We start from the raw sequence: 72,089 nt of genomic DNA on the forward strand, positions 1-72,089 counted from the left end.
TGGATTGTATTTCATAGGAGGTGTCATGGTGCTCGTACAATTATTTCCGTGCCTAGGCAATGACAATATATCAAATGCATGTTTGTCTTTAATTATTATGTAAAGACTTCTTGGTCCCTTCAAAACCAAGTATGCCTCTCTTAATAAAAAAATTGTAAGAGAGATATTACAAAAATACATCACAATCCAAAAGCATTATTAGTATATGTCAAATGAAATAAAAATTTATAACGTTTATTCATATTAATAATGTTATTCAACATTATATGTAATATATTAATAAGAGTTATAAATTAAAATTAATATAAAATTATTGACTATACAAATTCATAAAATATAATTATATTGTATTTAAATTATAATCAATATAATTTTTTTAGGTAAATATAATTATTTTGAGAGTCATTTTTCAATTTTGATATCAATGAAGTACCATGTCATGATCATATAAATTAAAAAAAATTAAACACTAGGAATATTTTTTTTTTAAATAAAATTATAAAATACATCTTAAATATATTTATGTAAAAAAGAGTTATTTTATTTTACTTTAAATTTATTAAAGATTTTTTTTTGTTTAATAGAAACATTTTTTAGATCGATTAATAGCAACCAAGGAGATTGCACCATTTGCCTTAAAATATCAAAAAAGGATAACGTTTCCTGTTTGTACATCCACATCTTGTTTTTGTAATGTATACTATATGCAAACCAGTTATTTATAGTGTACTCTACTACCATATTAACAAACACCAATTGATTCAAAATGGTGACTCATATATTGTTCCATATCTTTCCTACTACGATTAACCCCTATACATTCAAAATTGAGGCAAATTAAAAGCAAATAAAAATTGCCTCTATATTTACAGTACCTCCCCATCCAAAGTTCCAATAGAAATAACCCCTTTGAGACTTTTGGGGCATTCTGGTCCACATCCACTATGGTCTTCTCCCCCCATCACCTCTATTAGATTTGTGTGAATGTTGTCATTGATGTCAAACTCGGTGATCCGGTTGGACCGGATGTAGCATATTGAGCAGAGCAGTGATGATGGATAGTTAGTAAGCAGAGCAGTGATATTGAACAAATACTAAGTAGCTAAGTATGTATGAGCTACTGGAATTATTTCCGGAAGATGTTCTTCTCCAGAATCTTGTGTTTTTCTTATCATGGGTTGTATCTAGTTCCAGTATTAGTTGTGTCGGTTGAATTGCTATTTGGATGTTTGTATTGCATTATGATTTATGGAACCTATGTTTCAAAATCTGTGGCACCTATATCTTGAAGTTGAAAGTTATGTTTGGAATTTGTGCTTAGGGGTTTAGTAGACTCTTGTTTTGTCCCGGTAATTGATGCATGTGTTTTGGTAATTAAAGTGTGTGAAGGTAGTGTGTAGAAGATCAGTAAAGGGTGACTTGGCTACCTATTTTGATTAAAACATATTTTGGTAACATGTTTGGTGTAGGAGCACCTAGTTAGCCATATGCTTCTTTTTGGTCATCATGAGTTGTTTTCAAGTTTTATGATATTTCAAGTTTTAATAAGGTCCTCTAGACCATTTTATGTCATCTCATATCATTTGTAATAATCTCATATCAAATTGTAAGGCCTTGGTGCCATGGGAGTCATATAGTTTTATTGGGTCTTGATACGGTCAAAGTTGGTCAAACTCACTCAAATGTATCCACATGAGTGGAAATGGTGTAATCAGTGTTCTAGGGTCTATTTTGATGTGTTTTGAAGGTAGTTGTGAAGTTTTGAGTCCATATGTTGATTAGATCAAAAAAATTGTCAAAAGATGACAAAGTTGCTTTGCAACTTTTACATCTTTTTAATGAAAAGTTGTTCCCAACGGTTACCCCTTTCAAAAATTAGTTTGGGGAAGTTGGTTTGGGTTTAAAAAAAAGTATAAATAACCTTATTTTGGTTGAGTTTGGGTTGTTGTCATTGTATGTGGTGATTGGAGGAAGAAATCAATAAAATTTGAAGGTTTTCTCTGCAATTTTCCTAAAAAAATTGTTGTTATTTTGGTCATAAATTCTCTTTCCGGATAGATCAAAGTGTTAGGATGGAATTTTTGGAAATTTATATTAAAAAAATTTCATTCAAGACCTATTTTGTGAGATTTGGTTGATTTTTGTGTATTTTGTGGGCATTTTTTCCGAAAACTATTCTGAAACCCTTGGTTCAAGGGCTGAACGAGGATTTTGATAAAATCTACACATTCCACCATTGAAAAATCCTTAAAAAATGGTGGAATGGTAGATAGGGAGGTACTCCATATGGTTTTTCTTCATTTTTTTAGGGACCAAGGTTGGATGCATCTTTGGAGCAATGAATTCCTAACATCTTCAGGTGTTAGGCCAAGTAAGCATGGAAGTGAGGGTTGAAGTAGAACTGAGACAAATTTGAATGTTTAAGAACTTAAAATTGGTGTAATTTATGCTTTGGAGACAAAATACAAGTGTTGGCTCCATTGGTTTGTTGTTTGCATAAGTTTTTGAAGTACCTCCTTTGTAAAAGTGACCTAATTAAGCCTATTTGGGACTAGGACCAGTACATTTTTGAGACATACCTTCCAAAGAAACCCTACCCAAATTTGACTTATATTTTATAAATTCCAAATGGGTATCTGAATCAAGTTTAATTTTTGGGAGATCGATTCTTATTTGAAAGTTATGGCCAAAATACACATGTTGATGCTCTAATTAGGCCTTAGGACAGAATTGCCAATCAATAATTGAGCCCTATGTTCTAAAACAACCTATAGTTTTTTGACATATGTTGTGTAACTCTGAAAAGGGTATTTGGAAAGGTTTACTTTTTGTTTCTATGAACAATGGTTTGTGAGTTATTGCAAAAAATACTCTATGAGTAGGGCTAGTAGGGTGTAGGAGCCAATACAAGGCAACCCTCATAAGGAAGTGTTTTGGGGCTACACCTTTGCATTTGGGACTTTTTCTTGACATATCTAAGCATGATAGATTCCTTCCCCTTGGTTCCATGGTAATTTGGTGAATTTGTGTCAAATTTGGTATTAATTGGCTAAAGGTTGAAATTCCTAGTGAGTGGGCAAATGAGTTGAGTCAAGAGACATGTCCTGGTAACATGCAACCTGTTCTTATTTGTTGATTTAGGACATCCTAAATGTATTTTTTTTCTCTGCATAAAATTGGTAACAAAGAAAAGGGAGTAGATTCCTTGAAGGTGGAATTTGAAGGTTGAGAGAAGTGTGAAGACAAGATGCCTCCAAAGAGTGCCATTGCAAGAGAGGTTACTGAACTCAAAGAAAAGCATGCTCGGGAGTTGAGAGAATTGGAAGAAAGAATGGCTCCTATAATTGAATACTTGGAAGCCAACCAAAGGAGGGATGAGGTCACAAGGGATGTGAGTGACTAAGAGGAAGAAGGAGAAGCCCAAGGGGAGAAAGAGGAGAAAATGGACCCTAAAGAAGAGAGGATGGCTAGGCTTTTGAAGGTAGTCAAGAGTGAAAGTCATATGACTAAGGTATACTTACCCATGTATGGAGGGAAGTTCGATGGATAATAACTCTTGGATTGGATAGGGGCTATGGACAATCATTTTGATTGTGAGGATGTACAAGAGGATCAAAAGGTGAACATAGCAAAGTCAAAACTGAAAAGGAATGCATTGCTTTGGTGGGAGTTTGTATAAACTAAGAGAAGAAAGAGGGGGAGAACCAAGATAACTTCTCGGGATAGAATGGTGGCAAAACTGAAAGGGAAATTTCTCCCTAGTGATTATAGTGTTCAGTTGTTAAGAGGCTACAAAACCTTAAGCAAAAGGACCTAGATGTGCAAGCCTACACTGAAGAGTTATACAAATTGAGTATAAGGACAAAGCATGAAGAAGATGAAGAGGATATGGTGGCAAGGTATCTCAATGGCTTGAGATACAACATCCAAGATGAGTTGAGTCTCATTACCCCAAGGACGGTGGTGGAATGCTATAAGTTGGCAATCAAGGTTGAGGACAAGTTGAAGAGGAAGCAAGACAAGTCCAAGAGAGGAAGAGACATAAATAAAATGGGTAGAGGATCCTTCACTATATCCAAATAGTCTCATGAAGATCAAGAAGATGGAAGAAAAGGCAAAGACCAAGTTGTTGATCAAAGAGGTCGATTTAAAGGTTCCAGGGGAAGATTTGGAGGAGGTAGAAGTTCCAACACATTCTCTGGAAGATGCTACAATTGCAATGAGTTTGGTCATCCAAAATTCAAGTGCCCTAAAAAACAAGGTTCCACTTCAAGTGGTGGAAAAACGAGAAGTGAAAAGAGAGTGCAGTTGGTGCAAGAAGATGAGGGTGAGAGTGTAAACTCTCCAACTAAATATGTTGATCCTGAATCAGGGGAGCCATTGATGGTTAGAAGACAACTACTTAAAGCATCAAAGGAGAAGGAGAAAACACAAAGAAGGAGCATATTCAAGACCACTTGTAAATGCAAAGGCAAGGTATGTAAGGTAGTGGTAGATTTAGGTAGCATTGATAACATAGTGTCTCAAGAAATGGTAGACAAACTGAATTCGGAAAGAATCCCTCATGGCACACATTATAGGGTATCTTGGTTAAATGATAATTAGTCAAACATGGTAAATGAACAAGCATTTGTGGAGTTTTAGATTGGTGCATATAAGGATAGGGTGCTTTGTGACATTTTACCTATGGATTGTTGTCATCTCCTACTTGGAAGGCCATGGCAATTTGACAAACATGTTGTGTATGATGGGTGGGACAACATCTATCAGATGAACATGAAGGAGACTCTTTTACTCTACTTCCAATGAAAGAGGTTGTAGAAGATCAGAAAAGGGCAGCAAAGGTAATCATGTTGGGTAGTAAGGATTTTGTGAAAGTGATTGAGAAGGAATCAAGACAAGTTGCACCCATTTCAAGGCTTGAATTCACTAGGGTAGCAGGGTTAGATGATGGTATACTCACTAGGGTAGTCTTTTGTCCATTTGTGGAGGATAAGAACAATACCCAAGCTAAGTTTGCAGGCAAAAAGGTTATGGTCCAAGGTGGAAGGACTGAAGATGACAAGGAAAGGGTGCAAGTGCAAATACCAAGTAACACCTATAGGTGTGAACCAAAGTTGGCAATGGTTTCTAACCCCATTATATCTGATATGTGTTTGTATACTAGTTTCTATCCTTTTGGTGCAGGTTTTCAAGGAGTCCCATGGCAGCATGGAGTTGGATAGCACTCATGGGACATGAGTTTTCCCTTAGGGGGGTGTATGGTGCAGGAGCACCTAGTTAGCCATATGCTTCTTTTTGGCCATCATGAGTTGTTTTCAAGTTTTATGCTATTTAAATTTGTAATAAGGTCCTATTGACCATTTTATGTCATCTCATGTCATTTGTAATCATTTCATTTCAAATTGTAAGGCCTTGGTGCCATGGGAGTCATATAGTTGTATTGGATCTTGATAGGGTCAATGTTGGTCAAACTTAGTCAAATATTTCCACATGAGTGGAAATGGTGTAATCAGTGTTATAGGGTCTATTTTGATGTGTTTTTAAGGTATTTGTGAAGTTTTGAGTCCATATGTTGAGTAGATCATAAAAATTGTCAAAAGATGACAAAGTTGCTTTACAACTTTTACATCTTTTTAATGAAAAGTTGTTCCCAACGGTTAACCCTTTCAAAAATCAGTTGGGGAAAGTTTTTTTGGGTCCAAAAAATAATAAATAACCTCATTTTGGTTTAGTTTGGGTTTTTGTCATTGTATGTGGTGATTGGAGGAAGAATCAATAAAATTTGAAGGTTTTCTCTGCAGTTTTCTTGATAATTTGCTCTTGTTTTGGTCATAACTTCTCTTTTCGAATAAATCAAAATGTAAGGATGGAATTTTTGGAAATCTATATGAACTACCTTTCATTCAAGACCTATTTTTGTGATATTTGGTTGAGTCTTGTGCATTTGGTGGGCATTTTTCTGAAAATTATTTTGAAACCCTTGGTTCAAGGGCTAAACGAGGGTTTTGATGAAATCTACACATTCCACCATTGAAAAATCCTGAAAATTGGTGGAATGGTAGATAGGGAGGTACTCCAGATGGGTTTTTCTTCATTTTTGCAGGGACCAAGGTTGGATACATCTTTGGATCAATGAATGCCTAACATCTTCATGTGTTAGGCCAAGTCAACATTGAAGTGAGGGTTGAAGTAGGTATGAGACAAATTTGAATTTTTGGGCACTTAAAATTGGTGGAATTGATGGTTTGGAGACATAATACAAGTTTTGGATCCATTGGTTTGTTGTTTGTATAAGTTTTTGAGGCACTTCCTTTGTAAAAGTGACCTAATTAGACCTATTTGGGACTAGGACCAGTCCATTTTTAAGACATACCTTCCAAAGAAACTGTAGACACCTAAAAATGTCTCATTAATCATGTACTAATTATTCGTCTAAATTGATGAAATAATTAAATTAAATTAATTAATCTTATTCTTCTAATTTCATATTTCCTCATCATCTTACTAATTATTCTATTTTCAATTCTATCATCGTTTAATCATTTAAACCATTTTCTAATGTTAATTAAATATTTACTATTTAATTAATTATGATTTTTAATCTTTCAATTTAAATAATCTTTATTATTTAAATAAATTCATTTTTCAATTTCTATCTCTATTCATTTAATTATTAACCCTTTTCTAAATATTAATTATTTAATTAATTGTGATTTAATCCTTTAATTTAAATAATAAATAATCTTTATTATTTAATTAAATTCAATTTCTAAATAATTAAATAGTTTCTTTAAATTATTTAATTAACTAATTAATTCTTCAAATTCCAATTCCAAATTCTAATTTCGTTTAATTTCATTAATTCCTCTAATTTCATTTAATTCTTCTAATTTCATTCAAATTCATATTTCTTCTAATTTCAAATACATGTGCATGATTTCAAAGATCAAATTGAATTCCAAAGTCAAGTTCTAAATATATTCAAATAAAAAATTGAATTTAAAATAAATTCAATATTTAAATTAAATCTCATGCAAAGATTAAATTGGAAATTTAAATCAAAGTGCAAGCACATGCTAAATTAATTAATTAATTAAATCAATTATATTTTCAATCTCTATTTCTATCTTCCACTTTTCTTTTTTCCCAAAAAGCATTCAATCAGCTTTCAATCAGTTAACTATTTCATTCTTTAATATCCTCTAATCATTATTTTTCATCTTTCAATTAGCTTTTTTCTCAATTAGTTAACTCAATTAATCTATTCAATCAATTATGTTCCACCTCCAAATCAGCAGTTCAACTATCAATCAACATGTGAGCTCACATGAGTTTCACCTCCTTTCTCAATCTGTTCTACCTCTCATTCAATCCTCTCTAATAATTTATAAATTGAGCATTCAATCTCTATTTTCAACAATCACGAACTTTGAATCATTGTGTCATTTGCAGGTTGCCAGTGCGATATCTGAGAGCCATCATACCACAAAGAAGAGAAGAACAATGGAAGCCATATGCAGTCATGGAATAGGGAGTCTTTAATTAAATATATTATATTCTTATTACTTGATTGTGTTATTTCATTGGTTTTTATTTCTGTGAATAGTGGTTTGTGAGTTATTGCAAAAAAACTCTCTGAGTAGGGCTAGTAGGGTGTATGAGCCAATACAAGGCAACCCTCATAAGGAAGTATTTTGGGATCACACCTTTGCATTTGAGACTTGTTCTTGACATATCTAAGAATGTTAGATTCCTTTCCTTTGGTGTCCATGGTCATTTGGTGAAGTTGTGTCAAGTTTGGTGTTAACTGGCTAAAGGCTGAGATGCCTAGTGAGTGGGCAAATGAGTTGAGTCAAGAGACATGTCCTAGTAACTTGCAACCTGTTCTTATTTGTTGAGTTAGGACATCCTAAGTGTCTTTTGTTTCTCTGCATCAATATTGATCCAAGGAATGTATTATTGTATAAATTACTTGTGCTTGATTGATATATTATCTTGGTGTATGTGCTTACCAATATATATATAGAAGATATGTGGAAGTGTAGTGTGGTGTGTGATGAATAGTAGAGTAAGAAGTGTGCAAGAAACAAAGTAGTGGTATGCAAGGTATGTGATAAAGGAGCAGTAGCAATATGTGAGCAGTATGTAGTGTGAGCAGTAGATTATGATGTAGGAGAGAAGGTGTATTTAGGAAAGTCAGAGTGCAGGCAGTGTTGCAGTAATCCCTTACTAGATCAACTACAAGCAGCTAGATTAGCAGAGTGCAGTCACACTGTTGCAGTAATCCCTTATTGGGTCTGTAGCAAGCAGTTGTGGACAGTTTGGAGAGATCCCTTACTGGATCCATTGTGAGTTGTTATATGTGCTTATCTTGGAACTGACTTCATGCATTTGGAGATGCAACTTTCCTCAGTTCATTTATTTGTATTGCAATGAGTTTTCCAACAATAAGTTGTTTTTGTATCCTGGCAGTGAGCCATCTGACAATGAGCCACCTTTTTGTAAACACCATATAACTAGTTATATTATCTTGAGACTTAACCCTCTCTGTGGTTTTTCCCATTTGGCTTTTCCATGTGTAAAAATTCAATGTTCATTTGTGTGGTTGTGTTTCTCTTTTATTTTGCATTTTCTGATTCATGATGATGAGATTAATTGATAAGGTTAATATATCAATAAAAGTTTATAAGTGCAGGAATATTGATTCACCCCCCCTCTCAGTATTGTAGTCCCTTCAATCATTCAACAACCTCATCCTCTTATGTCTTGATATCTTCCTTTGCCACCTCCAGCTCCACTTCTCCACTGAAATGCACCAAATTTTCGTCTTTAATATATTTTTACAACCACCACAACTTGTCCTCTAATATCAAGTCCAACATTATTTTAAAAAATAGTGCACTCTTCCCTACCATCACCTGATGCTTAAGAAGGCTTTACGGGAGGAAGCAAAGGTAAGAAAAAAATTGTCCACATCACGACCTCAAACTTGAATTATATCAAAACCTTTTGGCAAAGGGGACCCTAGAACCATCAAATTGATTCTCCAAAATGTTCTCCAGCTCCCCCAAAACCCATTTCCAAATGATTTTTTGTAGAGTGTGTTGGTATTTTGATGATGTTTAGATTGTGATTGTCATTGATGGACACACACTTATTTGATGTATGCGTTATTCTCAACCAGTAGTTGTTCCAACCAGTATTATATGTCAATAAATGTATAGTCTTTATTTGTTGAAGACTATCGGTGTTTTGCAGAAGAAGCTTACCGGTCAAAATATGACCAAAGACCCCAAGCGGCATGAAGATCTCAAGCGGAACGAAGACCCCGTAAGGCAGTTAACCTTTTTTATCAGAACACTTTGTTCCATTTTTCCAGTCTTCACTTATTAACCAGTAATCGATATATTGTTAACTGGTATAATTGTAATGTGTGATGAGTTATCATCCACTGACACTATGACGGTGTTTTTGTGCCATGTTACTAAATATGTCTAGATGCACTGTACCTAGGAAATTGTAGTCTAATCTTATTGGACCGACATGAAATAAGGTTCCTATATGAGGACGTCATGTCTAGGGTTTAAGGAGAGTTGAAGTGTGCGAACGAAGATAAGGTCTGTGAGAGAAAAGGTCTCACATAACAAAGATAGAGAGTGTGAAAATATAGAAGACTAAAGTAATGTTGGAATGCATTAACAGGGAGCTGCCAAGGATCTAATCAAGCATACTATGCTATTGTCTAGATCATTCACTTGTTGATTACTAATATCTTCGACAAGTCTGAAACCCTTAACTTGGTAGGCCTAGCCAAGCCTATTGTAAATCCTCTAACAAGGTGGTTCACAGTTGTGGATCTGAAATCCTCTGACAAGGTAGTCTTTAATAGGACTTATCTCCTAACAAAGATCTTGATTCCTAACAGGATCTATTATGGTAAAGAAGATTGTAAGGCCCTAACCAGTATGATCTTAACCGGTCTGGTTACTATTCTGCAGATAGTTGACTTGTGAGTCTTACTCACCGTAGTTTTTCCCATTTGGGTTTCCATGTCAAAACATCTTGTGTTATGGTGATTGTGCTTTTGTGGGTGAATTCTTTATTTTCTATTTGGCTTGTCTGTGTTTTAACCGGTTTATTGTTTAATCTACTATACTGGACTTTAGTTAAACTGCTTAAGAGTTTGGTTAAGTTATTAGGTATACTAATTCACCCCCCCTCTTAGTATTCATCAATTGGTATCAGAGCCAACCTTTCTATAAGTCTAACCACTTGGAAGGAGATATGGTGGAATACAGCATGAGGGAACTCACTCACTGTTTGGCTGAATCTGAGAAAGCCTATGGTGAACTCAAGATCAAGTTTAAAGCCTCTCTAGCTAAGAGAAGTAAGCTTGCTGAGCAGTTGATGGAATTTACTGAAAATAACTCTTCTGATGAAGTAGACATGGATGCCCTAGTTGGAGAAGTGGGGAAACTAAATGAATCCAAAACTAATCTAAGGAGGGAGTTGAAAGGACTGAATATCAAGTTGAGTCAGGAGCTAGAAAATAGAAGAAAAGCTGAAGATTTGGTAAAGGACAAGGAGCATGAGATCTTTAAATTGAAACAAGAAATCGATACTCGAAAAAATAGTCAAAAACTTAACATAGATAGAAATGGAGAGAATGAATGAAAGAGTATGGGAGAAAAAACTTAGTATGTAATTGTGAAAAAATTGGGGAATGAGAATTTGAGATGATAAATTTTAATTGAATTTAAAATCGGTGCAATGATAATGAACCAATAGGAAATCATCTTGGGAAGTTCCAATGAAAAGTTGTTAAGTTGTGTCAAATTTTAATTTTGCAACTTTTTATCAATCATTCTTTTTCTAAAAATTTTAGGGGGTGAATGCATGACTATTTAGACATCTCTACAACTGTGATAGCATCCTCAACTAGGCAAAAATAATAAATATGACAAGAACATGGGAAATGAACCAAGACATTAGAAGTTGTTTTCAAAACATAAAGAATCAACACAATTAGCACTCTAGATTGGAAAAAGGACTAAAACGGGCAAGTAAATGAGACCTAAAATATTATATGAGAGCTAACACTAAAATGAGTGCAATTTATAAAGTAGAAATTGAAAAATTATGCATTTTTTTACTCTATACATCTTAAATAGTCTACATTAAAATGAATGTATCTTAAAATAGCATAAGTGCATGATTTGTGTAATGTGCCCTTCTTGCATTTGATAAGTGTGGTAATCCATGAGCCTACTACAGAGTTCTCATAGGCTAAGTAGAGTTGGTTAGGGAACTCAAGGCCTATGCAGGATCTAGTGGTGGTTTTTTGGCATTTTTTGGCAGGGGTTACTATTTATAGTAGTGGCCATTTTTAGCACTTACTATTTATAGTGAGACTCAATTTATCTTAGTTTGGGCCAATTTGGTGTATGGACACTTGCTATTTTTAGCAATTGCTATTTTTATTAAGTGTCTATTTTTAGTAATTGGGCAAGCCTTTGCTTCTCAACAATGTGTTATTTCATATTTGGATGTTGGGTGAAGTTTTATCATGTTCATAGAAATTTATTTTGATTTTAATCACCAGTCTCTTTTATTGTCACTTTATGACTTAAGCGACTTGTACCCCTTTGGCTAGTTTTACAACATTGTTTTAAAAGGGGAGCCTTTTATGTCTTAATGGGATGCCACGAATTAGGAAAATTATTTTTTGTAAAGGCTAAATCTTAGCCTCCAAAAGTGGATGCCTTAGAAGGGAGGCATATGAAATTAAAAATAAATTAAGAAGTCTCATGAATGGGCATGGGTTTTCTTGGAGGGAAAAGTAATTTTAAATTTGGTTGCCCTGATTTCCTTCCGTCTCCTATATAATCAGCTCTTGGGCACTCATTTGGACATCTTTTTTTTAACAACATAACAAGATGTTGTTGGATTGTTTCCAAGTTTAATTTTATGTTGGTTGAGGAGGAAAACCCTGATATTTTCTTGTTGGTTTTAATGGTGAGATATCCACCCTAGTCAGAAGGAGTGATTCTACTTCAAGGGTCAAATTGGTATTCATAAAGTTCCTAATTTCTATCATTTTGGTGGAGTTAGAATGAAGATTTATAGTGTTTTTTAAGTGGGTTTGCAGATTTTAGTGTGGTGTTTTGGGGGTTTGGTGTGTTTGATGATTTGCTTATTTTGGGTATTTGTTTGGAGGTGTTTGTACACATTTTCAAAGGTCTAATATGTATTTTATAATTCTAAAAATTATCTTTCTACTGTGGCTAGAAGCATTAATTGTTTGTAGCTTTGTTAGTGATCATTTTGAGTGTTGTTTCCAAAGATTCCTCATAACTGAGTGTCATCTTTGAGTATTCATTTGTGTTTTTAGAGAAGGTTTGATTTTCTAGGAGCAAATTGCCCCTCCTAGGGAGTTGTGTCAATTGTGGGATGTTGCATAATCAGGTATGTTGTTGTATAGACCTAAAAAAATTCCTTGGAAGAATGTATCAGATCTTATTTGCATACTTAGGTCTGAATTTCAGAATATTTTACGATTTGCTTCATTTATTATATGATTTCCTCATGAAAGAGATTTTTTTTTTAAATATGTAATTATCTATTGTATCTCAAGCATGGTGAATGAAAAAAAAACATGAAACCATTTTTGCATCTCATATCTAGTTTAAAAGAACACAATGAAAAATCATAAAGTTTATTAAAATAAAAGAAATAATCGGGCAACAACTTCAGTGTTTTCAAAAAAAAAAAATCAAGGGTTGACATCAAAGTGGTATCAGAGCACAAAACATCCTACCCACCTGTGTTGACCAGTCACAATCAGTCTTATACTTTCTATGAGTGAAAGGACATGAAGGTTTTATAACAAAGGACAGAGGAAAGGGCATTGGCAACCACCACAAGTTCTTGAGGGAGAAACAATTTCAGAGAACTGAGGCATGCATCAAGAATCTCCTAGTGATAGTGAAAACATAATAGAGAACATGGTAGATAAAGGCAAAGAGAGAGCTCATTCTTTGAGCCCAAATACCAAAATGGGAATGAAATTTGATGTTATGATTGATATGATGTATCACTTGTTGGGAAAATTTAAACAGAGTATGCCAAACAATACTCAAGGTAATCATGATGCAACATAGATAAACCAAGCAAACAATGCATAGAGAACCTCTTCTAGACAACCAAATAATGATCAAAGGCAACCTACACCAACAAATTCAAGCATTCCTTCTAAACCACTCCAACCTCATTTCATTCAAAGAGAGGCTCTTTAGATTGCTAACGATACACCTCTTCCATTGGTTGATGAATGAATGCATGCCTACACTAAATATAAGACTATTTCGAAGGTAGTTAGAGATGATTTAAACTTTAACGAATTCATGGAACAAAAGAAAAGGAGGGGAGGTCGTAGAACAAATTATAGAGGTCCATCTGATCAAGGGACTTACAATATGCATTTGGGAAGGTCACCCTCGATCATTTTGATGGTAGCGATAAGTGCTCAGCTAGAGCTTGGGTGCAAAGTTGGATAACTATTTAGCTCTTAAACCCATGGCTAGAGATGAGACAATTACATTTGCCACCTTGCATTTATACGCAGTTGCACATGAATGATGGTATCATGGTCTCATTAGGGTCACAAGTACATCACCACTTATGATGAGTTTACTACCAAAAATATTAAGAGATTTGCTAAAAAGGACCCCAATGTACACTTTAGGGAGCTTGGACAACTGAAGCAATATGGCACAGTAGATGCTTCTATAGCAAATTGTCAAAGGCTTGGTGTTATGGTTTCAAGAATTACAAACAGGAGATTGGTGGTGTTGCTTAGTGAAGGACTTGTGGAACCACTTAAGGGGTGGATCAAGGCATTTGTGATAGTTCTAATACTTAATGTAAAGAGTTGATGCCAATAGAATGAGAGGGGGGGGTGAATCATACAAACTTAAACTTCCATAAAATCAACAAATTCAACCTCAATAACATAAACTTTAGCAATATAACCAAAAACTGCTAAACATTCAAACTCATAAACACATAATCATCATAAAACTCATAACACCAGATTTAACGTGGAAACCCAAATAGGGAAAAACCACTGTGGGATTTCGGACCCACTAAGAAATATACTTTTCTAGAGTATGCTCGGTTAAAAGAAAATCCTGTTAAAGATTACAAACACATTACTAGATGTGACCCGGTTAAGAAAATTCCCTTAGATCTGTTAGGATCTTCACTTTGTAAGAAGTGACCTTGTGAAAGGATTTCAAACACTCATTTAGAATGTTACCTTGCTAGAGGGTTTACAAATAAGACTGTTAAGTCCACTCGATTAAGAGATTTCTCTGTTATTCAGAATAAACAACAATAGTAAATATATCTGCAACTTCACATCTAATATGCTAAAGCATATTCTTATTTGCTCAAAACAATCTAGTCATAAGACTTATCTTGTCCCTCTGCTGGGCTTCCTACTCTGTTATTCAAAATAGGTCTTCAAGCTTCTGTGCTCGGTAATCACTATGTAGCATCCTTGTGCTTACATTTGCCCGCATACATTGTTCATCAACAATTTCTTATTTATAAACAATTCTCACCGCTTAATCTCCTTGATCACATTTCCCATGATCAATCTTAGCCATCAGATCTTCACACTTGACTAGGTTCAATGCATCTTTCAATCTGAAAACGTTTTACCTTGCCTCGAGACTTGCATTCCTTTCTTGGAACTTGTGCAAGGTTATTGCGGTTCAATCTGCGTTGTAGATCTTCCTACCGATCTTTCATTGCCATAGATCCTTTAACAAACTTTATGTGCAGCATTCCAATCATTTATACATCTCCAGATAATCATTATCCTTCATTAAATAATGCTTGTATTCATCCAATGCGCTCTGTCATAACTTGGTTGTAACTCGGTAAATACTAAAATTTACTCGGTAGGCATTCCGCCTTCATTAACCGATATCAATAACCTTAGGGTTTACTAACTAGGTTCCTTAGGGTTTACCGACTAGGTTCCTTAGGGTTTGCCAACTAGGTTCTTTGCTCGGTGACATAGTATAGCATTAACCTTACAATCAATAACATATGTAGGATATCAAAACAATCTAAACATCATGATCTCATCATTGTCAAACTCGGTAATAGTTGCCCATTGAATAACTTATTTCTCCCCTTTCTTATCACAGTCTTTCTGTGTCTTTTACCGACCACTTAATTCTCTTCAAATCAATCTCCTCAAGATATGGCAACATCATACTGAATCAGAAAATCAATTTCTTGACATCAATGACAAAATAATGTTATAAAGATAGTTATCATCCTTTTTCAGTTATATCAAATAGTCTTCAACAACCTTCTCAATATCCTTGATGAATATTAACAATCTGTCTTTCTACTGAAAATGTCAACAATCTGCCCCCTTGGCATTGATGGCAAAATCAATAATTAAATGGTAATACCAACAAGATATTCAAATTGATTCAGATTCAGATTGTTGTTAGACTTCTCCTGTTATCCTTGAGTTGTAGACTTCTTCTGAAAGTCTTCTCCCCATGTCATTAGTCTTCTGTTATCTTCTTCATTTAGGATTTTACCATTTAGTCTTCTCCCCCTTTGACAACAATGCTAAAAAGTAAAAGAACTAAATCATGAATTCTTCCTCTGTGAAGTGATTTGCCTTGCTGTGTATCATCTTAGTCTCAGTCAAAGCAACTTGACTCTATTCACTATTTCCTGCACAACTTTAGGTGACCTCCTAAAGTTTAAATCAGCATCAATCCACACATAATATTCTGTATATTCATCGAATTGATGCTTTCACCGAACTCGGTCAGTGAGTAGAAGATAGGGGTAGGACCCCTAGCTTGCTTCTGAGATACTCAAAAGTGTCCCTTGGCAGTGGCTTGGTGAAGATGTCTGCAGTTTGCTCCTTTGAACTGATATATTCCAGTACAACTTTCTTCTCTTGAACTTCTTCTTTGAGATAATGATACTTTATAAATATATGCTTTGTCTTAGAGTGCATCACAGGATTCTTTGAAATGTTAATGGCACTAGTATTATCACAGAATATAGTTACTGGCTCGGTAACTTTTTCATTTATACCTTCCAACAGTTGTTTGATCCATGCTATGTTTGTGCAATTCAATGCTGCAGCAACATATTCAGCTTCTGCTGTTGACTGTGAAATACATCCTTGTTTCTTGCTAAGCCAACTTACTAGTCTTTCTCCCAAAAAGAAAGCTCCACCACTTGTGTTTTTCCTGTCATCTATGTTGTCTGCCCAATCAACTTCAGTATAAACTTTTAAATCAAAATCATTCCTCTTTTCATATACTAGGCCATAATCTTCAGTGCCTCTTAGGTATCTGAAAATTCTCTTGATTGTTGTCATATAGGTTTCCTTGGGATTTGTAGATAATCTCGCAACAATACCTACTGCATGTGCTATATCCAGTCTACTATGCACAACATATTGCAACTTTCCAATCATAGATCGATAAAGTGTCTCATCAACAGATGCAGATTCATCATTCTTTGATAATTTACTGTTAGGAGTCATAGGAGTACTTACTAGTTTAGAATCCTCCATTCCAAATTTCTTCAAGATTTCCTTTATGTACTTGGATTGAGTAATGAAAATTTCATCTTTCATTTGTAGTATCTGTAAACCTATAAAATACTTTATCTCACCGATTAATGACATCTCAAATTCTTTGCACATTTCATCTCCAAAGTTCTTGCATAAGGAGTCATTACCACAAAATATAATATCATCAACAAATATGGTTGAGATCAGTATTCCCTTGTCCTCATCACTCTTCATGTACATGTTGTTGTTTTCACTTGTCCTTATAAAACCAATCTTGATCAAATAAGTGTAATCTCTCATACCATGCTCTAGGTGCTTGCTTCAGACCATATAAAGCTTTGTTTAGTTTACATACCTGATCTTTACTCTTGTCTTCAACAAATCCTTCAAGTTGTTCAATGTAAACTTCTTCTTCTAGTATACCATTCAAAAATGCAGATTTAACATCCATTTAATATACCTTGAAATTTTTGAAAGCAACATATGCCAACAATGTTCTTACTCCCTCAAGTCTAGCCACAGGTGCAAAAGTTTCACCATAATCTATTCCTTCTTTTTGAGCATAACCTTTGCAAACTAGTCTTGCTTTGTTGCGAATGACCTCACCTTTTTTCATTTAGCTTGTTTCTGAAAATCCACTTTGTACCGATTACATTTTTGTCCTTTGGTATTGGAATCAGTGTCCATGTGTCATTCTTCTTGATTTGATCAATCTCTTCTGTCATAGCATTTACCCAATCTTCACTGTTAAATGTCTCTTTTACTATTCTCGGTTCAAATTCAGAAATCAGACATGTGTTCTGTTTCAGTTTGTTCCTTGTCATCACTGGATCATCCTTATCTCCTATTATCTGACTTGATGCATGATGTCTTCTGACATATTTGGCTAATATAGGCTTGGTAGACTCTGTATGATCTTCTTCATCACTCGGTAACTGGACATTATCTTCATTTTCTTCAGTAGTTTTCTCGGTAGGACTTCTCGGTTGAACATAAACAAATTCTTCATAATCTTCTAGTTCTTTGGAATTTCCTTCATCATTTCTTTCTGCAAATTCATCAATTTTCACATTTGCATTTTCTACTATTTTGTTAGATGATTTGATCAGACATTTAAATGCTTTACTTCTAGAAGAATAACCAAGAAATGTTCCTTCCTCACTTTTCTGATAAAATTTTCCATTTCTGCCATCTTTGTGAACATAGCATCTACTTCCAAAGATTTTAAAATAACTTACATTAGGTTTCTTGTCATATCAAATTTCATATGGTGTCTTCATAGTTCTTTTTTTCAGTTGAACTCGGTTCAGGGTGTAAACTGCAGTGCTGATTGCTTCTTTCCAAAATATTTGAGGTACCCTCTTTTCTATCATCAGGGTTCTGGCACAATCCACAATTGATCTGTTTCTTCTCTCGGCTATCCCATTTTGCTGAGGTGTTCTCAGTGCAGACACTTACCTTTTTATACCATGATCATTGTAGTATAAGTTAAATTTATCAGAAGTGAACTCTCCTCAAGACAATTCAGTTGTCTTCCTGTTTCTTTTTCAACTCTTGCCTTGTACCATTTGAACATTTGAAAAGCTTCTGATTTTTCTTTTAAAAACATAACTGACATCATCCTTGAGTAATCATCCACAAATAATATGAAATATTTATCACCATAATAACTTTGAACTTTCATAGGGCCACACAGATCAGTATGTACTAGATCTAAAATTCCTTTAGAAGTGTAGGACTTACTTGTAAAGCTTGATCTTGTCATCTTACCCATCTGGCATCCTCGGCATATAGCATTCTCAGGTCTTTCAAGACTCGGTAGACCTCTTACTCGGCGCTTCTTACTTATTTTGATCAGATTATCAAAATTTACACGACAAAACTTTTTATGCCATAACCAGGTATCGTCTATCTTTGCATAAAGACACTTGTTCCGAGTTGAGTCAAGATGAAATGTATTACCTTTTGTTTGTGTCCCGGTAGCAGCTAACTTTCCATGCTTGTCATGAACTTTGACAATTCCTTTCTGAAATTCTATTCGGTAACCTGTATTTTTTAGTTGTGCTACACTCAAGAAATTGTATTTCAATCCTTCAACCCAGTATACATCATCACATTTAGCATTGTCAAGAAGTGTTATAGATCCTTTACCTTTTACCGAACATGGTGCATCATTACCAAATCTTACATAGCCTCCATCATAGTCTTCTAATTTAACAAATTTGTGTCTATCACCTGTCATGTGATGTGAGCATCCATTGTCTATGATCCAATAATCATTATTATTTATGTGAGATACTAGGGCTTTCTCTTCATATCTTTCTTCATCGGATCCATCTTTGATAGCCACATAAACAAATTCCTCAGTATCAGTTTCATCAGATTTATCATCGTTGGATTCCTCATCAGTTATTAAGCATGTCTTTCTATCTCTCCTTCTGAAGTCTCGGTGTCCTTTGTATTGGTTGTCTCTCTGTCTGTCTTCTCGGTAATCTCTCTTTTCACTAGATTCTCTTTCAGGACAGTTAGAAGCCATATGTCCTATTTTGTCACAATTGAAACATTTCAAAGGTAGATTTCCTTTATACTTACATTTGCCTCTCGGTAACCTTCTGGCTAATAATGCTTCAAAGTCTTCTTGCTTCTTGATTTCCTCATATAGTTCGTGCACTTTTTCCATGTTCTTTTGAAATCTTTCACTTGCTCCACTATGATCCCCTTCAGAGTACTTACTCATTCTATCATTGTAATCATCAGATTCACCAAGATGAAAAGAACTGAATGCAGATTCAACTTTATTTACCGAAGACCCACTGTTATCAAAATTACTTAACTCAAATGCATGTAGCTTACCAATAGTAGCATCAAAAGAAACTGGCATGTTAGGTACAGACCTCAATTCATTGATTGTAGAGACTCGAATAGCATAAGCTGGTAGAAGGGTTCTCAACAACTTACTTGTTATATCCTTTTCTTCAATAGTTTCACCTGCTCCTTTAATTTGATTTACAGTCTCCTTTAGCCTTGTACTGTATTGGGTTATGTTCTCACCTTCATTCATTCTCATGGATTCAAGTTGTCCTCTTAGACTGTCTACTTTTTCTCTTTGAACATGTTCATCACCGCCATACACAGACATGAGCTTAGTCCACATTGCTTTTGCATCATTATAGCCTTCTAGGTCATTAAACTCTGAGTCGGTCAATGCTGATGTTATTTCAATCATAGCTTGAATATGTTCTTGCTTTGCCTTTATCTCTTCCAAGGTCATTGGGTTGGTGCTTGGTGCAATGTAATCATTCTCCAAATAATATGTTGCATATTCTCCAATTCTTGATAAATGCAGCTTCATCCTTTTCTGCCATGTGGAGAAACTTGACTTGTTCAGCTTTGGTGCATCTCTTTTATACATCTTTGGATCTTTGCCTCAAGTACCTTTAAACTTTTCCTTCCGGAGTCCAAAGCTCTGATACCAATTGATAGTTCTGATACTTAATGTAAAGAGTTGATGTCAATAGCATGAGAGGGGGGGGGTTAATCATACAAACTTAAACTTCCATAAAATCAACAAATTCAACCTCGGTAACATAAACTTCAGCAATATAACCAAAATCTGCTAAACATTCAAACTCATAAACACATAATCATCATAAAACTCATAACACCAGATTTAACGTGGAAACCCAAATAGGGAAAAACCACTGTGGGATTTCGGACCCACTAAGAAATATACTCTTCTAGAGTATGCTCGGTTAAAAGCAAATCCTGTTAAAGATTACAAACACATTGCTAGATGTGACCCAGTTAAGGGATTTCCCTCAGATCTGTTAGGATCTTCACTTTGTTAGAAGTGACCTTGTGAAAGGATTTCAAACACTCATTTAGAATGTTACCTTGCTAGAGGGTTTACAAATAAGACTGTTAAGTCCACTCGGTTAAGAGATTTCTTTGTTATTCAGAATAAACAACAGTAGTAAATATATCTGCAACTTCACATCTAATATGCTAAAGTAGATTCTTATTTGCTCAAAACAATCTAGTCATAAGACTTATCGTGTCCCTCTGCTGGGCTGCCTACTTTGTTATTCAAAATAGGTCTTCAAGCTTCTGTGCTCGGTAATCACTATGTAGCATCCTTGTGCTTACATTTGCCCGCATACATTGTTCATCAACAATTTCTTATTTATAAACAATTCTCACCGCTTAATCTCCTTGATCACATTTCCCATGATCAATCTTAGCCATCAGATCTTCACACTTGACTAGGTTCAATGCATCTTTCGATCTGAAAACGTTTTACCTTGCCTCGAGACTTGCATTCCTTTATTGGAACTCGTGCAAGGTTATTGCGGTTCAATCTGCATTGTAGATCTTCTTGTCAATCTTTCATTGCCATAGATCCTTTAACAAACTTTATGTGCGGCATTCCAATCATTTATACATCTCCAGCTAATCATTATCCTTCATTAAATAATGCTTGTATTCATCCAATGCGCTCTGTCATAACTCGGTTGTAACTCGGTAAATACTAAACTTTACTCGGTAGGCATTCCGCCTTCATTAATCGATATCGATGACCTTAGGGTTTACCGACTAGGTTCCTTAGGGTTTACCGACTAGGTTCTTTGCTCGGTGACAGTATAGTAGTAACCTTACAATCAATAACATATGTAGGATATCAAAACAATCTAAACATCATGATCTCATCATTGTCTAACTCGATAATAGTTGCCCATTGAATAACTTATTTCTCCCCTTTCTTATCACATTCTTTCTATGTCTTTTACCAACCACTTAATTCTCTTCAAATCAATCTCCTCAAGATATGGCAACATCATACTAAATCAGAAAATCAATTTCTTGACATCAATGACAAAATAATGTTATAAAGATAGTTATCATCCTTTTTCAATTATATCAAATAGTCTTCAACAACCTTCTCAATATCCTTGATGAATATCAACAATCTGTCTTTCTACTGAAAATGCCAACAATTTGACCCTCCAACCTTGCATGAAGTCATGAAGAAAGCAAGGAGTATGGAGTAGGTTGTTCAGGCTAAATCTAAATTTCAGTCCAAACCCTATTCACACAAGAAGGACAAGAAAAATTCACCAAAGACAACAACCAACAAAAAAAATCAGTCACTAGGCTTGATGGAGATACACTCAATGACATGAGAAAGAGGAATTTTGGCTTCTCATGCAGGGAACTGTGGAGCTCATGTCATAAATGTGCATCAAAGGGGAAAATGAACAAGATTGAATACTATTCAATAGAGGAATCTTCATCAGAAAAATCAAACCAACCGTCTAATTCAGATGAAGAATAGGAAGAAAAAACCACATAAGAGGTTGAAAAGTGTGAAGAGAACAGTGGGAAGTTAGCCCAATTACATAGTTTCCAAAAGATTGAGTCCCTACATATCAAAGGTGTTCTTAATGGACAACAGGTGGTGACTTTGATTAACATTGTGGCTACACATAATTTTATTGATGAGGAACTAGTCGCACATAGAGGGCTTCAAACTCGGGAGGTTGATGGATTCAGAGTGATGGTTGCAAATGGATTCACAATCACCTGCACCCTAGGATGATTCCACAGTTTAGAATGCAGTTACAAAATTATGAAGTTAAGGATGACTAAATGTCGTGAGTATTGGAGATACAGATGAAGTGCTTGGGATTCAGTGGCTTCAATCTCTTGGTGAGATCGCACTTAATTTTCAAACCATGGAGCTGAAATTCAGATTAGAAGGTAGGAATGTGATCTTGAGGGGTATGTTTGATGGGAGATTACGAGTTGTATCTTTTAGATGTATGGAGAGGATCTTGATACATGATTAGGTTGAGTGGGAAGTGGAGTGTGTTCTTATGCCTATAATCACGAAGGAGGTTAAGAGGACATATCCTCCAGACATTTGGGATTTTCTTACTAAGTGAAGAAAGGTATTTAGTAGCATCCCTGCAAGTAGGCCTCCTGAAAGAGGCATTGAGCATGTGATTGAGTTAGAGGAGGGAGCTAAACCAATTATAACCACACCTTACAGGCATCCCAAAAGGCACAAGAATGAAATAGAGAACGCAATCAAGGATCTATTGGAAATGGGGCATATCAGACCAAGTAAGAGTCCATTTGCTTCTTCTGCAGTTTTGGTGAAGGAGGATGGAGCGGTGTGTATGTGTATTTACTATAGGAAATTGAATAAAAAGACTATCAAGAACAGGCACCCCCTTCCACGCATAGATGAGCTCATTGATGAGTTACACAGGGCGGTCTATTTTTCCAAAATAGACTTGAGATCAAGATATCATCATATTAGAGTTAGAGAGGAGGACATTGAGAAGATGCCTTTAGATGCCACCTTGGTCACTTTGAGTTTCTAGTCATGCCATTTGGTTTGACTAATGCCCCTACTACATTTTAGTCATGCATGAACAGGATATTCAAGGAATAGCTATGCAAGTTTGTGATGAGGAGGTATAGAAGAAGTTGGTCTTCTTTGAGGTTGGTGGGCTTTTGTTCTCAATGTGCTTCCCAAATCAATCCCTAGGCACAACTGGGATTCTTCTAAACCTTTCTCCTATCTCCTCCTCTCTATTCAACACTGCTTGCACCCTATTGTATTGTACATCACTCCTCCTTACCTTCCATGCTAAGGCATTCAAATCTGAAATGAGGTCCTCTTGTGTATCACCAAAAATGAACAAGTTTGGTTGTCCAACTGGCTGAATCTCCTCTCTTCCAGGAATGGGAAACTGTTGGAGAACCATGGTTTACCTAATCTTGTTTGCACCTTTAAGGATTTCAATCATACTAATGTGTTGATTGAGCATCTGGACAGGTCTGCAAAGTCTGATGACTGTCCCTCACCTTTCAAGAATGAAAATATCCAAGTTGGGTGCGAAGATCGTTGTTCTACTCAAGGCAACTTCTAGGTTCAAATGGTCATTTTGATCAAATGACTTCATGCAATGCTGTGGAGCTTGTGGTAGGGTGTCTTAGGTCTTAACTTATCAGTTTTGATGATTTGAAACAATCATTTACTTCTCCTTCCTTACCGATTTCATGAAATTGTCAAATTAGCTCCAAAAAGGCTACTAGAATTAGCCCTAGTTTTTAGTGAAAATTGTTCACCCTGCTCAATCTGCTAAACTTCATGGAAAACCCTTGGAGATGTGGTCAATTGATGATGAAAACTCAAGGATTTTTTCTATGGCAAGTACTGTACGGACTGTTTGAGGACTGTCCCACAAAATAGGCATATTTCAAGGGTTTTTGAAGGTTTTAGTGAGGGTTTGCAAATTAAAGACCTTCTCCATGATGCTAGATCCAATTTAAATGTTCAAACCTTGCTATGACATCTACCAAACACTCCCAAGGATTCAAAATCCATCTTAGAATATTGTCATTATGTCAAACAAATGCCATACTGCTGCCCTTCCACAGAATTAACAGTCTAGAGGACTGGGACAACAATATTTTTAAGATTTTGCATACATTTTGAACATTGATAAACCAAATGCAATGAAAGTCTGTCAATTAGGGATGCAACAATGACTTGACATCAGTTGGAACAACCTGCAAAACAAATAGGAAGGGATTTTTATGACTGTTGTTCATACACCCGCCATCACTGCACTTTGACAGTCTTAAAACTGATTACAACGTTCTTTCTTTGTTTTAATTTACTTCTTCACTCTGTCCCTAGCCTGCAAAAAGGTGTTAATGGCAAGGTAAAACAATGCACATAGCCCCTTCAAGATCTTGTAAGTTTGAACACTTAAAAGATGCCACAAAACATGACAGCACTATGAGACTGTGACAGAGAATACACTTTTCTAGGATCCTTATTTAGGTCCTTTACAATCAAATGGTGTACCTTGTCTTCTTAACATTGAAAACACTTGCAAATACATTCCCATGATGCATAAAAGAGGAATCCATCATTCCATACTGTCCATTAGGGAGGTTGGCACTGAGATTTCAACAATGAAACAGTGACACACTGTTTTACAATCTGATTACACCTTTGCTTCTTGCGTCCAACCAAGTCATGAGAGAGACAAGGATGGTAAAATGCAATTATGACTCTTGCCAACTTAATTCTCCTTCAACATTTCAAAGTACAGTGCTATGAACAGCAAAGTACCATTCAAACAACTTTAAGAACACCCAAGCCAAGTTGATCACTTCACATACTTGACATGGGTTTACAAACACATGTGCATTGCTAGAAAAGGAAAATAGATGCATGATACAGTACGTACAAAGGATCCAACAAATTTCCTCAAAGCCATGGATGAAGAGACTTTGAAGAAATTAGTTGGACCATGAATGATCTTCCATTGGAACCACAAAACAATGTCTTTCTCAAGAGCACTCCAAACAAAACTTGTTCCAAATCACTACTCAAACATCAACTGAGATCACACCAATTAAAAAAAGGAGTAGTACGGACTCATGAAGCCATGGTACGGACTGTACTCTCAAAAGTGCAGGAAACTAGTTAAAACTCACAAAAACAAGAGCAAAACAAGTATTTCTTTTACTTTTCCAACATGAACCACACATACAATGATGGGAACATGGTTTTTATACATGTGCCAACTTATTGAAGCCTTTGTATGGACAGGTACAGGCTGGAACTAACCAAAACCACCAAAAGTCACTTTTTTGCACTTTTTGACAACTTTTTGACAACTTTTGACAACTTTTGTTGCTCAAAAAGTTGCATTTTGACTCCCGGTGACTTGGCACTCAAACCAATGACTCAACATCATTAGAAACACTAAATAAACATGCTCCAATGCCTTTCAAGGCTTTACAACATCAAAAATTCAAAAATGCTCATTTGGACCCAAAATTGACAGTTTTTGGTCCACTGAGCAAAAAAACAAAAATCTTGGAAACTCTTAAAAAAAATGAGTTCCAAACCTTATTACACCAAAAAACAAACCTATTAAACCTACTAGAAGCATAAAATAAACACACATGCTTAATTTGCAACAAAATGCTATACCTACTAGGATTTGAGCATTCAGGTGCTCAGGTGCTCTTGCACCAGTTTGTCTTGATCATCTTTGATGATATTCTCATTTCAGTAGGGCATGGGAAGAGCATCTAAGGCATTTGGACGAGGTGTTGGGTATCCTTGAGAGTGAATATTTGTTTCCAAAGGAATCTAATTGTGAATTTTGTATGATAGAGTTTATATGTCTTGGGCACATAATTAGCTCCAAGGGAGTTAGTGTTGATCCTAAAAAAATCAAGGCTATACTTGATTGACCTCCACCTACTAACCTCACACAGTTGAAGAGTTTCTTTGGATTATGTGGATTCTATAAGAGGTTTGTCAAAGGATTTTCTCAATTGGTTACCCCTCTTATTGATTTGACTAAGAAAGGAGCATATGTTTGGTCTGGAACAACGAAACAAGCATTTGATCGATTTAAGCAATTGATGAGTTCATGTCATGTTTTGGCTATTTTGAACTTCACTAAGCCCTTTGAGCATGAGTGTGATACATCAAGTGAAGGGATAGGGGATGTCTTAATGCAAAATAAGCATCTGATTAACTTTGAAAGTAGGAAGTTGAGAGGAGTTGAAAAAGGGTACCCCATCTATGACAAGGAGATGTTGCCAATAATACATGCCTTAGCCAAATTTAGATGGTACCTTGTTGGAAGAAGGTTTGTAGTCAAAACAGATCATAATAGCTCAAATATTTTCTTAATTAGAAAGATCTCAATGGGAGGCAACAAAAATGGGTGAGTCAGCTCTAAGCCTGCGACTTTGACAATGAGCATATCAAGGGAAAAAGGAACATATTGGTTGATGCTTTGTCAAGAAGGTCACATTTGTGCTCAATTTCTAAGTTAGCAGTAGATTAGAGGGAGAACATACAAGAAGAATATGCTAAGAATCCACCTGCAAATAACATCCTTGATGGCTCATTACAAGATGACAAATATGAGGTAAGAGAAGGTATCATTTATCACAACGGAATAATATTGGTGGTGCCTGGAAGTACGTTTAAGGAGAAAAATTTAATAATATTTCATGATAATCCAATGGATGGTCACCTTAGTTATAATTCATATAGGCAGATCCATGAGAGATTCTCATTAAAAGGGATGAAGGATGATATCCTCAAGTATGTTCGTGAATGTAGTGTGTCTCAACAAAATAAAAATGAACATACTTTCCCTACTGGTCTACTGCAACCCTTACCAATTCCTACTCAGAAGTGGGAGAATATCTCAATGGATTTCATTATAGGGCTTCCTGAGGTCCAAGTGAAGGATTGTATCTATGTGGTAGTGGACAGATTGACCAAGTTTGCTCACTATACAATGGTGCAAGTGGCAAATTTTTTTCTTTAGAGAGGTGTTTAAACTTCATGGGACACCTAAGACCATCATTAGTGATAGGGACAACAAATTTATGAGCTTGTTTTGACAAGCGTTGTTCAAGTTGTGTGAAATGGAGTTAATTTCTCTTTTATGATTTGCTTCATTTATGTTATGATTTCCAAATGAAAGAGAAATTACTTCTTTGAATATTCAATGTATCTCAAATATGATGAATGAAAACAAACATGAAACCATTTCTTCATCTTTTATCTAGTATGAAAGAACATAGGGGAAAACTATAACATAGTTTATTAAAATAAAAGAAACAACAAGGCAACAACTTCAGTGTTTTCAAAAAAAAAATTAGGGGTGGACATCACATTTTGAATCTATACATCATAAGAACATTTTTATTCAAGGCATTAAAATGAACATTGTCTATATCTAAGAAATTTAAATGTTTTGAGAGTCTTGTCTTTGCTATTCGTCGAAGCTCGAATAGTCATTTTTTAAGGGTTTGTTAAGGAGAGCTTGACCCTCACAATCCAACTACTTTTATACGGTATTTTCAAATATCATCACTCTTTACATGTTAGTAGATAGTAAAGATCACACAGGATCGAGCCACAAAGGTTTTTATTTTCCCAAATTAAAATCTCATCTCAAGCATCATTTTTGCATTATGTGCGAACAATTTTGAGCTACTTGGGATCAATCCACAATTCTAAATCTATTAGCAAACCTAGAATTTATAATAGTTTGGTCATTTAGTTTCCTTTGAATAGATGTTTTCAGAAAAGTATTAAGGGCAAAAAAAATTGTTCAATTTATCTCATTTAATCCTAATGAGCAAATAGTATAAACCTACATTTAGATGTTATAAAAATGAACTATTCATTGAACACTATAGATCATTATGATGTAGTATAAACTACTAAAAGTAAACTAGAGATAATTTATTTCTAGCCATATGAGTTATCTTGTGACAAAACCATATTATTTTGATAAAAAGAAAAGACAAATTAAATGACTCAACATGTTTGAAATCAAAGTTTTGAAAATTGACATGTGTAGATGCATAATTGTTATGGGTTGAGAAGCATAATTCTTATGTATTAAGATGCAAAATTGAGATATTGTCAATTATTACAAATTAATTTTATAAAAAGCATGGATGGCATAAAAGTGTCGTGGTGACATAGTGAAAGGAGAATAAGAATTATTTATAGCTAGAATTAGTATCTACAGTGTAGTAGAAGAGTAAAAATGAGAGGATTGATAAGTGATTTTCTTGTAGTGATGGTTGTGCAACAACTTGCACCTACAAAAAAAATAGAAATGACATTTAATAATCAAGGTCGCAATGATAATAATCCTAGAATTCAAACTTTGGTATCAACTCATTTAAAGTTTATTAAGGATTGCTTCAATAGTGCTAGCTTCTTGCAAGGGAACAAGGTTAAATATAAATGCTTAGTATCTTATAACATTCACATAGGAGCTAAGTGCAAGCCCAATATAAAGGTAGAGAGGAATTTAGTGCATGTGCAAACAATTTTGAATAAAGGTACTAATATTTGTACATGCACACAAAATTAGAGTTTGTGCACAAGAAGATTGGTTTTATAGAGTAAAAGAAACAAATGAGAAGCATTATTTATCTTTATCCATTAAAAGTAAACAATATAATTTAACTTTATGCATTAAAAATAAATATAATTATGTGTACTCTAATGTTGTTTATGGATTTTTATTGTGTATAAAAAAAATTTCATCATTGCCTTATTATCATGGAATGCGAGAATTTAATGTTGTTAATATAATTGTTTTACTTACAAGTTATAGAACACCACCCTTTTTTATTATCTCTAAGTTTGTGAACTTATACTCCTACCACGGTGTGTGTGTTTATATATATTACAGCAAGTTTCTAAATAAATTTTACATTTTAGTGTAAGATGTTGAAATTAATTTAGAAACTTAAAAATCTCAAATTCCTAAATTGATGTTAAAAAATTATTCAAATAATCTTATACTTTAAGAGTTAAAAACATTCTAAAAAGAAACAGAAAAAAAACTCCAAAAGAAAATAGTATTTTTCATTCAAAGAGAGAATAAAATATATATAATGGTATATACTATAAATTAGAATATTATATATATTTCACTATATGAATTTTCAACCTTTTATTAATAGTTTAAAGTGCAACTTATATAAAAATATAGTGAGTCAATTATACCATTTCAAAAAATTGTAAAATATGATCTAAAATTACAGATTTCAAATATTGACAAATTATGGGCTCCTAGGTAGTTGAATGGTTCTTGATGAGCTCACGAAAGACCAAGTCACAGTGAGTGCAAGACCCCCACACCATGCAAAATGTCTATGCAGCATCTAGAATGCACCTTTGACTATATTTATTAATTAATTGAAAATTAAAAAAAGCTATTATATTCTAATTTTTAATTAATTATTACATACCGTCAAAGGTGTATCCTAGAGGCTGCCCACACCATAAGAAATCTTGTTCCTACTGACTTTGGGCTGCCCACACCATAAGAAATCTTGTTCCTACTGACTTTGAGCTATGAATGCACCTCAAACCTTGAATTTGAATAAAATTTCAATCAGAAAGGCATTTTATTTCCATAATAAATATATTCTGGAAAACTAGTTAAGGCCTAACGAATTGTTTAGAATGTGATATATTCTCGAGTAAGGCTTTTAAAGATTGTTTAGAGAAGACAAACACCTGATTTACCATCAGAGAATCCTGTTACATGTTTAAATAGAGTGAATAATCTTCTTTACTAATTATAACTTAGAAAAAGTCAAATTCCACAACGTAAACTAATGAAACACCTGGAAGACTGGTATAAATACTGTTTCTAGAGGGGTGCATAATATTCTGCATAAGAAAAGAATTAATGATTATACAATTTACATGGCGGAAATTTTGATTCTTGGGAAAGGTGTCAAGCTATCATTTTACGGGGCTTCACTGGGAAGTTGTGGAAGCAGGCTAAATTTGGTACAGAAATCCTGTTTTAGAAAATGCTTTAAACTGAATTGACTTTAAGAACTGTTTGATTGGCAGTGATTAATGGTTTGTTTTTACGTGATGTTGTTTTGGGCAAAAGGTTAAAAAAAAACTGTACTGTAAAAAAAAACTGTTCTGTAAGTACTGATTGGTGATATAATGGCGAAAGAGGAAGTGTTGAGGACTAATTGTTTTGGGTTACAGAAAAAACAGTGAAAAAATAAATCATTTTTTAGGAAGTTAAATGCAACTGGCACTGCATGTTTAGCTAAAAGGAAGTTGTTATCATTGTCTCTTGGGATCTGCCATTTGGCAATGTCTTGCTGGCGTTTGTCTGGTACAACAATTAGCCACTTTCATGCTTTCCCACAATTATTTGCTTTGGAGAACACCAATATAATTTACTGCCCTCTGTGCAACTCCACACGAGCTTTATATGATCCTCTTCTCTTTCCCATCATCATGTATGATTCCTGCTCAATAGGCAACTACATATCCAACTACCACTTGTTTATTTTGCTCAGTAACTACTTCTCTTCTGACATTGATGTTGATTGTATTGGAGAGTAACTGATACTTTGGGCCTTTGATGTGGATGGTTTGCCCAAACTAAACTACTTTACCTGCATCTAACGCCGATTATGCTAATCCGCACAAGGGGCAACTGATCTGCATTACAGTCCATACATTTATAGCCAGCCATCACTCGTTATTATTTGCAGACATTCTTGTTCTAGCCAGTTGATTGTTCTTCTGCTGCATCCTTACACTTGCCCACATCTCGTTTTCTTTTGTATCCAGCTGCATTTCTCTGTTTTCCACTGTGTCAAAGTTGAAGTATACCAGATTGCTTGCTTTCAGTGCGGACGATTGCTGTAGCCACACTGGGAGATTGAATGAAGAATTGGCAGCGCAGCTCTGTGTTTGTATATTTTTGCCTGTAGATGTTGAATATGCAGTATATAGATTATTTTCTCAGATCTAGTAGATAAGAATTCAAGTTTGGAGAAGCCAAGATAGTGTTTTGCTGGGCCGTGTATATGGATCTCGGTTTCCCACAAGGGTATCAGTCTCAGGTTCCCGTCTTTCATAGCTTTTCTGCAGAAAAATTAAAATGTTCTTTATAGATAAGTAGTAAGACATTCTTTCTTCAGATCTGGTAGTTAAGCATTCCCGTGGAGAGCCAACACATTGTGTTGTTGGGGCATCCTTGTTTCCTGAATTTTTTTTAGCAGACAGGATGCCACCCAGCTTCGATATTTTTGATTGGTGGTCTAAGGAAACCCACAAGGGCACACCAGTTGTGGTGACGATGGAGAATCCCAACTGGTCAATGCTAGAGGTAAAGGAGCCAAATGCTGCATTTCAGCAAGTAGACAAGGACAGAGGGAAGAACGCTAAGCAATTGACATGGGTATTGCTCCTCAAGGCTCACCGAGCTGCTGGGTGCGTTGCCTGGCTTGCAACAGGACTGTGGACTCTACTCGGTGCAGTTAAGAAAAGGCTGATTTTTAGACAGGGGGTAGCAATGGAGAGTGAGAAATCCCACAAGGGGAAATTGTTCAAATTCTTAAAAGCATTCTTGGCATTTTCACTGGCAGCACTGGTGTTTGAAGTAGTTGCCCACATGAAGGGCTGGCATTTCTCCACGCCACATTTGTACATGCCAACCACTACTGGGATTCAAGATTCTCTGCACTTAATTTATCTTTCCTGGGTTCAATTCAGATCCAATTATATAGCTCCTCCAATTCAGACCTTGGCAGACATTTGCATCATACTCTTCTTGATTCAGTCTTTAGACCGGATAATTCTTTGCATTGGATGTTTTTGGATCAAGTATAAGAAGATCAAGCCACAACCAAAAGTTGAATCAGTAGAATGCAAAGACATTGAACAGCCAGGGTCTGGGCATCCTATGGTCCTGGTACAAATTCCCATGTGCAACGAGAGAGAGGTTTGAAATCCTTTAAAATTTTGATCTTCTTTAAATGCAAACTTCTTCATATTTCATTTTTATGGTTTCCTTCAGTTTTATAGTGATTTGTGTGAGGAATATGTGATTTGAGGTTTCGTTATATTTTGAGAAATTTGTGAAACAGAGATTCTTAGATCCTGAATTTAGATCACAATTGTAATGGTTACAGCATTTAGTTCACGGTGAACCAGATCTGGCCATATCTACCCTTAGATTTGTGGCTGGGACTTGAGTGTCTACACAACATACACATTTCTGTTTTAGGGAACAGTTTATTTATCGTGTTTTATAAATCTGAACTATATTAAGGACATTTACAAGTTTACAAGTATTTTGGATTTTGAGGTAGGACAAACAGATTTAGTAAGTCGTTTTGGTGATTGAACCCAAACAATTACAATGTCGTGTTAGCTATGTGGGATTGAAAGTAATAAATTCAGTTGCATCATTGTTCCGAACAACCTTTATACTTTTCATGGCTATAAGAGTTTATCCTTGTGTGACATAAGTATTGTCAATGTGGGACTGTTTCGAGAACACCCCTCCAGTCAACTTCAAGGAAGATTCCCTCTCATTCTTTTTCCATATGGGCAGCATGGGGCTGGTTTTTTTTTGAGAATTTTATTCATTTCCTCAAGTTCATTTTTCTTCATTTATCCAATGCTATATCTCCTTCCTATCCTGTTTAGGTGTATGAGCAATCCATTTCAGCTGTCTGTCAACTTGATTGGCCAAAGGACCGCATGCTGATTCAAGTGTTAGATGATTCAGATGATAAGGATGTTCAGCTCATGATCAAAGCAGAGGTTCTTAAGTGGAGTCAGAAGGGTATCAATATTCTTTATCGACATCGACTGATTAGGAGTGGTTACAAAGCTGGCAATCTGAAGTCTGCTATGAGTTGTGATTATGTGAAAGATTATGAATTTGTTGCAATTTTTGATGCCGATTTCCAACCGAACCCAGATTTCCTTAAGCAGACCGTTCCACATTTTAAGGTAACACAGGCTAGTTTTCTTTGAGATAATACACTGTATTACAAGAAGTTTTCCACAATTACAGCATCTAAGAAATTACTTCTGCGATTTGCAGGACAATCCTGAAATTGGTTTAGTTCAGGCCCGCTGGTCTTTTGTAAATACGGATGAGAATTTGCTAACACGGCTTCAGAACATCAATCTGTCATTCCACTTTGAGGTAGAGCAACAAGTGAATGGTATATTTCTCAATTTCTTTGGTTTCAATGGTACAGCTGGTGTTTGGCGTATACAAGCTCTTGAGGAATCTGGAGGGTGGCTGGAAAGAACGACTGTTGAGGACATGGATATTGCTGTGCGTGCCCATCTCAATGGATGGAAATTTATCTTTCTGAATGATGTTAAGGTACTGCTTGAGGACCATTAGCACCAGGAAAGATCAATTTTTTGTGATGTTCTAATTCAAGTGACATTTTTATATCCATTCCATAATTATTTTCTGGTATTATTTTCATCAATTGTGACCCTTGATGTGAACCTTGTCACATTGCACTAGTTTAAGGACATTATGATGAATATAGTTTCTTGTTTTGTGGTTAATAACCTTAGCTCTAGAGTTATCAAATTTGTTTGATGTAGCCTTCAACGAAATTTCTGGTTCTTCTAATTTGAAATGCATTATTACTTTAGGTTCTTTGTGAAGTTCCAGAGAGTTTTGAAGCCTACAGGAAGCAACAACACCGATGGCATTCTGGGCCTATGCAACTTTTTCGCCTTTGCCTCCCAGATATAATTTATTCCAAGGTCTGTGATATATTAATATCTTCTTTTCTATTTTCTGTTTATCATAATGTTGTGTTTAGCCCAAACAATGTTCTCTGATAAGATTTCAGTCCAAATGTAAGAGAATCAATAGGATTTACATTGATGTTTGTGATAATGAACTAATTTGTGACAATGTGTTCTTTTCTGATAGATTTCCATTTGTGAATGCAGATATCAATTGGAAAGAAAGCAAACCTGATTTTGTTATTCTTCCTTTTGAGAAAGTTGATTCTTCCCTTTTATTCTTTTACATTGTTCTGTATCATCCTTCCAATGACAATGTTTGTCCCAGAGGCTCAACTGCCTGTATGGGTGATATGTTATGTGCCAGCTATTATGTCGTTTCTTAATGTGCTGCCTGCACCAAAGTCTTTCCCCTTCATCATACCATATCTCCTCTTTGAAAATACTATGTCTGTTACAAAGTTCAATGCCATGGTATCAGGATTGTTTCAACTTGGCAGTGCTTATGAATGGGTTGTGACAAAGAAAACAGGCAGATCTTCTGAAGCAGATCTTTTGGCTGTTGCAGAAAGAGAATCTAAGGCATTAAGTCAGCCACTACATCGTGGTGCTTCTGAGACAGGACTAGATATGTTGAGCAAACTTAGAGAGCAAAAGTCTAAGTCTCCTGCCAAAAAGATTAACCGGCTGTATAGAAAGGAACTTGCTTTGGCTTTCCTCCTCCTTACTGCAGCAGCAAGAAGTTTGCTGTCAGCCCAAGGCGTTCATTTCTATTTCTTGCTATTTCAGGGTCTCTCCTTTCTGGCTGTTGGTAGTGACCTGATCGGAGAGCAGGTTAACTAATATGTGAAGCTATTAATCTATGCCTTTATGCCATTTGTGACAGAGAAATCTCTAATTACAGTATTGAGTTTACATATCTGCAAGAAGGATTAGGGTTCACACCTTGAGTGAAATGACAATGGGATTTAAATATGTTGGGTAGAAAGGGCCCATCAAGATGAATGGATTTATTTAAAATATTATGGACTCAAAAATGTTCGATCCACATCAAAAAATAGGTCAGATGAGAATGGCTCAGAACTAAGATGCTAAGGAGATGCTCTTCAGTATTCACTAAGTTCAGATAGTGGAATTAGCAAAATTATGTTCTTTTCCTTAAGTTGATACAAGGATGTCTCGCTATGGTATTTCAGAAAATTGTCTACTTCCAGCACCCAAGCAGCTACAGAAGAAAGTCGTGCAGATAAGGTTCCTTTGAATTTAGTGTAATAATACTGTTAATAACTCATAGCTGAGGTAGTCGTTTTTTTTCCTGTGCTTGTTCCTTTCTTTCATTGTTTTATATTAAACATTTTTACTATATGCCACTGAGGCAAAAGACCATGTTATTATCATTTATGACCTGTTATGGCTTGGAATCAAGCCCGTGTATCCTGAGTTGGAAGTCTAGAATTAGGATTGTCCAAAACTCAGCTATCATATGAGTTCATTTGTTCTCTTCAATAATCTTGACATGTAAACCATATTTGCATTATTGATTCAATTGTGTGAATCATAAAGAAATAATTGCTTCACTATTAAAAATAAAGAGTTGTTTGACACACTTTTGTTTATATTTGTCCCATGGTGCCTCTGCCTAGTGGATTTAGGATTTAAAACTTTAAATTGATGACATGCCAAGAGATCCAAGGAAACAAGTGAATTTCACTCTGGATGGTTGTTGATCATGAAACATTTTCTGATTGCATTGGCCACTTTTAGATGTCTTTTATGAGAATTCCTAAAGATGCATTAAATTCGTTTTGTCCTGAAATGGTAGGCTCAATTACAAGTGGAGCTCCAGGCTTTGGCAGCTTCATTCTGGACGATAATGATATAGAACTTTCCTTTCTATCAACTGTATATAAAGTTATTTTTTGTATTTCTCTCATATCATGTACTTTAGATCTTCCTGATTTGGTGTGGATAATGTTTTCTTTCTTATTTCTCTCATATAATTTTTGGATCTTCTTGGTTTACTTCTGTTCGTTACTTTTACCAAGCATTTAGAGTTCAAGGTTTCAAAGGATCTTTGTATGGCATCATAAGAGTTGCAACATTAAAACACTGGCTGCAAGCTATTTGTGTTATAGGACATGCTGTAGGAGTTTTTTTTTTCCTAATACAGAAAGGTTAATCAATTGCTTTCAAAAAGGCTTTGCCTATCTCACAATTCTAGTTCAGAAGTTGTTTGGGCTGATCAGAAGCATGTTTTGATCAACAAAACCATATGCATGTTAATAATGTTTTAAAAGCCTGAATATTTGCATTAAAGTAACTACTATTGCATTTTCTGTACAGATTTCATACAAGCATTTGTAAATTCTGACAGTTGGAGCAAGTCTTCGTACTGTAACTAAGATATGATGACCCCAAGCGTCAAATTAAGTTCTTATTTTATAGGCTCACACCGGGAATGTGTCATGTTATTTGATAGTGAGAACTTGAGAACTTACGGTCTATGGAAAGAATTCAGATTGAATTTTTCTTTTTTAAATGGATACAACTTAGTTACATAGATATTGACATCTCTGCCCTTAAGTAGCCAGTTACAACATGCTGAATACATGTTTATTTATATCAAAATTTGCCTTCTGCTAAGCTGCCACAAGTAGAGGGATCCATTCTGTCAAAGTCATCCAAGAATCAAACCTATTCCCCTCTGTATTGGGTGTCGCATGGGATTTTTACCTTGGTGGATGGCATGACATACCATCATCCTCACCAATTATGTTCAACCCCTTCAACAAAAAAGCTTTAAAACTTGTATGTTCACTTCAACCAACGAAAGATTTTCTCCTCTGACCAAATTTCAATTTTCACTTAAATTAAACACTAACTTTATAACTGTTCACTCAACTTAACATACAAGATTTTTTGAGGTTTCAATTTTCCTTCCAAAAATCCCAAGAACGTTTAGAGAGGGGAATGGCATATCAACTGTTTTCTACTAAGTTGCATATAAATGGCCCTGTTTTGAATTGAAAGGGAACTTCGGTCATGATGATCCCACTAAGGTTCCATTTTTGTCAAGTGCGAAGGCCAGACATTAAAAAGAGATGAGGCAGGGTGCAAGTCCCATACATGTTTTAGCCCTAGAGTTACCCCTCGAAACCCGTGGCAACCTAGCAAAAGGACGGGTTAGAATCCTCATGAACTGTCCAAGCAGCCTCAATTGTGCATAAAAGCACTCTAATGCCATCATTTTCTTCTTTTTTAATTTTGACCTGAATTTTGTGCATTCGATGAATTTGCACCTGTTTTAGGTCAGTCCTTGACCTTTTCCACTGGTAATCCCTATTTATCCTGCACTAAGCTCAAATCTGATATCTGCAAGCATTTCCAGTTTGTTGGAGAGAGTCTAATTGCAGCATTTTGTAGAGAGGTCAAGTTATTCCAATTGAACTAGAGCTTAAACAGCTCTGTAAAAGTCCTGGACTAACGGAGGACCATTTTACTAATGTATATACTTGGGCTTTGAGACAAATGAAATCTGATGTAACCATAAAATGTACAGTTTCAGGAACATGAAGTTATGGCTTTTTTTTTCACTAATCCTCCGTTTAAGAGTTCGTCAATAGTAAATAGATGGGTGACCAGATAAATTAAAAGCAAGCGAAGTGAGTACCTTGTCAAAGACCGTGGTCTGGTATTTTGGGTAATGATCCATATTGAGTTCCATGGTTAGGATATCTAGCCTGCGTGAAATATATAGAAAACCTACAATACCCAGAGAATTTGAGAGATTAATAAAAGTAGCTTCATTGCTAAGATTTACAGAGCAACTCTTCCTATAGCATCTTACGGTTCATGGTAGTGGAAGAAAATCCTTAGGCAAGCATAGCCACCTTACCTCGTATCCTTATCTTTTGGTGCCTATGTTTAGAAGCAATATATTCATACTTTCTTTTAGCACATATCGAAGCCCTGTGACCTTAACAATCCAAGAGACTTCTTGATTTTCAGTTCACACACATTGCTCTTGAAGTTTTCAGGTAATATTTATAAATCTAATTCAGATAGAGAGAGATAGGGGAGAGAGAGATTTTATAAGTGAAATAAGTGTAAAAACATAAATATAAAAAATGATGGTAGATAATATAGATAGGTCAATAATTTGATAAATATTAAAATAAATAATATAATAAATATTTAGAAATTAAATATGATGGATAAGAATATTGATATGGAAATGTATGTCAAAGAGTTGTTTAGAAATTAAAGTTTTTGATTTGGTGTGTTGAAGATTGTCTAGTAAAGTCTTTTGTGGTTCAATCTCGAGTGGCATGGGTTCAATCTATACTTTTGTGAAATTCGTGTGCCATGTAGATTATACATATAGTTCTAATGTTAATAGTTATTAAACATATATTCAAATGGGGCCATCAATAAATAATTTTGGTGCTCTCTTGAAGTGGCATTCTCTCACGTCATTTATAATATGTCAATTTGGAAGGTTAAAAAGAGATTAAAAAAACTTATCATATGGGGAAGAGGACACCCCATTCCACTTATGACAGAGTTTAGAAACTTTCTATGCTTAACCAATGTAAGAGAAGATATTGTAAGAACATCTACATGACATTGTAAAATGTCTAAGAGTATTTATGATGTTGTAGGATGAGGGTTACAAAGTGGAGCTAGAAAGGACATCTTGGAGTATTTGTTTTGAGCAACTATGTTTGTTGCATTCTATTTCAAGAGGTTTGTTATATCTAAAGGACTTTAACCATAGATTTGGGCACCCAATTTGGGCCAATAGTTTTAGCTCATGGTTTGAGAAAGTCATTTTTTATTTCTGTGAGTGTTCCTTGCCTATGTACTAATGCGTCTAAATATCACAAAAGCTAATCTCGTATTGCAAGAGGTATATAATGGTATTTGTGGTGCCCACGCTAGTGGCATGGTCCTTGCAGAGAAACTCCTCGAAACTAGGTACTATTAACCTACAATGGAGCATGATGTCTGTGATTGTGCCAAGAATTATCTACCTTGTTGTAGCATTGTAAATTGTCACCAGGCAAATTTACACCTCATGTTTGTGCCCCTACTTTAACGTGTCTCCCCCTCATCTCCTATCCAAGTCCATTTAGTGCCTTGACTCCAATTCTAATGACATGTATACCCACCAATTGATTTCTTGGAGGGATTTCCTTCTCCTCAGGGCTAAATTGAGGTCCCTAACTGAGAAGGACCAAGGCACTAGCGCCTTGGCCCCTCTTAGTTGGATCATATCTCTCTAGCGGGAATTCAACTTTGTGGCTCTGCATGACCATTGGAGGTCGGCCTAATCAGTAAATGACCTAGATACCTCTATATAAAGAAATTTGATTAACCTAATTTCATCTAAAAATCATTAGTTGACATATCCAACTCTCTTGCATCTGTGAAGCATTCATCATCAAGCATTTTCAGAGATCTTTGAGGCTACATATTCTTCATTCATCCATTGTGGAGCAAAATTACATCTTTCATATGCAAGCATGTGTGTGAGATTAGGGTTTTGTCATGTTTGTGTCATTTCATACAACATATGTGATTTCATTCAAGAAGCAAAGCATCATCATCAACAATTGCAAATCTGAGGTATATTTTTCCATTATTTATTTCAGAATTTACAATATTTCATTCGAGGTTGATTCCTAAACTGATGTTTGACTTAGGCAAACCCTTATTCCCAACCATTTCCCCTTCTCTACTATGTGCAGGAACATGTGTGAAGTTGTAACTTTCAAGATCAGAGCAACAGCCATTTTGGTCCCGACAATTCAGGATGACCTTCTGGGAACAAGGTCGAACATTCACATATTACTCAGGTCCAGGTTCATGGCTCTGTTTGATTATTGTAGCTCGTTGTTTATGCATATTCTCTTCAATTTCAACACATTTACCCTAATTTCAGTATTTTCACAGTTCAACTTAAAAGAGGGCATTCAAATCCAACCAGTGAATCTAATCAGAATTCTCAACCCTATTCTTCTTTATTCTAGGCTAGATCTATTGGATTCACCCCTCTTTAATGTAGTGGACCCTAAGCAAAAATCAAAGGTTTTACTTCATCATTGGATGAAACCCTAATTTTTTACCACATTACATTATGGTGAAGTCGACGCCTTACACCCTTATTTCTAATTTATGTTCTCAAATCTGATTGTTTATGCAATTTCAAATTTAAATTTACATTTACAAGTTTAATTTTCAATTGAATTTCATATATTTAGAGGTTAAATTCACAAAAACCCTAATTTATAATTCTAAAATTGAACTTGTGGATTGCGTAATTTGGATTAATCATTTCAGATTTGGTTTGGAAACATCTTAAATTTCACTTTTGCATTCATAGATCCTATTTTAATCAGATTACATAAATTAAGAGATTAAATTCACAAAAACCCTAATTTATTTTGGTTGATTTGATTTGTGGGTTGCATAATTTTTCAAATCTATTTTTCAGATCTAATTTTAAACATTCATAATGGCACTTAATAGATCTAAATTATTTTCTATTTCACATATGATAACACTATTTTTTCATTTTTATTTATCATAATCATGTGTTGGATAATGGTTTCTTACACTTGACAATGCTTCTTCTCATTCATAACACTTTGGCATATTGCATTTTTAGAATTTCCAAATTGCTTCCTATTAATCAATTAAATCTCAAATCTTGTATTCATAATGCATGTTGTTTTATGGTGATATTTTTAGGAAAATGCATTACATATGTAGATCACCTAAAAGCTTTTGTAGATCCTAATCCTAGATATGCTAATGGAAAACCTACTACTTGTACCTCTCCTAGGGTATCTAATGTAAATGAAGAAAGAGCTAATACTCATATCAATGATCTATCTAATGGAGAGCAAGAATTGAAGAGAAACATGACACCATCTTCTTCTCATACACATACCCTAGTGCAAGGGGGGCAAGATCAAAATATTGGTGCTTCAATCTCTCTAGATCCCCCTTATTCTCCTAGAGCCTATCTTAATCATCAAAACATTTGTAGAGAAGATGATGTTATGCATTTCATTCATGATCTATCTCCCCACATAACATTAAGTAAATATGAGGCCTTAGATGATAAGGATATTCCTTCCCAACATATCAAAGAGGATATGCATGATGATAGAAAGGAAGATCTCCCTACACAAGATATTCCTTCTTCATTTTTCCCTTTTCTCATTCTAAATACACTTACTCTAGAAATTTTAAAGAAATTCATTATATTGTTCCTCCTCCTCAATTAAGAAATTCTTATATGAGTGGCTATAACATAATATCAAAACAAGGTTTTAGAGGCAAGGAATTGGAAAATTTGAACAAGAAATTAGAGTCCCTATAAACCCTCCTACAGAAACTAGTACCGAAAGTCTAGGACATAATCATGATTCTCCTATGGATGATCTCCTAAAAATTCAAAACTTTAAGTATTATCTTGCAAGGCATAAGACTTATCGTCCATCTAAGGGTGCTTCTTCTTCAAACACTCCTTTTTGCTTACATCATCAAACTAATGACCACACTACTAATGATTGTCCCGATTTTCAAAATGGAATGCAAGGACTCATTGATAATGGCATAGTCATAATCATAGATGACAATCCATCTTCTTCTAAAAACCCTTGTCCTACATCACAAGAGACAAGACCTAATCCTATTGATGACCAAGAGAAATCAGCTACTAGAATCTTTTGGAGATTGAAGTATGATAAGAATATTGTCTTCCCTTTCATAAAAATTAATCACGATTATAAGCGTAAGGAAGGTGATGCATGTTGTCTTTTTCATCATAGTTATTCTCATTCTCTTGGAACTTGTAAAGCATTTAAAACATTTGTTCAAGACCAATATGATAGGGCTCGCATAGCTCTTACAACCGATCTTGTACTCTTCCTTGGTGAAGACGTGGTGCCTTAGCACTCCATTCACCCTTCATATTTCTCCTCACCCTATGACATAAGTAGTTAACTTAATTGGTGGCTCTTTTTCATAAGAAGTGATGCTATTTCATTTACAATTATTTTGGGGTAGCAACACAATTCATTAATGCCTCTATCCTATCTTTTCTCTCTATCTAAGGTTTCACCATTCCCTTTAGGGGGTGGCATTTTTCATACTTTTATGTCCTTTCTTGCATGGAATGGTATGTCTTTTGTGACTAAACTCTCCTTAGGGGAGTTTGTGATCCTTTAGATCTAAATCTTTCTCTCTTTGAAGATTACCTCTTCTTTAGAGTTGCATTTTACATATATTAATGTCTTTTCTTACATTAAATATTATTTCATGTGAGTACATTGTGCATTTTATTATGTCTAATCTCTCCTTAGAGGTTGTGTAATTCTTCTCATTATCCCTATGCTTGGGGGGCAATGATCTCTATCTCATCCTTTCTAAGGATCTACTTTTCCTTTGTTAAGTGGTGTTTGATTATGATTTGATTTCATTCCTTGTGTGAAGTTGTTGTTTTCTCAAGGATTCTCTCTTATGAAAGAGGTGTGTATCCTTGACTAAAACCTCTTTTTCATTTAGCAATGTATATCTATTATAAACTTACCCCTCACATTGGGTCAAAAGTGTGTCATCCTTCACCGAGAATCCCTTTCACCTAGCATTAGGGGGAAGGTATGAATTCTTGTTCTCCTTCCCTTCTTTTGGTAGAAGATGCTATGTTTTTTCAAAATCTCCTCTTGGGGGTAGATGTCTTTTGAGAAAAAATTTCTATTCCTCCAAGGATCCTCTTTACACTTGTTGCAAGATATCTCTTTTTCAACTATCTTATCCTTGCTTATAAGAGTATTCCCTCTTTAGCTTGGATTTATGAACATTGTTGCCTAAAGGATATCTCCTTGGTATTGAAGGCGAGTATCCTTGTTTCTAGCTTCCTTAACACATCAATATAGGGCTATGTTGGCATCTTAAGGGGGGGCATACATATCACCCTCTTTGTACTATATTGTACTATATTTTTGCAATGTCTTAAATAGGGTGTTCATTCTCGAAACCATAGAAAACAAACTCTTACACGATATGCTTCATGCTTGAAACAAGACACAGCATTAATACATGTCTTAGATGAGGTGCACATTCCCAAAACCATATAAGAAAACAAACTCTTACATGGGATGAGGTTACACATTCTTCAAACTAGAGCAAACAAACTCTTATATGAGATGTTCCTAAAACCAAACACTTGCTCCTTGGTATTTTTGATTATATGTCTTACACAGGTTGTTGCATGCTCAAAACCAGAGAAAACAAACTCTTATACAGGATGATTAACACCTAAAACCAGACATAACTTGCACACATGCACGAGGATGAGTGGGACTAGCAAAACACATCTAGAGTATTCCTACTCTCCTCCCTAACATGGATCACGTAGAAAAACACATCTAGAATGTGTATTCATGTCCTCTCTCATTCTTCTTCTCATGGATCACCTAGAATGTGTATCTGTGATTCTCTCCTTCTTCTCATGAGCTCATAGCTTTTTTATTTGTAGTTCATGGATGATGCGTGCTCTTCCTCTTTTATGTGATCACTTGTGTTCTTGAGATGGCATTTTTCAAGAATGATTTAAGTTGTTGAGATATTTTGATATCGAGGTCTCTTCAACTAATTGACTTGAGGTCTTATTTTTGGTTTTTATCTTTTGTGTTGTATGTCTTTTGCCTTTGTTTATCTTTTTGTTTTTGTCTTGTTTTGTGTGCCCCTGCACGCGATTGAGTTAGTTAAGATCCTAAGATTGGGGGCTTGGTTCCTCAAAATTAGTGATATCTTATACTCCTTGTGATTATGATCCTAATTGCGCCTCTCTCTTACCTCCTTTGTCTACTTAATTGTGAGTATTTTCATAGGCTCGTAAACCCCTGTTAAATTGGGGGCTAAATGTAGCGTCATAAATTATTGTCCGGACAATTTACAACTCATGTTTGTGCCCCTACTTTAACATGTCTCCCCCTCATCTCTTGTCCAGATTCGTTCAGTGCCTTAACTCCAATTCTGATGCCATGTGTTGGTCCTCACAACTGGAATGGCAACTAGGTTATAAAAACTCAATTCAAGGATTGGACATCCTTATTAAACAGCTAGCTTTCTTGTAGCAAAGGCTCATTTACTTTATCGATCAGGGATGTAAAATTGAAACGGTCCAGCACTGTATGTGCACTAAGTTAAAATTGCAACCATTCTATCCTATTGATGGAAAGGAAATTCTCTGAAATAAATATGCAAAAACATGATGAACTAATACCTTATCAGAACTTACAACTGAAAGTAACTTAAGTGACTACTACTGAATAACAATGTTCTAGCCAACGGATAGGAGCTACTCTGCCCGTTGTGGCTACAGGAACAGACACCAGAACCGCTTCCGGTGGCTGTAGGAACAGTTGAATGCCAAAACAACAACTATTTCAAGATGGAAATTAACTAAAAAACATAAAGGGACTACTCACCAAGTGGGCCCCCTTGAGTGAGTATATCCAGAACTCTAGATAACAACTGATAAGATCAAAATAACATTGTCTTCTTTATTCCAAATTGATTGCAAAATACATGAGTTTGAAAACTAGATACTACAAATTCTATGATCATTTTGTCCCCCATGAGAGGAGATAGAGACCTTTTATTTATAAGGAAACTTTATAACAGAATCCTAATTGATCAACCCATGTCCCAAAGGAATAGGCGAACAGGGTTTATTACATTAAAGAAGAAATCAGTGCAGGAAAACATAATAACAACAATTGTCCTACAGATGAGAAGATGTACCATGACTTCCTGGATTTAAGCTCCGCTAGGAACAATTATGAATGTCCCATAAATCGCTCTACTGAGGAAGCGATCAAGTGGTTATGATCTTCTTCAATGTTGCTCCACTTTGATTGGGTCTGCATTGTAGCGGCATGTTGATGTTCCTCTTAACCGTCAGCTTAGTCTCTCTTTCATCTTGGCTGACCCTGCATCGTGACGTTAATGTGCACAAAAGCATGTGTATCTATTGATGTTAACATAACATAAATTAAACCACATTCTAAGATTGATTTGGATAATTTGCATAGATGAACCATTAAAAATCATTAGATAACAACCCTAGGTATATGATGAGTCAATTCCAGAAATACTTAAAAAGACATCAACTAGGAAAGTCTTCTAACGCAAATATTACCTAGACACAAGACCTAAGAAGGAATTCTATGACACAAATCCATCAAAATAGAGTCATTATTTCAGCTCATCGCCATGTATACCCACCAATTGATTTCCTAGAGGTATTTCCTTCTCCCTAGGGATAAATTGAGGTCCCTAACTGAGGACCAAGGTGCTAGAGTCCTGGTCCTAGGACCAAAGGGCCCCGTGCTTTGGTCCCTCTTAGTTGGGCCCTATTTTGATATGTGAGATGTGCCCTATCTCTCTAGCAGGAATTCAACTTTGTGGCTCTACATGACCATTGGAGGTTGACCTAACTAGTAAATGACCTAGATACCCCTATATAAAGACATTTGATCAACCTAATTTCATCCAAGAATCATAAGTTGATATATCCAATGTTCTTGCATCCGTGAAGCATTCATAATCAAGCATTTGTAGAGATCTTCAAGGTTGAATATTCCTCATTCATCCATTGTGGAGCAAAATTACATATTTTATATGCAAGCATATGTGTGTGATTAGGGTTTTGTCATGTTCATGCAATTTCATACAACATATGTGATTACATTCAACAAGCAAAGCATCATTAATAACAATTACAGATTTGAGGTATATATTTCCAACATTTATTTTAGTATTTGCATTATTTCGTTCAAGGTTAATTCCTAAACCAGGGTTTTACTAAGGCAAACCCCTATTCCCAACCATTTTCCCTTGTCTACTATGTGCAGGAATAGGTGTGAAGTTGTAACTTTTAGGATTGGCATAATTCATAGAGGCAAACAAGTTCCCCTTTGGACAGCAAAAAGTGCAGAGGACCAAAGTGACGAGCATTTTGATCTGGATAATTCAGGACGACCTTTTGGGAATAGGTCCTAACATTCACATATTACTCATATTCAGGTTTGTGGCTCCGTTTGATGATTGTAGCTCACTGTTTATGCATAATCTCTTCAATTTCAGTACATATACCCTAATTTCAATATTTTTACAATTCAACTTAAAAGAGGGCATTCAAATCCAGCCACTGAATCTAATCACAATGCTCAGCCATATCCTTATTGATTTGAGGCTAGATCTAAATTGGATTCACCCCTCTTTAATGTAGTGGTCCCTAAGAAAAAATCAAGAGTTTTACTTCATCATTGGGTGAAACCCTAATTTTTCACCATTACACTTGTTAGCAACATGGAGACTTGATACATGTGTCATCTCGAGCATTTCAAACCATCACTTCACTTTGGCCTTTTTCCCAATGGCATCTAGATCTCGTTGGCAAGATTCATCCACCTTCGATACTTTTTATTATCACTAACATCGTATACTTCACTAAGTGGGTGGAAATTGTTCACCTCACCCTCATTACTAGTATCCCAATTTCCAAATTTATTATATACTATATCATCTATCATCATGGTATCCCATCCACCATTATCATTGACAAGCGTAGACCTTTAAAAAATTAAGATGTTCATAATTTGTTTAAACAATTCCATATTTAGCGCTATTGGTCTACACCATAATACCCCACATGTAATGGTCAAGCTAAGCCAACTGATAAAACCTTGCTCAAAATTCTCAAAATGATTATCAATTAAATTGGTTGTGTGATTAGCATCTCTATCTCAATCCTACTTCCTAGGCTCAATGCACAAGCATTTGTACTGATAGTTCTGAAAATGATTGTGCAAAATTTTTTCATGCCTTAGTCAAAATATTGGTCATTTTGGATTAATTTTATTCTCTATCATGTGTTTCAAGATTAGGATTTAGGGTTTCATGCATTTTGATTAGGTCTTGTTGATTAACCCCTTAAGCCTGTTATAATTTCTCATTTACCTTTTTCACTTAAGCTGGGGGTCATGTCATCGTCAAAGGGGCCATGTTTTTCCCTAGTTATTACTTGTTTGGTGGTCCCTTGATTAATTTTTCCTAAGTCTTGAGCTCTTTATTTTATTCGCCCCGTGGGTGGGTCCTATTTAATTTTTAGCTAGTGCCTTATTATTTTCCTAAGTCTATACCTTAATATTTCAACTAGTGACTTTATGATAAAAGTCAAGTTACTAATAGTTTTTTCTATCTACACGTGCTTAAACAGATGAAGATCTTTTAATAAAATCAGAAAAGGTGCTTGGCGTTTAACTTGTTAATAAGATGAGAGGGGGGGGTGAATCATACAAACTTAATCTTCAATATATTCAACAGATTCAACCTCGGTAACCTTATCAGAAAAAAACTGTGAAACATGCAAACTCATAAACATATAACACCATAAAACATATAACACCAAATTTAACGTGGAAACCCAAATAGGGAAAAACCACTGTGGGATTTCGAACCCACTAATAAATATACTCTTCTAGATTATGCTCAGTTAAAAGCAAATCCTGTTAAAGATTACAAACACATTGCTAGATGTGAACCGGTTAAGGGATTTCCCTCATATCTATTAGGATCTTCACCTTGTTAGAAGTGACCTTGTTAAAGGGTTTCAAACACTCAATCTGAATGTCACCTTGCTAGACGATTTACAAATAAGACTGTTAAGTCCACTCGGTTAAGAGATTTTTTGTCACTTACAAATAAACAACAGTAGTAAACATGTCTGCAACTTTGCATCTAAAATGCTGAAGCAGATTCTTATTTGTTCAATACAATCTTGTTATAGGACTTATATTGTCCCTCTGCTGGGCTCCTTACTCTGTTTTTCAAACAGGTCTTCAAGCTTCTGTGCTCGGTAATCACTATGTAGCATCCCTGTGCTTACACTTGCCCGCATGCATTGTTTATCAATAGTTCCTTATTTATAAACAATTTGCTAACCGCTTAATCTCCTTGATCACATTTCTCATGATCAATCATAGCCATCAGATCTTCAATCTTGACCAAGTTCAATGTATCCTTCGATCTGAAAATGTTTTACCCCGCCTTGGAACTCGCATACATTTCTTGGAACTTGTGCTAGGGTATTGCGGTTCAATCTGAGCTGTAGATCTTCCTGCCAATCTTCCATTGCCATAGATCCTTAACAACTTTCATGCGCGTCATACCAATCGATTAATCATATCCAGCTCATCAGCTTCCTTCATTAAATAATGCTTTTATTCATTCGATGCATTCTAATATTACTCGGTTGCAACTCGGTAAATACTAAACTTCACTCGGTAGACATTCCGCCTTCATTAACCGATAGCGATAACCTTAGGGTTTACCAACTAGGTTCCTTAGGGTTTACCGACTAGGTTCTTTACTCAGTAACATAGTATAGTATTAACCTTACAAACAATAGTATCTGTAGGATATCAACACAATCTAAACATCATGATCTCATCATTATCTAACTCAGTAATAGTTGCCCATTGAATAACTTATTCCTCCCCTTATTCATCGCATTCTTTCTGTGTCTTTTATCGACATCTTCATTCTCTTCAAAACATATTACTTAAGATATGACAACATCATACTGAATCAGAAAATCAATTTCTTGACATCAATGACAAAATAATATTGTTAAGACAGTAAACATCCTTAACCAGTTATAACCATAATCATCAACAACCTTCTCAATATCCTTATTGAAATGCCAACAATCTCTTATTGTTTGTTATAATGCCAACATAACTTGTTAAGACTGGCTGTCACCATGGCAACAAGGATAAAGCTCGAATAGATCCAATGGCTCTCGCGACCCCATGATCGAAGATGCATGAAGGATAATGACCACGACATCGCGAGATGATGCCACATGTCCAAGGCAGGCCAAGGAAAGCCACGGTGGGACCGTGAAACATGGTGAGACGACGGTGAGACAACAGTGAAGTGGATGGTGAGCTAGAGATGTCGCATCATGCCTTTGATGGGTCCACTTGCCACATGAGATGGTCAATGTCAAATTGAATAATGTAGATCATGTGATGTGCCAACATGGAGAAGATCAACGGTCCAATTTCAAACTTAATTCAAATACGATTTCGAGTCATTTCTTCACTCGCACGAGCAATAATGGCGGATGAGATGGTGACGCTTCATTCTAGAATGATAATAAAAGCATTTTCAGAGCCATTTTCAACTCACAAAGAGATTCAGAGGCGATCAGAAGGTGATTCCTGAGCTGGAAAAGATTGGAACTTGTTCTTGCAGTGCAAAATTAAGGTTCATCTGGTGCATACAAAGTCGTAAGCTACTAAATCTTTCTTCTATGTTTTCAGAGCTATTGAAAGTGTGGATTGTGTGAAATTGTAGGGAAAAGATTGTGAATTGCTTTAGGGTTTAGAATTTGGGATATAGGAGTGAGAATTCACACTTTTTTGTGTTGAAATTAATATTCTCGTGTTAAGCCCTAGTTTTCTTATTCCTGATGTGGGCAATTGTAAGAAACCCTAGACTAGTAAGATGGCTCCCCTGCGCAACCACTCAGGACAAAAAGAATATTTGAAGAGAAACCTTTTTGATGATTTTCTCGATCAATTGAAGCCCTCAACCAATGATAGATATCAAGCACAGAGACTTGTAAATGACAAAACCCTAGGAGAAGGATTAACTGATAAAGCATACAACATCGTTGATGCTAGGGTACCAATGACTGGGGTAGATATGTTCAGATTGTGGTATGGACAGAGAAATTTATAATCCCCACTTTCAAGTTATTGGCAATATGATTTGGGCAAGTTGGTAGTGCCAAATGTATTCATGGATGCCGACCTTCTCAAAGCAGTTGTAGACAGGTATGACCCTGTTTCAAGGGTTATAAGAGGAAATGAGGGAGAGATTTTGTTGACAATCAGGAGGGAGGAAGTCCAAGAGATTTTTTATTTATATGAACCTTCTACTACCCTAGTATAGGTATATTTGAATGAGTCAAAGGCAAAATATTACAGGATGTAGGGTTTCATTAGAGCTAGTCTCCTTCTAGCTCATTTGCCAAAAACATGAGAGACAACTTACCATATTGGCCCTAGTTTAGAAGACCCTTTTCCCATTAGTGCTTTTAAAAAATATTTTTAGGTCACCTTCTTCTCTCTGTGTCAGATTTTAGGATTCAAGCCTATTACAGTCATGCCACCTGATTTTATGTATATGGTTGTGCAAATTCAGCATCCAGATTTTATAGTGATCTTTGACTTTTCCCCATACCTTGAGGAGAAGATTCATGAAGGGTTGCAAGATGTCAAGAATTGTGTATTCAACACTCATTTCTACTGGTATTCCTTGCTAATGCACATGTTATTATATAGAAATGCAGATTACTTTGAGGGCACTGAACCTCAGAAGAACAATTGACTACAATGAGGTGTCAGTGCAGCTTTGGAGCATGGATATGTCTTGGGATAGGCAGGAGGAAAACTTTGTGAGGTTTGACAATAATTTTTCTTCTAAATTGAGGTAGAGATTAACAGTGAATCCACCAAGGATTCCCACATGACTTCATGACTTTATAAGACCTAAAGATAGGTTGCCAATTTTGAGGATTGAGCACAATTGGGGGGACATTATCCCTTATCTTGTCAGTACAGTAATCAAAGTGTATGGCTTCCCTGGTGAGCCACATGTATTACCTTTTAATGTTCCTTTAAGATTGGGTTTTGCTAAAGTGATATGGCAAATAGGATGCATAAATGATAAGGAGTTGAAAGGGAGAGGCAAAGGAACTATTTTCCCTAATTATACTGTTATTCCATATTTTGTAATTATTAAAAGAGGATATGTGCATTTTGATAAGCTTTTTGCACCATATCATTTACGAGTCAGCACAGCCAGACATAGTGACCCTGAGGGGTTTTATAATATTTTCAGGGCGAGAATTAACGGAGGTCCAGAGATCCATGAGCATAACTTCCCTGAAGATATAATAAGGAATGAGTTTGATTTCATGACTCAAAATTGGAGGAAGGATAAATTGATATCTTTTAGGAAGCAATGGGCTATAGTGCAGAAAATGGATCCAAGCTATGATCCATTGAGAGAGTTCACTCCATTTTGTACCAAAGTTGATTGTGCAATGAACAATTTTGACGAATTAATTCTTGCATTAAAGGAAAAGAGAACCAGACTTGAGGAAGTCCACGATCAACAAGTTGAGAGAAGAAATGTACAATAGCCTATAGCCATAACACTAGAAGAGGCGGCCTTGATTCAACAAATAAGAATGAAACCACCAGGCCCACGACCTCCTCCACCTCAAAGAATAGATGGGAGAGAAGAAGGAAAACCTAGTTTTGAGCTTTCTCCAAAGAGGGTAAGAGAAGAAACAAGTAGTGAAGAGGAGAGTAGCAGTGACAGTGAAGAGTTGGTGAGGACAAAAGGAAAGAAAATAATGACGACAGAGTCACCCCCAAAAGTACAAGTAAAACCTTTTAAAGGGGTCAAGCTCATTGATCTTGAAGAATCAAACAAGAGTCCCTCACCACCACATGTCCCTCTTTCACCTCCAAGGTAGGATGAAGAACCAGTAATGGAACAACACATGGAAGAACAACAAAAGGAGGATACTATTGTAGTAACAGATGCAGATATACATATTGGTATCCCTCATATACCACCAGCATTGGAATTGGACCTCACTCTTCTAGATATTCAAGGTAGAGCCTTCAAAGATGCAAGAAAGGGGGCATGTGATAAATTTCTTGAGGATGAGGCTTTTGTGAGAAGCCTAGCCTTCTTGCAATTTATATGAAAAACAAAAAATAGAGAAATACCAAAGGAGAAGTGCTGAGAGAAATGCCCAAAGGCCAGAAGGGTCTGATCAAGAAAACCAAGAAGAAGTCAAGAATGAAATGATGGAAGAATTCAAAACAATCACTGCAGATGAAGGTAGGATCATCATAAATCAGGTCGAGGTCTTAATTTTACAAAAATGGGATATAACAGATGCAGTGGATCTTGATGCCATTAGGAAATCAAAAGAGAAGCAATTCAGTTCAGAGGAAGAAGCAAGGTTAGCATTGAAAGGATCAAAATATGTAAATGATTATGCAACCTTGACAATATGGGCATTAGAGCAGGGGCCTAGAAGGCCTGATATTAATGATATAAATCCAAACTTGAGGGGAAGCCTCATCATAAAAAGAGCCTCTGATACATCAAATGTTGAGGCCTCAAAGTTAGTTGTTGATGTGGCCAAATTGGCCCATGAAACTTCAAAGAGGGAGGCTATGCAAAAAGAAGAACTAATGAAGAAGTTTGAAAAGGTTTTCAATTATTATAATGCAGTTCAAAAGAGATGTGTGGAGCTGCAAACTAGAGTTCAATTTCTTGAGCAGGGACAAATAGGAGCATCCTCTTCCACTCTTATAATTACATCAGCACCATCAACATCTAGGTCTCCACCTACCACTCATATAGATGCATCAGTTTAATTTGACAGTGAGACTGATATCCCAAGCACGTCATTAATGCCATATGTTGATGATGAAGAACCTACTAGATCAACTGATCCAACAAGAGCCCAACTTTTGGAGAAGGTCACTAAGTTGGAGAATAAGCTAAAGGAATCAGAGGATCAGTCTACGTTCAAGCAAAGAGAGATAGTTAGCTCAATACTAACTCATTTGAATGAGAAGGTGGATAGTAGGTTAAATAGCATTCATTCTTTATATTTTTTATTATTTAATGCTATTCAAAGTTTTGACAGAGATAAGGAAGTGACAATCCCTTTGTTTACAAAATGGTTACAAAGGGGAAATGAACTTAGAATAATGTCAATGGCTTCCAAATATCATGCTGAGAGGCCACCTATGCTTCATCCAACCCATTTGTTAGTGAAGTCAATGTAGGAAGCCCAGATTTTGCCAGAAAGTATAGAAAGAAAGATAAGGGAGTTGATGGGTAATTTCAGTGACCTGAATGAAACACTTCTGCCAGGTATTGTGGATGAAAATGGGGTAATTAATCCTTTACAGTTTTGGAAAGAAGAGGCAGAAAGAGTCATCAACACCCAAGTAGAACTAATTTGTGAGGAGCTGGGTACTGGCATGCTGGAGGATAGCATGGACAAAATAATATGTATAGGGACATTCTTTGAGTCATTTGAAAGAGAGGCAATTCAGGTAGCAGTCAAATATACTCCATATAGAGAAAAGGCTGATGAGGTCATGAATTTTAAATGGACATCAGATGAAGAATATGGTGAATGGAGTAATACTTACTTGAAGGAGGAGTAATGACTGCAAACAATTAGTTAGCTAACTATTTGATGTGACAGTCTAGCAGGTGGTTTTGTTTCCTTGCATCAATTACCTTTTTGGACGTGAGCAACAAAAAGGTGGGCCCATTTCAGATCTTCATCAACAACAACAAAAAGGGATAAAGTGCATAAAGTATCATGATGAACCAGTTATAGATATTTGGTGTTGGTTGTGATATTCCTTAAAGAGGAATATTTTGTAACAGAATTATGTGTAGCCAATCATTTTTTAATGACAAGTATCTCCTCTGGCTCGCAGCTTGTTTGCTTCCTTATTTTCTATAAAAGGGAATTCAAGGCCAAGGGACAGGGTTCCGATTTTGATCTCTGTACTTAGTTTTTTCTAAAATCAAATTCATAGGTTCCTCTAGTAGGTGTTAGGTGAAAATGAGAAAACTGTAAAGATTTTGCAGAGCAATAGATAAGAGTCTTGTGTCAAGTTTTTTATGCAGGTTCTTGAAGGAGTTTATGTAAATTGTTTTATGAAAGACATAGGAAATTTATTCAATAGAAATACAATTCTAATCTATTTCTCTCCATTGCACAATTCTATCATCTTTTGAATGAAATATAATCAAGGATTTATTTCATTCAGTGCATTGTTGTGATGTATGTAACTTATGTTTATGCTTTGATCTAAGGGATCAATTAAATGCTAAAGCAAAATTGTAGAGTGATAGGGCTTGTTCATGGATTTGATAAGTAGTTTGGGTTGGGATTGCAAATAAGAAATATTGTAAGGCAATATTATCTTAGATTTTAATGCTATTGGATAAAATTCTATTATAATTCATTTTATGTCTTTTTAATTCAAACAACCAATGGAATAAGGCACTGATCCTAGATTGTCGTAAGTCTTTACAGTCAATTTTTATACTCTGTTCATCTGTATTTGTTACAAATTGTTGATTATCAGGATACATTTCTGTTTATGTATGTTATTCCATGTTTCATCCATCTCATGCTCCAATAGGTTGAGGATCAATGAAGAATTTTTCATTCTTGAGCATTCTCCCTCTTTGTTGAGCCTTTATATGAGATTATCTGCTTAGTTTTGGTGTAATTTGTGAGTATGGCACGAAGATTATAGATTTACCAAGGGATCACCCTCTCGGGTCTTGTAGAGCCTAAAGTGTAGAAGGATTTGCATAATCCTTGTCATAGTTGGTCCAAGTTATAGAGGATATTGATAGTTGGAGTTGGCATCTCCATAGATAGTCTAAAGAATCAACTTGGTTTCTGCCTCTTGCAGTGTAAACCCTTTAGGGAACCAACATGTACCACTATTGGAGCCACTCCATACTCCCTAGTTTAAGGTGTTAGGTTCATATTGTCAATTGAGGTAGAACTCTCATCATTGTGTATATCATTGAAACACTTTATCAATGATAAGGAGTATTAGGTTGCACAGTTGAGTTATCTAGAAATCCTTGATAAATGGCATCTTGTTGCCTATAATTATCTCTAGGCATATCAAAATCATCTCAAAAGAAGTTACAACAATAAGATTGGGACTTGTCAATTTCAAATTGGCGATATCATTCTTAGAGAGAAGCAAAGGAATTAACAAGACTATGAAAAAGAAAGGTAAATTTTAACCCAATTGGTTAGGCCCTTACGTGATCACAACAAATTATGGTTTGGGTACATATTAGTTGGCTAATCCTAAAGGGGAAAATTTGGATGAATCTCTCAATATCTACCATCTCAAAAGGCCCCATACTTAAATCAATTAATTTATCCACCCTTTTTTTAAAATCTAGAGAAAAAATTAAAATAAAATAGTCGAGAGAAATAATTTGTCTCATGGTGAAAACCATCCATGGTAGTGCCTTGGATAAGTACATGTGAAAACTTGGAAATGGGTGTACTACGTTTATTTGGTAGTTCCACTATCTTAAACATCCTTGTCTACCTTTAGTTTTGCCCACTCCATACTTGAGCATATTGGTCCATGCATCCACTATCTCTCCTCATCACCTAATAATTTTCACATCCATCCCATGATATTTAAGCTAATCATTAGATGAGTTAGGTAACTATCCCAATTCTTGAACTTCATGTGTCCATTTTGATTGTATCATAAGAACCCTACAACATAATCACAATCATTACAATTATACAATGAGGCTCTAACATGACCAACATCTCTTGTGTACATTGTACATTAATAAATCATGTCTTGTAAATATCATGTCAATATTGTCATTATCTAGGCTCATTTATATATATGTATCCTTAGGTCACATATTTTTTGTTAGTCATCCTTGTGTCTTTAAGATTGTGTCCCTATCTAGATGGTGTTTCAACAAAATCCATTTGCCCCTTTAGGTATCAATTATTTTGATAAAAATATTGAAATCATAGGTCCTACCCACCCATATTTGGCCTTTGCAAGATACAACATTCCTCACATCAAGTCACATCTACTCCATCCATCATCCCTATGGAAAAAGTTACTTGATATGTGTGTTATTTTATCAGTGATTTTGGATCTTTTTCTATCTTTCTTTGAGCTTCATATTTTACCTATCGAGGATCACCTTAATCAATCATATAATGGTGTTCTTTGAATGTTGAAATCAAGGGCACGTTGTGACTTTTGAGTATTATTTTTTCATGGTTTATCTTTCATTTCTCCACCAATATCCTTTGTCATATCATCTTACACTAGAGAACTTTTGTTTGTAGTTTTTCAACATCAAACACACTAAAGTTCCCTGAAAAATTGTAATATGTTGGACTAACCTTTTTGTTTGTTGATTCATTCTTATTCATGTCAGATGAAGTCACCTTGGTTCTTCATACCTCGATGCATAATATCCCATGATAAATAAAATTAAGTGCTCACTACATGGTAGTTTTTATACAATTCTCAACTCCTTCCCATACACCTATCCTAGATGTTCCTAATCCCTCCATCCTATTTTTTTCATCCTTTCCCTAATCATGGATTTTGCAAATGTGTCCTCCCACCCTTTCATCGTATGTTGGTTTTGACCTTTATGATTGATATGATATGGCTCGATCAATCACCTACTTATTTCATCCATCTTGTTGCCTCGTCATTATCATTCATTATTATATTGAACTACATTCATTTGGTTGCATTAGATTTGTTATTATATGCATCTTTTCATTTAGTTCATTTCATCCATCCTATTATCATTTCATTCATTTAATTTTATTATATTTATTATTCTATGTATCTTTTTAGTTATTTCATTTCATCCATCCCATTGTTGTTTCATTCATTTAGTTGCATTAGATTTTTTATTATATGTATCTGTAGTCACATAAATCTGTCCACTTAATTAAATGAATACTTAGTATTTATTTGATTATTTAACCATCAATTAATAATTAATTAAATTAATATTTAATTAATTCATCTTAACCCTCTTCTCCTATTAATTAAATAAATTATTCAATTTATTTGATTTAATTCACTTAACCAAATTCAGACCATTAATTAAATAAATAAATTATATTTATTTAATTAAATATTCTCTCACATTTAAATAAATTAATATTTATTTAAATCCCCCAAAATCCCACCTCTCACATTTAAATAAATTAACATTTATTTAAATCACCTTTATCCTCTACCCACTTGCATTTTCCTACAAATGCAAGTTGCACAATTATTTTAAATAAATAATTTATTTAAATCACCTTTATCCTCCACCCACTTGTATTTTCCTACAAAAGCAAGTTGCAAAACTATTTTAAATAAATTATTTATTTAAAATCCTATTTATCCTCACCCACTTGAAACCTTTAATGGTTTCTCTTAAAGTCTTCAAACTTGATGGCTTCCTTCTATAGTCTTCTTAAGCCTTTAATGGTTTCCCTTAAAGTCTTCAAACTTGATGGCTTTAAAGTCTTCAAACTTGATGGCTTCCTTCTATAGTCTTCTTAAGCCTTTAATGGTTTCCCTCAAAGTCTTCAAGCATTTTAATGCTTTATCTTCCTTTTTCTCATTTAAATAAATTAACATTTATTTAAATCACCTTTATCCTCTACCCACTTGCATTTTCCTACAAATGCAAGTTGCACAATTATTTTAAATAAATAATTTATTTAAATCACCTTTATCCTCCACCCACTTGTATTTTCCTACAAAAGCAAGTTGCAAAACTATTTTAAATAAATTATTTATTTAAAATCCTATTTATCCTCACCCACTTGAAACCTTTAATGGTTTCTCTTAAAGTCTTCAAACTTGATGGCTTCCTTCTATAGTCTTCTTAAGCCTTTAATGGTTTCCCTTAAAGTCTTCAAACTTGATGGCTTTAAAGTCTTCAAACTTGATGGCTTTAAAGTCTTCAAACTTGATGGCTTTAAAGTCTTCAAACTTGATGGCTTCCTTCTATAGTCTTCTTAAGCCTTTAATGGTTTCCCTTAAAGTCTTCAAACTTAATGGCTTCCCTTAAAGTCTTCTTAAGACTTTAATTGCTTCCCTTAAAGTCTTCAAGCCTTTAATGGTTTCCCTCAAAGTCTTCAAGCATTTTAATGCTTTATCTTCCTTTTTCTCATTTAAATAAATTAATATTTATTTGAATATTTATCCAAATGCAAATTACACCATTTGATTGAAATAAATGATTTTATTTTAATTGAAAATACCAAAATTCCTCCCACTTGCATTTTCCTACAAAATCCACTTGCATGCCTAAACCCCTTCTAGATTCTTCTAAACCTTTCCTAATTAACCTAATCCATCCCCTAAATATTGTCACATTCCTGAGCAAATTGGAGTCACTTCTCAAAGACTCCAAAGTCTTTGAAAAACAATTAATGCTTTGTGTGTTCAACAAATTAACCTCTAAAGTCTTCCAAACCACTTATGGCTCTTACATGACCATTAATGGTTAATTCCACTTGCACCCATGGTTAAGGACTTTGACCCCTAACTTAACCCTCATGTAACCCATGTGTCTCTTCAAAGCATTTATTTCTTTGACCAGGGTAACCATCATGTCCCCTCAAGCATTTAATGCTCCTTATCTCTCCTCTCAAGCCTCCTCATGGTGACACTTGTCAACCTGGGATTGGGTTGAAAGTCTCACATGGATTGAATATCTTTCAATCCTAACCCTTGTTAAGATTACTCAATCTTAACCCTTCATTTCCCCATTTCTTCTATAAATAGAACCCTTCTCCTCAAGCAAAAAAGGAAGCATTAGAGTATTGTCGTTATACTGGCATTAGCATAGAGCTTTCTCATAGCATCACTATCTACAATTGCATAGCATTTGCTTATCATATTCAACTATCTTGAATCTCCATATGGCATCCATGGCTAGTGCTAAAAGCTGAGAGCTACACTCATTTGGGACTTGGAGAGGAGAGGAACAAAGGAGGAGCAACTATGAGCATCTTGATTAGCTATTTTATTCTATGTTTATATGCTTTCTATTTCATGCTTAATATCTCTCTTGATATGCCTGTTTAGGATAATCTTTTGTTGCTAACACTAATGTTTGTTTCTTGTGCTCTTGTGTGTGTTGCCATCAAACAGATTTTCTAATCCTTTTTGCAGAGCATCATTTGGTGAACTCGACGTGAATCCAAACACCAAAAAGATCAACTTTTTTTTTTTAACCAATAACATGTTTGCATGTTGAAAATGTCACACAGATTGCACTTTTGACACTGTTTTGGTGCGTTTGACATTATTTTAGCGCTATTCACCCTGTTTCAATGCTTTTGCCTTCTCTTGTCTTTCCCTTTCTTTTAGTGTGTTTGTGTTAAATAGTGCCTCTGTTCAAACGCAGACTAGCGCTATTGTAACAAAACGTTATACAAATCACCTTGTAACCAAAAAAAATAAATTAGGCTTGTAGAAGCCCACCAAATAGGCGGATTTTACTAACTATTTTTCTCTTTTGTGCAGATTTAAATTAGATTAAAAAGTAGATTTATATTTTTTACTAACTTGTTTTTGAAGTTGGTTTTAAAAATGAATTCACTTTTTATTTTGGTTTAAAATTAACTTCACATTTCAAATTTGGGCTTTTAAAAAAAGAATCACACATTTGTTTGGGGCTCTTAAAAAGAATTTCATTGTTCCAAGGTAAAAAGAACCACAAACTTATACAAAAACAACTTTATTTTTTTGCAAGTTAGGAAACAAACTTCGTTTTGGTGCTTAAAATCAACAAGGCAAATTTTATTTCTTGCATCAAGATAAAACTCACAATCCACACTTCCATTTTTGGTGCAAATAAAATTCACAATCAACTTGTCTCATTTTTAAAGCAATTTTACTTCATGCAAACGTGTTTTTCATTAAGTTGACCAGGATTTTCAAATTCTAGTTTACTCAAACAATTGCCTTTGAAAATTAAAAAGAACACCATGATTGTTGGAGCAACATCTCCAAATAGTTAGATCACATTGCAATGATAGATTAAAAAGAACAAGTGTTTTTCGTGCTTGGCACACTTGTGCAAAGAGTTGGTCGAGTGGTCCTACTTCTAACACACACTATCCTCTCCCTTGGCTTTTGTGGTCCTAGGTGCAAGAGAAAAGTGTTAGTAACACTCAAAATTTTATCTTTTTAAGAGAGGCCTGCCAAGAGACACATTACTCTTGGGAACGACCTTGAGCGGTAAATCCTTCGAGCCGCTATAGAAATCAGGTGTGAGCGAAAGCTGTAGCCTTGGGTATAGCTGTTCCTACAGTGTAATTGGCCGAAAGGACAAATGGGCCCCACCACCAGTTACAAGGCTCTTAAGTGAGTCACTGCAGAATGAACTTATGTCCAAAACCATCGAACATGACTAAACACCTTTAAGTAGTAGCCCACCCGTTCTATTGATTGAGGATATTTGCGATATAATTTAGTGCAAGAGAATAGATGGTTTTGCTCCCAAGATACTCACCATACATATTTCCTTGAGTAGAAACATAGCTTTTTGAAAAGTCACTTGTGGCTTGATAAAAGTGGTGACTCCCCCATCATAGGGATCATCTATTTATTATGCTCATGCAAGACTTAGTATATCACATCCTTACCTGCCAAGGCGGGATTCATAAGGTATGTAGTACCAAAGTCGAAGAAATATCAAGATGTGGGCTAAATTTATCACAACTGGCCATTTGACCTTAGGGATAAAAAGTGTTTGAAGTGTGTTCATTTTAGTCAAGACCAAGTGCAAATTGAGCCAACTTCAGGCTTTGGAAATACACCTTAAAATACATCTAAAGGAAGGGTTATATAAAAGTCCAAGGATTGGGTTGATCTAGACCCATACTCATTTGTGCCTTTGGGGCAACATTCTTGTGTTTGTGTGCTTGCTTTGTTTTCTTGTCAAAGAAAAATCAGAAAATCACTTCCCAAAAACAAAGTATTCATCCAACCAAACATCTGTCAAAACAACCAAAAACATCAAAAACAAGGTACAAACAACAAAGAGTCAAATTTTATGACCATTCTTCACATCTTGCGAAAGAAGAAGCATCATCAGAATATCAACTTGAAAAGAAGACCATTGAGCTCAAAGGCTTTGATCAAAAGGAGGAAATTCTTCTATATAAATAGACAAATCTTTGTCTCCCATAGAGTTTTCTTGCATCACATGCGCCTCTACCTTCAAGGAAAAACAAACGAATTTGATTCAGAATCATTGAACCGCAGAGCTTTTATGCAATATAGAGCTCTGAGTTATCACAAAAACCAAGGAGGAAAGATTAATCCCAACTTCTTCCCAAACGTCTGTATCACATACAACACAGCTTGAGAAATACCACCAACACCCGAAACGGAAGAGATAGAGTTTGTCCCATTTGTAACACAAATTTTTTATTGAAGTTGAAAACATTTCATCCATCATCTCACTCATACATCATCACTTCATCATCAATCCGTCCCAACTCTCAAAACATTAAGAGGTTCTTGTCCCAAGTTCTCTTTTAGATATTGCTTGAAATCAAACACATCACATCACTTTTTAGATTGTTTCTACATCTAGGATAAGCTCATCCTAAGAGACACATCTACGCAGGTTAAAACTAGTTCATGAGTGAATCATCTCATTACTAGGTAGTTAAATCTGTAACACATCTCAGATTTCTCTACACCTTATCACATCAAAACTTATCAAACAAACAAGCAATTCAAAGAAGGAATTTCGGTTACATCCACCTTAAAGGTGTTAGAGATCCACGTGCAACATAATTCACCAACCATCAATCTCTCATTTCAACAAAAACTCATCATCATTTTCACACAACTTCAACAAAAGCTTGTAAACAAAATGGTCCAAACCCGATCACAGTCAAGGCAACGAGAAATAGAAATGGAAGAAGAAGAAGAGGAAAATCTCAATGAATTTCAAGAAGCACTTGGAGGAAATGCAAATGACGAAAACCCAAGTACTCCCACTCCTGCAACAATAGAAAGGGCCTAGCATAACCCTCTCTTTAACAGACTTTTTGACGAAATACTCAGAAGCAATGCGGATGCTCACTTTTTAAAGCTCGCTCAAGAAGGAGCAAAACTCCCCTCTGACTTTGATCTTGCCCAATTAAGACAAGCATCAGAAAGACAAAGTCGCCATGAAGAGGAAAGAGGTAGAGATCCCATCAGATATAACATTCCTCGAGGTAACCCACCACCTCCTCCTCCAACTGAAATGGAGATGTTGTGGCAACAAGTCGAGAATCTCGCCCAACAACTTCATAGTGGTGTCAAGACTAACCAATTCTCACTCAATGACATCTGTCCCTATCCTTTTGATAGGAATCTTTATATGCCGCCCTTTCCACGAGGATTCGAAACACCCAAATTTGAAAAATATAGAGGAAAGGGAGATCCCCGTGATCATGTCAGAGAATTTCATTCCGCTTGCCTCGAAGTGGCATATGAAGACACCTACCTAATGCGCCTTTTTCCCCAAAGCTTGGGAGGACCAACCACATCATGGTTTTCTCGACTACCAGGTGGCATTAGAACATTTGAGGAACTCATCCAGAAGTTCCTAGCTTATTACTCTCATAACATTGAACGCGACATCACCATGGTTGATCTGTGCAACACCAAACAAAAACCAGGTGAACTATTCTCAGTATTCCTGCAACGATGGCGTCAAATGTCTAGCAGACGTTCTCTTCAGTTACCTGAACGAGAGCTAGTGGAAATATTCATTTCCAACTTAAACGAAGAAATGGAATTTCACCTGGATGTCAAAGACATGGACTCTTTTAATGATATGATCACCAAGGGTTTAAAATGTGAACGGGCACTCATCAAGAAAGGACTCATCAAAATATTTAATGAACCAAAAGATGGTCCTCGCCCGTGCTTCAATAGTGATAAACCAAGCTTCTGGAATAAAAACAAGAATATCGTCAACGATGGGGTTGTGGATGCCCAGACTATCCAAAATGCACAACCTGTGGTTCGGTTTGCAGGACAAAATCCTCCACCTCAAAACAACACAAATGTTCCTTCTAATCAAGGTCGCATCACATCTCACAATGAACCTAGACCTCGTCAGCAAAAACAGAAACGCACATACACTCCCTTAGGGGAACCCATTGAAACAGTATTGCAACAACTCATTTCTCAAAATTTGGTCACTCTACCTAAAGTATCAAACTATGAGCCTCAGGTCAAACCGGCATGGTGGAGAGATACTGAACACTGTGAATTCCATCAAGGAAGAGGGCACAAGACAAGTAATTGTCACCGATTGAAAGATCTCATTCAGGATCTTATTGATCGAGGAGAAACTGAAATTGAAGGACATGACCCAAAAACAACAAATAATGATCATCTGATGTTCAAAAATCCACTTCCATCACAAGATCAAAGGGGTCCTTCCACTTCTAGGCGAGGCACTGATACCACTGATTATACACAGGTTGCATATAATTACACTGTAAATCACCTGTATGATGCCAATGAACAAGTTGCAACTATAACCTTCAAAAATCCCAACTCAAATTGCAATGTTGTTACGCGTCGCGGCAAATTTACCATAAAGGCAGCTCCACAAGGCACCACCTCCATCCCAAAGCAGTACAATCTTGTGGAACAATTAGACAAAACCCCTACACTTATATCCATTTTAGAGTTTTTGTGTCTATCGCCATCTCATAAAACTATCTTGGATCAAGCACTCCAAGAGGCGTCAATCCCTGCAAACCTGAATACAGACCAATTTCAAGCAATGGTTGGAAGTCTAAAGTCATCACCTTGTCTCACTTTTTCCGAAAGTGACAACTCTTCCTTTCAGCAACCTCATAACGCTTCGCTACACATTGAAGGCTTTATTAACCAACACAGGATCAAGCGAGTCTTGATCGATAATGGAGCAGGACTGAACATTTGTACACTACAGTTGGTCACAGCATTGGGCTATGCGGTAGAATCAGTGGATCCTCGTAAGAAGATCACAATCAAAGCCTATGACGATGCAGAGCGTTCATCCAAAGGAGCGGTGGTACTACCAATCCGTGTGGGCCCTGTGGTAAAGCACATCATCTGTCAGGTTCTGGACCTTCCTCTTCCATACAATCTATTATTAGGGAGACCTTGGATACATGCCATGCAAGCCGTTCCATCTACCTACCATCAATGTATCAAGTTCCCACATAACGGTGTAGAGATCACAATTTTGGGCGATGCAAATCCCTTTGCGTATTGCCATAATATCAACCATCAACCAGAGATTACCGTTCCTAATAATAGAGAAGCGATTTCCTCCACATCATATATAAGTCCCGCCTCCCTTGCCATTTCGAACACCACTATACCAAAACAAGAAAAGCTTAAAATGAAAATAGCAGAGGAAGGTCTCGGGGAATACAACTTGAGTCAACTCTTTTGTGTGGGACAAATGCCCACTTCTCCTCGAACACATGGTAAACCACAGCAGTTACTCTAGCAACCACTAAACGCGCCTGCATGTGCTTTGACACCTTTCATCCCTGGAAAGAGTCAAGAAGAAGAAACCCAAGATGAGGACTTAGCGGAATGGATCTATAAAGATCCCATCACCACTGATCTACCACAAGTTAAACTTCCTACGGATTAGTATGGCAAAGGTCTCCTCATTATGCAAAGAATGGGGTATGATGGTCAGAGTGCTTTGGGATATTGCAAACAAGGACGACATGAACCTCTACTGCCAGAATTAAAACCCAAAGGTAACACAGGCCTAGGCTTTGAGAAAGAAATATTTCCTAAACTTAGATTCAAAGGAAAACCCAGCAAACCATTATGTCAACCTACTGCAAAAAGGACACCTTTCATAATCAAAGCAGCATCAAGCACCATCCCAACTACCCCATCGAGGCTCAAAACCCCAACACGACTATCACCAATGCCACTCATCCCACCAAACGAACCAGTAATCCCATTCGTAGCAGCCATTACATCCATAGTACCATTAGCAACAGCAACTGTATCAGAACCCGCAGCAACATCTATGGTACCAGCAGTTCCCGCAGAAGCCACTAAGTCAACACTGTCGATACTTCCTGTGCCAAATTCTTTTATCCCCATCAAACTTCCTGTAGCACCAATCACTACAAAGGTACATCAACCAATCACACCTGCAGTGTTTAACTCAAAAGACATCCTAGTATGGTATAGCAATCGGATGCTGGAAAGTGATTCAGAGACCGACTCACATGAATGGGAATTTGATTCAGTACAACTTAATACTTCAGATGAGGAAGATGCATCACTACCTCTGCCATGCAAAGATATCCATGTTTATGGAGAAGCACAGATAAAGACCACTTGGGTTCCCGAACTGGAAACATCTTCCACAGACCCTATGTCTCATCCTACGCTTGATTCTGATAGGGAGAGTACCATTAACGACCTTCACCATAACGTCTTAACCCTCACTGATACATCTCCCGCACTTAACCTAATCGATGAAGTAATGCCCATTATCCACCCTGAACTCATCGAATGGAACCAACCAAATCCCCCATGTCTTGACCTCTTCCAAAATGATGAGGCCATCATTGACTTTTTGGAATTAAGGGATAACCTACCAAGCGGGGATCACAAAGCTGGATTTGCCATTGAACTTAATAGCGCAGCATACTTTGGGGCGTATGCCAAACCTTTTAGCTGCAAAAATATAACATTAAAACATGGATCTTCTAGTGAAAACCACATTGTGGCACTGTTTGATCCAACAAAAGTAAAAAGAAAGAGCGTATCCAATGGTGAAAACCTCTCTGAGGCGCCTGAGGATGAAGGGTTTGACATTCTCCCTGCTAATGCACAACAGGAACGATCAACGATTCTCATCGAGGAAACCAAAGAATACAATGTGGGGACTCCTGAAAATCCTCATCTCATACATCTAGCATCTCTTCTCACTCCAGAGGAACAACCTAAGTTTATAGAGTTCTTCTAGAAGCGTCAAATCAACTTTGCATGGTCATATGCAGACATGCCTGGGCTTGATCCTGATTTAGTCATGCATCACCTCACCGTAGCAGAAGGAGCCAAACCTGTCAAGCAGAAGCTTCGTAAGATGCATCCCCAGATTGCAGTGCTAGTCAAAACAGAACTCAAGAAACTCCTAGATGTTGGTTTCATTAGGCCAATTGATTATGCAGAATGGATCTCCAACATTGTGCCTGTCGGCAAACCAAAAGGGGGCATCCGCATTTGTACTGACTTTAGAGATCTGAATAAGGCATGTCCTAAGGATGACTTCCCCCTACCAAATATCGACATCATAGTGGATCTGATAGCAGGACATGCCATGATTTCACTCATGGATGGCTTTTCAGGATACAATCAAATAAAGATCGCACCAGAGGACCAACATAAGACAGCCTTCACATGTCCATGGGGCACATATTGCTGGAATGTAATGCCCTTCGGTCTAAAGAATGTAGGAGCAACCTATCAAAGAGCAATGACCACCATCTTCCATGACATGATGCATACCATGATGGAAGATTATGTTGATGACTTACTAGCAAAATCACTCACCAGAGAAGGGCATCTCTACATCTTAGATAAAATCTTTGATAGACTAGAACAATACCATGTTCGACTCAACCCAAAGAAATGTGTCTTTGGAGTGACCTCCGGGAAGCTTCTAGGATACATTGTCTCAAGCAAAGGTATTGAGGTCAACCCAGCAAAGGTAAAAGCAATCATGGACATGCCACCTCCAAAGAATATCAGTCAACTAAGGACATTACAAGGACGACTTCAATCCATCCGGAGATTCATTGCACAACTGGCTGATAAGTGTCACCCATTCACACACCTGCTACACAAGAACATCCGCTTTCAGTGGGATGCCCGATGCCAGCAAGCATTTCAGACGCTTAAAGACTATCTCATGAATCCACCATTGTTGATCCCACCAGATCCAAGTAGACCGTTGTTACTCTATATCTTAGCAACAAGTACAGCATTGGGTGTACTATTGGCACAACATAATGCAGAAGGAAAAGAGTGTGCTATTTACTACATCTCTCGCACACTGGTGGGCTATGAACTCAATTACACACCTATTGAGCGAGCTTGCTTAGCAGTAATCTTAGCAGCCACTAAACTGAGGCACTATCTGTTAACACACAAAGTACAACTCATTGCAAAGATTGATCCACTCAAGTATTTACTTAACAAAGCAGCATTGACAGGCCGCTTGGCCAAATGGGTGATGATTCTAAGTGAATTTGACATTGAGTACGTGGATCGTAAAGCTATCAAAGGTCAAGTTATTGCAGATCAGTTGGTCGATGCGCCTCTCATAGGCGATCATCCTCTCATTTCCAATTTTCCAGATGAAGAGATATTCATGATCACAACAGCACAACCATGGAAACTATATTTTGATGGTTCATACACTAGGCACGGCTCGGGGGCAGGCATTCTGTTTATCACACCTTAAGGTGATAGCATGCTGAAGTCTTACAGGCTCACATTTCCATGCACAAACAACATAGCAGAGTATGAGGCCTTGATCACAGGACTTAGGTTAGTCGTACAGTGGAAATTACAAGAACTACAAGTATATGGTGACTCCCAACTAGTCATTTGACAAGCAACAGATGAATATTAGACCAAAGATGATAAACTCATGCCATATAAGCAAATGGTGGACACTCTAAAGACATCATTTACTACTATCACTTTTGAGCAGATACCAAGAGATCAGAATCGAGTTGCTAACGCTATGGCTACCATTGCATCTCTACTAGATCTACCACAAAATTCAACACGCTACGAGTTCTTGGTAGAACAGCTTTGGATTCCCGCTTATGATACCCCTGAATCCGAGATGATATGTCGCCTTGTCGGTTCTGAATCCCCATGGTACGGTGAGTTCTACACCTATCTCCGCGATCACACCCTTCCTCCCAACCAATCAAATAACCAACGTAAAACCTTCATTCGCCAAACTGCTCGATATACCATTATTGTCGAAACCCTATACCGACGCGGTCTTGATGGTACTCTCCTTCGATGTCTGGAACAAGATGAGATAACAAAGGCTTTGGAAGAGGTACATGAAGGAATTTGCGGGACTCACTCAAGTGGACTCACTCAAGTGGTCCGTCACTAGCCAAGAAACTCATGCGAGCTGGATATTATTGGCCATCTATGGAAAAGGATTCCTACTACTTTGTCAGAAAATGCAATAAATGTCAAGTTCATGGCGACCTGATACATGCACCGGCCCAGGAACTGCAACCAATCACGACACCATGGCCTTTCTGTCAATGGGGCCTTGACCTTGTGGGTAAGATTCATCCATCTTCATCCAATGGCCATAAATTCATTATTACTGCCACCGAATATTTCACAAAGTGGAGTGAAGCTGTCCCACTTACCCAAGTCACCGGCAAGCAGATCGCCTCATTCATCCTCAACTACATCATCTGCCGGTATGGTGTGCCCATGTCCATCATCACAGATAATGGTCTTCCTTTCAAAAATCAGGATGTCCGTGAACTTTGTGAGAAATTTCATATCCAACACCGCTTTTCCACTCCCTATTACCCACAAGGCAATGGTCAGGCCGAAGCATCCAATAAAAACATATTGAGGATCCTAAAGAAGATAGTCAATGATGTCGGCCGTGATTGGCATGTTCAACTAAATCCAGCGCTATGGGCATATCGAACTAGCATTCGAACCCCTACAGGTGCAACTCCTTATTCATTGGTCTATGGTGCAGAAGCTATCTTGCCTATTGAGGTCAAGATACCATCATTACGGGTTTCCTTGCATAATCTAATAGATGATGAAGCCTACAGAGTATCCCGTCTTCAGGACTTAGAGTTACTTGATGAGAAACGACAAGCTGCATACAATCACCTCAAAGCCTATCAGCAGCGCATGAGCAGAAGCTACAATCATCGAGTTAGACCTTGTACATTTGAGGTAGGTGATCTTGTTCTACGAGAGAATCCTCGCAACCAACCAAATAGAGAACATCAGGGCAAGTTTCAATCAAACTGGTTGGGCCCATATGTTGTCACTGCTATGTTCGGGTCCAGGGCATATCAGTTGGCTACATCAGAAGGAGAACTGCTTGCAAATCCTATCAACAGCATGCACCTCAAACGGTTTTATACTTAAGCTGAACAGAGCATCATTTGGTGAACCCGAGATGTACAGTGTATCAGGCTCCCCTGCATACCAGAAAATATCAAAAACATTCGGAAAAATGTCCTGAAGAAAATACAAAAACATTCAAAAAAGTAAAGAAAAATTATGCATCCAAACGGTGAACAACCACTCCGGTGGCACCTTGGGTAAGTGCGATGGTGAAAACCTGGCAAACAGGCGCCACTCGTAAAGGCAATGGCTCTAGTATCTTTCAGGCTCGTTGCGATCACATTCATACACACATCCATCCATCCGAAACCATGGCTTGTTATTCATCTGCAATTAAGAAAATACTCCATGCGTCTTGCATCCCGCTTTTTCATAGTCATGTCTAAACTGGGGGCAATGCCCTTAACCTATTGATGGAAGTGGATTCTATATTGTCTTATGATTCATTAAGTTCTTCATTCAAGCAATTATCAAAATTATCAAAAACATTCAAAAATATCTCGCAAAAATCCAAAAACATCCAAAACACCAGAAAATACCAAAAACATTCAAAACAATTCAAAATCCAAAAACATCAAAAAACATCAAAAAAACATCAAAAATAAAACAAAAACATGGCAACACATTGTACATACTTATCCGCACAGATACCAAACAAACATTGTGATATACTCCACAAAATGACCACTTATCAATCGACCACACAATCAACATCAACACTCAAAACTGTCTTCAACAAGGATGCATCCTTCCTTACCAAAACAAAGACAAGATGACATTTTCTTTGACAAGAAAATTCTATTTACGCTATCAAATACTTGGTTGATTTATGGTCTAGTAATTTATATCAGGTTCCTACGGCATTGTTTGTGTATCTTCGACACATTATTCCGATGAAGTTCTGGGGCATGTACTAATGGTGTCTACGTGGGAAGTTCACCAAGCTACGTGATCTTATGCCAAATGTCATAGATCATTACGGCTTGCTAACTACAGCGTATACCTCGACCATATGAGCATGAACCATTACCAAGGATCCATATTCTTTATTCTTTATGTATATACTGTTTATTTGTAGGTACAATGCTTTTTCTTTAGTTCCTCCTACCTCATCCAAACTGGATAAAGGTTTTATCTCTTATTATGGTATGCACTTGTCTCAGGATATGATCAACCTAAGATCAAGGAGGACGATCCAAGTCATGCATGAAAGGAGATAATCCTTATCTGTTCCGCAAGCAATACTCTGGTCAACTTGATCCATTATATCAAGTTGCTTGTATTAACTTGCTATATCAAAATCCATGTAAGAAATACTCTGGTCATCTTGAATCTTTATGTCAAGTTGCTTGTATTTTCTTACAACATTTTAAAGCTCAATGATGAAAAATAAAGCACCATGGATCGTCATTCCATCTCATCTGTATATATTGCATTTCATTGCATTCCACCCATCCATACATTCATAATAGCTGCATATCATGCATACATAGTCATAATAATGCATACTCTATTTTACTCATCTTCTTCCATAGGACTCGGTCCTAGTCCTCCATATCTTCTATCTAACATCAAATCCCCCCTCACCCTCCCTATCTTGATCGTCAACATCATCCTAATCCCTTCATCGCTTCCCATCCTCGCTCATCCACAAAATTAAGCCAGTTACTCTGTCTACACAGATACATCGACTCCCACACACCTAGACTATCAACAGATACTCTGATCAAGTATCTTCAGGTCTCAATAGGTAATCGATTATGGTAATCCTAGACTACATCAGGCATTTATCACAATGACCTAGTCTCAACGGGGTTGTCATGATTCCCCACAATCATCCATCCCACGCACACACTATCAATTGATCAACCAATCAAACACAATCCAACAGACAATTACATCAATTGTCTACGTCTTAACGAGTATTTTGCTTCATATACCTTGACTTCATTGGGCAATTACATCAATTGTCTAAGTCACATCAGGTCACTTTGATTCACTTACTCAGACTTTATCATGTCCAAGCGACCAACTGACATCAACTGTCACGCTTTGACTTGACTGGGGCAATTAAACCAATTGCACCAGATTGTCCAACCAATTTTGATCAATTGTATAGCATCAATCCAAACCCCACACTACATCTACTATGTATCTCTTGCATGACCTCAGGGTACTCGCTGGCTTGTTGTTTCTTCATATTCACTCCATTTTCTCCCATTCTTTCATCATTAGTTATAATTTCTTCTATTCTACCTCAACTCCACTTTTCATTCTTTTTTGAGAGATCGCCTGATTTTTCAACAAAAAATTCGGCCCATCTCTCGAGGGGGCATACCACCCATTAAATTTACATTTTATGGGGCATTTCTTCACACCTATTTTTCTTTCTTTGAAACGACGCGATAAACCGCACCGTCTCAAAGAGGGGCAAATGTAGTCACATAAATCTGTCCACTTAATTAAATGAATACTTAGTATTTATTTGATTATTTAACCATCAATTAATAGTTAATTAAATTAATATTTAATTAATTCATCTTAGCCCTCTTCTCCTATTAATTAAATAAATTATTCAATTTATTTGATTTAATTCACTTAACCAAATTCAGACCATTAATTAAATAAATAAATCATATTTATTTAATTAAATATTCTCTCACATTTAAATAAATTAATATTTATTTAAATCCCCCAAAATCCCACCTCTCACATTTAAATAAATTAACATTTATTTAAATCACCTTTATCCTCTACCCACTTGCATTTTCCTACAAATGCAAGTTGCACAATTATTTTAAATAAATAATTTATTTAAATCACCTTTATCCTCCACCCACTTGTATTTTCCTACAAAAGCAAGCTGCAAAACTATTTTAAATAAATTATTTATTTAAAATCCTATTTATCCTCACCCACTTGAAACCTTTAATGGTTTCTCTTAAAGTCTTCAAACTTGATGGCTTCCTTCTATAGTCTTCTTAAGCCTTTAATGGTTTCCCTTAAAGTCTTCAAACTTGATGGCTTCCTTCTATAGTCTTCTTAAGCCTTTAATGGTTTCCCTTAAAGTCTTCAAACTTAATGGCTTCCCTTAAAGTCTTCTTAAGACTTTAATTGATTCCCTTAAAGTCTTCAAGCCTTTAATGGTTTCCCTCAAAGTCTTCAAGCATTTTAATGCTTTATCTTCCTTTTTCTCATTTAAATAAATTAATATTTATTTGAATATTTATCCAAATGCAAATTACACCATTTGGTTGAAATAAATGATTTTATTTTAATTGAAAATACCAAAATTCCTCCCACTTGCATTTTCCTACAAAATCCACTTGCATGCCTAAACCCCTTCTAGATTCTTCTAAACCTTTCCTAA

The 72,089-nt window shown here is 36.0% G+C and overlaps 1 protein-coding gene and 1 long non-coding RNA gene across 2 annotated transcripts; one reads left to right on the forward strand and one right to left on the reverse strand.

Annotated features, from left to right (window-relative positions):
* Positions 1 to 28,043: 28,043 nt before the first annotated feature.
* Positions 28,044 to 37,812, reverse strand: LOC131049179 (uncharacterized). The gene is made up of 3 exons (XR_009106673.2): positions 37,618 to 37,812; positions 37,441 to 37,532; positions 28,044 to 28,303 (listed from the first exon to the last, which is right to left on the reverse strand). It is a non-coding gene; the product is annotated as an uncharacterized LOC131049179 (long non-coding RNA).
* Positions 30,009 to 35,374, forward strand: LOC131049178 (probable xyloglucan glycosyltransferase 5). The gene is made up of 5 exons (XM_057983213.2): positions 30,009 to 31,983; positions 32,694 to 33,002; positions 33,097 to 33,387; positions 33,672 to 33,785; positions 33,978 to 35,374. The coding sequence occupies exons 1-5, from the start codon at positions 31,267 to 31,269 to the stop codon at positions 34,611 to 34,613; spliced, it is 2,067 nt and encodes a 688-aa protein (XP_057839196.1). The 5' UTR covers positions 30,009 to 31,266; the 3' UTR covers positions 34,614 to 35,374.
* Positions 37,813 to 72,089: the final 34,277 nt, after the last annotated feature.

The sequence above is a fragment of the Cryptomeria japonica genome, chromosome 5 (assembly GCF_030272615.1).
Source record: "Cryptomeria japonica chromosome 5, Sugi_1.0, whole genome shotgun sequence".
NCBI lineage: Eukaryota > Viridiplantae > Streptophyta > Pinopsida > Cupressales > Cupressaceae > Cryptomeria > Cryptomeria japonica.

What these genes read in the sequence shown, in the direction of transcription:
- LOC131049178 (XM_057983213.2), top strand. Translation starts at nt 31,267, where the DNA reads ATGCCACCCAGCTTCGATATTTTTGATTGGTGGTCTAAGGAAACCCAC. An exon ending in CCATGTGCAACGAGAGAGAG is followed by an intron (nt 31,984 to 32,693) that starts GTTTGAAATCCT and finishes TATCCTGTTTAG; the next exon opens with GTGTATGAGCAATCCATTTC. An exon ending in AGACCGTTCCACATTTTAAG is followed by an intron (nt 33,003 to 33,096) that starts GTAACACAGGCT and finishes TGCGATTTGCAG; the next exon opens with GACAATCCTGAAATTGGTTT.